Consider the following 72,089-nt stretch of genomic DNA (forward strand, 5'->3'; position numbering starts at 1 on the left):
TGTCAGTGATAATGCTATGTGGAAAGCCAAAACGAAAGATCACCTTCTTCGTGAACTGAACCGCCATGGCCACATCACACTTACTGATCGGCTCTGCCTCAACCCATTTTGTGAACTTGTCCACTGCCACCGAAAGGTGCGTCTTCTTATCTTTAGACCTTTTGAAAGATCCAACCATGTCAAGCCCCCAGAATGCAAACGGCCAAGTGATTGGAATCATCCGCAATTCTTGAGCCGGCACATGCGCTCGTCGTGCAAATTTTTGACACCCATCGCACCTACTGACCAGATCCTCTGCATCAGCGTGAGCCGTTAGCCAGTAAAAACCATGACGAAAATCTTTGGCCACAAGAGACTTTGAACCGGCATGATGGCCACAATCTCCTTCATGGATCTCACGAAGAATTTCTTGACCTTATTCAAGAGAGACACAACGTTGAAACGCTCCAGTGACAATGCGATGATACAACTCACCATTGGAAATTGTCATTGACTTAGACCGCCGGGTTATCTGTTGAGCCAAGGTCTCATCCTCCGGCAACTCACCCCGGGTCATGTAAGCCAAATATGGCACTGTCCAATCTGGAATGACATGAAGAGCCGCCACCAATTGTGCTTCTGGGTCTGGAATAGCCAAGTCCTATTCTGTAGGCAACTTGACAGAAGGGTTATGTAGAACATCTAAAAAGGTGTTAGGCGGCACCGGCTTACGCTGAGATCCCAACCGGCTTAAAGCATCGGCCGCTTCATTCTTTCTACGGTCAATGTGCTCCACTTGATAACCCTTGAAGTGTCCAGCAACAGCGTCAACCTCACGGTGATAAGCCGCCATGAGAGGGTCCTTGGAGTCCCACTTGCCTGATACCTGCTGAGCCACCAAATCCGAGTCGCCAAGGCACCGTACCCGGCTTAAACTCATCTCTTTAGCCATTTGAAGACCATGGAGTAAGGCCTCATACTCTGCTGCGTTGTTAGTACAAGGAAACATCAATCGCAACACATAACAAAACTTGTCACCTCGAGGAGAAGTTAAAACAACTCCAGCCCCCAAGCCTTCCAACTGTCTGGACCCATCAAAATGAATCGTCCAATATGTGTTGTCTGGCTTCTCTTCGGGTATCTGCAACTCCGTCCAATCGTTAATGAAGTACACCAGTGCTTGAGACTTAATGGCGGTACGTGGCACATACTTTACATTATGAGACCCAAGCTCAATGGCCCACTTGGTGACTCGTCATATGGCTTCTCTATTTTGAATAATATCTCCCAAAGGAGCAGAGCTAACCACAGTGATAGGATGACCCTGAAAGTAATGCTTAAGCTTCCGGCTTGCCATGAACACCCCATAAACAAGCTTCTGCCAATGTGGATATCTTTGCTTGGATTCAATGAGCACTTCACTGACGTAGTAAACCGGCCGTTGAACCGGATGTTCCTTGCCAGCCTCCTTGACGGCACGTGAGTTAGCAGCCACATATAACAACAACGGCTCCTTCTCAACGGGGGCAGCAAGAACCGGTGGCTCAACAAGCTGTCTTTTCAGATCTTCAAAGGCGGAGTTAGCAGCATCGCTCCAGGCAAAGTCATCTGTCTTTTTCATCATTTGATACAATGGCATAGCCTTCTCACCCAACCGGCTTATGAACTGGCTCAAAGCTGCAACTCGACCCGCCAGCCGCTGAACGTCATTGATGCATGCCAGTTTAGCCAAAGATGTAATCGCCTTAACTTTTTCCGGGTTAGCCTCAATGCCTCTGTTAGACACCAAAAAGCCCAAAAGCTTGCCAACTGGGACTCCAAAAACGCATTTGGCCGGGTTAAGCATCATCTTATAGACCCGGAGGTCATCAAAGGTTTCTTTCAGATCATCTACCAGAGTTTCCTTCTCTCTGGATTTAACCACTATATCGTCCACATAAGCATGAACATTACGCCCAATCTGGTTATGAAGACAGTTTTGTACACATCGCTGATAAGTCACCCGGGCACTTTTAAGCCCAAAAGGCATAGACACATAGGAGAAGGCTCCAAACGAAGTGATGAAAGTTGTCTTCTCCTGGTCCTTAACTGCCATTTTGATCTGATGATAGCCAGAATAAGCATCCAAAAAAATCAAACGCTCACAACCCGCCGTGGCATCAATGATTTGATTAATACGGAGGGAGAGCAAAAGGATTAGCCGGACAAGACTTGTTTAAATCTGTGTAATCCACACACATACGCCAGGTGTCGTTCTTTTTGAGCACAAGCACTGGGTTAGCCAACCACTTTGGGTGAAATACTTCAACAATAAACCCGGCCACCAAGAGCCGGGCCACCTCTTCTCCAATAGCCTTGCGCCTTTCCTCATTAAACCGCCGAAGAAACTGCCTGGCCAGCTTAAACTTTGGATCAATATTGAGAGTGTGATCAGCGAGTTCTCTCGGTACACCCGGCATGTCAGAAGGCTTCCATGCAAAGATGTCCCGGTTCTCATGGATGAACTCGATGAGCGCGCCTTCCTATTTTGGATCCAAGTTAGCACTGATAATGAACTGTTTGGATGAGTTGCCAGGCACAAAATCAATCATCTTGTTATCATCTGTTGACTTAAATTTCAGCGACGGCTCATGCTCCGTAGTTGGCTTCTTCAAAGACGTCATGTCTGTCGGGTCAACATTATCCTTATAAAACTTCAATTCCTCTGTTGCACAAACAGACTCGGCGTAAGCAGCATCACCTTCTTTTCCAGGGCTATCTTCCGGCTTCCATGCACTGTGATGGTGCCCTTATAACCTAGCATTTTGAGTTGTAGATAAACATAACACGGTCGTGCCATGAACTTAGCATAAGCCGGCCGTCCAAACAGAGCGTGATACGGGCTTTTGATCTTAACCACTTCAAAAGTTAACTTCTCAGCCCTAGAATCATACTCATCCCCAAAGGCTACTTCCATCTCAATCTTACCAATTGGGTATGCCGACTTACCAGGCACAACTCCATGAAAAACAGTATTGGACGTCTTAAGACTTTTGTCAGTCAACCCCATGCGAAGGAACGTCTCATAATAAAGGATGTTGATGCTACTACCTCCATCCATGAGCACTTTGGTGAATTTATATCCACCAACCTGAGGCGCCACCACTAAAGCCAGATGACCTGGATTATCAACCCGGGGAGGGTGGTCTTCCCTACTCCATACAATAGGCTGCTCAGACCATCTCAAATAACATGGAACCGCTGGTTCAACAGCATTCACAACCCTCTTATGAAGTTTCTGGTCCCTTTTGCACAAACTAGTGGTGAATACATGATACTGCCCACTGTTCAACTGCTTTGGGTTATTCTGCTACCCGGACTGCTGTTGCTGCTGATTACCTTGGCCGGATTGCTGACTATAGCCGCCCTGACTGCCTTGAGGGCCCTGGCCGTGAAAACCGCCACCGCCTAAGCCGGCGCCCGGGCCATGAAAGCCGCCACCGCCTGAGCCGCCGCCAGGTCCGTGGTTACCATCAAACATGTTGGAATTCTTAAAAGCCTTCATGATCGTACAGTCTTTCCATAGATGGGTAGCTGGCTTCTCCCGGGTGTCGTGCCTTGGACAAGGTTCATTTAGCAGCTGCTCGAGGGTGGGACCTGACCCGCCTGACCAAGGAGGTGGCCTCCCCTTGCGTCGTTGATTGTTACCCTGTGTATTGGCGTTAGCCACAAACTCTAGACTACTGTCAGCCTTATGTTTATTACCTCCTTGATTCGCCGGGTTGTGCTGGTGACCTTTGCTGTTGCCGTTCTTCTTTCCCTTCCCTATCTTCTGTTCGTCAGATGCGAGATCTTTGGTATTGTCAGAATCGGCATACTTGACCAGAGCCGCCATCAGCTGGCCCATGTCATTAAAATCACGCTTGAGCCGCCCCAGCTTCTGTTTCAGAGGTTCAAAATGGCAATTTTTCTCCAACATTAAGACTGCGGAGCCGGCATCCATCTTATCAGATGAATGTATTATTTCCTTGACCCGACGTACCCAATGGGTCGTGGATTCACCTTCCTCTTGCTTACAGTTAGTCAAGTCCACGATCGACATGGGTTGCTTACATGTATCTTTGAAGTTCTGAATGAACTGGGCTTTTAACTCCACCCATGAGCCGATGGAGTTGGGTGGCAACCCCTTCAACTAAGTGCGAGATGTTCCATCTAACATCATAGTGAAGTATTTGGCCATTGCTGCGTCACTGACCTCCAATAACTCCATGGCCATCTCGTAACTTTCAATCCATGCCCCGGGCTACAGGTCGGCTGTGTAATTAGGTACCTTACGAGGCCCCTTAAAGTCCTTTGGCAAACACTCATTACGCAGAGCCGGCACCAGACAAGGGACACCTCCTATCCTCGTGGCCACACCTGCTTCAACAGAGGTCACTGGATAAACCGGAAAAGCCTGGTGAGCCTCCAGCTCAGCTGCCTGTTGAACCACCCGCTCAGCCTCTTGACGGATCCTCTCCTGGTCCACCAAGTTAAGAGCTCCATCCTGCGCCGGGTCATGCATGCGTGGTTGGTTACGGCGTTGGGCGTTGCTTGACATGGCCGCTGAGTCCATATGCCTGCTATAGCTCGGGCTCCGGCTTGGGCGAGGGGTTGAATGGATTATGTCTCTACTATAGGAGTATGCATCCTGTTATGCCAGAGCCGTCTGAAGAAGTTCTCTGACCCTTCGTGTTTCGATCGATGTTGGAGAGTCGCCTTCCATCAGGAGAGCCGCCAAACGAGCCGACGCAGGGATCAGATTCTCCAGAGGGTTAGAAAAGTGACCCTGTGGTATTGGTGCGTAATGAGGTGGAGCAGTATTCACACAAGGGGGTTCCATGGCCCGCGGTTGAACCGGCGCCCCAGTCCCAGGTGTTGTGATCCGGTTTGCCTCTGGCGGGTTACTGGGACCAGCCATAGGTGTGTGGAAGAGGTTCCTAGGATCATAAGTCAGAGGCAGACGTGATTGAGCCTTTTGGTGCCTTCTCCTCATGACCTCATTTGATGCGTTTAGATCCACCGAGAGCCGGAAAGTCTCTACTTGAAGCTGCTGAGCACGAGCATCCAGAGTCGCCCGCTCTGCAACCATCCTTACGTCCTCCGCTACTAAATTCTCCTTGGCTTGTGCTACCTCCCCAATAACCCTGCCACCTCCGCATCGTGCTGAGCTTTGTCTGCCGGTTCAACCACGGCGGTCAACAAGGTCGTCATCCTATCCATGAGATCCATCAGGACCTGAACCGGCGGGCGCACGGGGTCTCCTGACCCGGCTGCTGCAGATCCGGTGGTTACCGCTGCCGCGGCCATAGAATTCTGACCGGGTTGAGTGCCAGCCATGAAGACCCCGGCTCGATTCGACGGCTCAAAGGGGTCCGGAACACTGCCGCCATCGGAACAGCCCCCAAGTCCGCCATCCTGTAGTTGATACAATGAATCCGTCTCAGCTGTGGACGACTCGCTGTCAGAGTGGACAGCCGTCTCGCCGCCATCCACAGATCCTTCAAAAAACTCCCCTCCATGGATGCAACCCACGAAGGCACGCCTTACGGACGGCTGAGTCCGGGCGGGTCTCGCACGCTGAGCCATCTTGATGAGGTCGGTGCAGATGTCTGACTCAGGGCCCGGCTCACCGATCCGGCCGATGAAGACATGGATTCCGCCAAAGGGGACCCGGTACCCGTACTCAATTGAGCCGGCCTCGGGGCCCCAGCCTACGTCGTCGATGTAGAGCTTGCCGCGACGACTCTTGGTCATCCGGCCCATAGCGTATCCCTTGAGCCCTTCGAAGATTCCCTTCAAGAACTCAAATCCACCATGCGCTGGCCCCATGGTGGGCGCCAACTGTCATGGAATTGTCATGGCAGATGTCCTAGTGAAAGGACTTAGTCGTGGAGCCATCGCAACTAGGAAGCTTAAAGGGGTTAATCGGGACAAAGGACACGAGAGGTTCATACTGGTTCGGCCCCTTGCGGTGAAGGTAAAGCCTAGTCCAATTGTTGTGGTATTGCTAGGTTTCAATGACAAAGGAGCGAAATACGCTAGCTTGGCTCTCGATCTGTTGTTTCTTTCCCTAAGCCGCTGCCGGGTCATCCCCTTATATACACGGGTTGACGCCTGGCGGCCTACAGAGTCCCGGCCGGCTCATACAACATGTCCGGCTCGGTAACTTTCTTTTACATGCCTTACTTCACAAGTCTTACTCATACATGGCGGTTTACAATTATGGGCCTTAAGCCGCCTCTGGGCTTGGGCCTGCTACAAGTCTTATAATGAACCGTCGCCTTGTATACTCGTCGGGCTTCTTTTAGTAACCCACCATTAAGATTGACCCGGCCCCTCCTGGGCGGGTCATACCTGGTAGTTATACCCCCAACAATAGTGGAGTTTTCAGCTTCCGGTATTTTTCTCTTATTTGTGATGTTGTCTTTCATATACTTTGCATAAGGAGGCATTTTCAAGATATCAGTCAAGCGAGTACGCAAAAAGACTGGCCTCAGCAAAGCGTTCAAATTCTTCATCATCATTCCTTTTAGTTGGCTTAGGTGGAAAAGCCATAGGTTTTTGAACCCACGGTTTCTCTTTCCTTACCGTGTTTTCTAGCCACAAAGTCTCTTTTATCATACCTTTTATTCTTAGTTTGTGGGTTATCAAGATCAGCAGGTGGTTCTATATCAACATCATTATCTGGTTCTTTTCCATTGTTTGGTTGAGAATCTTCATGAACATCTTTTTCATTATCAGTATGTGAGTGTTCATTACCGGGTTGAGTTTCAGCATCAGAGATAGAAGTTTCATTATCCTTATAAGGAGGTTTCTCTATTTCAGGTTCACTAGAAGTATGCAAAGTCCTATCATTTTTCTTTTTCTTTTTCTTTTTCTTTTTCTTTTTAGAAGGACTAGGTGCACTAGTGTTATTTCTTTGTGAGTCTTGTTCAATTCTTTTTGGGTGTCCCTCGGGATAAAGTGGTTCCTGAGTCATTTTACCTCCTCTAGTTGCAACTCTAACAGCAAAGTCATGCATATTATTATTCATTTCATCAAGCAATTCTCTTTGAGATTTAGCAACTTGTTCTATCTGAGTTTGGACCATAGAAGCATGCTTTCCAACACCTCTAACATCATTTGATATTCTAAATAACAAGTCACTCAAGCAAGCAATCATATCATAATTGTATTTCAATTGTTTTATAACATTTGCATTGAAGTGATCTTGTTTTCTAATATACTTTTCAAACTCATAAAGGCATTGGCTAGGATGCATATTGTAAGGATTGTCATTATCATTGAACTTCATAAGAGAATTTACCTCTACCACCTTAGGAAGTGGTGGTGTATTAAGCCCATGTATTTCTTCAATAGGTGGTAAATTTTTAACATCCTCAGCTTTAATACCTTTTTCCTTCATAGATTTCTTTGCCTCTTGCATATCTTTAGGACTGAGATATAATATACCCCTCTTCTTCGGAGTGGGTTTAGGTGGTGGTTCAGGAAGAGTCCAATCATAATAATTTTTCAAGATGTTATTCAATAATTCTTCAGCTTGCCCAACAGTTTGTTCCCTGAAAACACAACCAGCACAACTATCTAGGAAGTCCCTAGAAGCATCGGTTAGTCCATTGTAGAAGATATCAAGTATTTCATTTTTCTTAAGAGGATGATCAGGCAAAGCGTTAAGTAATTGGCAAAGCCTCCCCCAAGCTTGTGGGAGACTCTCTTCTTTGATTTGCACAAAGTTAAATATTTCCTGTAAGGCAACTTGTTTCTTATGAGCAAGGAAATATTTTTCAGAGAAGTAATAAATCATATCCTGGGGACTACACACACAACCAGGGGCAAGAGTATTGTACCAAGCTTTAGCATCACCCTTTAATGAGAAAGTAAATAATTTGAGAATAAAGTAGTAGCGAGCTTTCTCATCATGAGTAAAAAGGGTGGCTATATCATTCAACTTAGTAAGATGTGCCACAACAGTTTCAATTTCATAACCATGGAAAGGATCAGATTCAACTAAAGTAATTAACTTTGGGTCGATAGAGAATTCATAATCCTTATCATCAATAAAGATAGGTGAAGTAGCAAACTTAGGATCACATTTCATTCTAGCATTCAGAGATTTTTCTTTGTACTTGTGTAGTAATTTCTCTAGATCATCTCTATCATTACAAGCAAGAATATCTCTAGTTGTTTCTTCACTAATAACATAACCTTCCGGTACCTTAGGCAATTCATATCTAGGAGGGCTTGTTCTAGAAGGTGTTTCAGGAGATTCAATTTCAAGCTCATCATCAGATTCAACAACATCATGTTGTATTACTCTAGCAATTTTTTCATCAAGAAATTCACCAAGTGGCACATCATCATTAAGCAAGGTACTAGCATCATCATAAGCATCATTCATAGTAGAAGTAGCATCATCAATAACTTGCGACATATTAGAATTGATAGCATGTGGTGGTGTTGCAAGCTTACTCGTAACAAAAGGTGAATCTAAAGCAGAACTGGATGGCAGTTCCTTACCTCCCCTCATCTTTGAGGGAAATATCTTAGTCTTAGGATCCTTCAGATTCTTCATAGTAATAATATGAAAATAATCCCAAGTGACTCAACAAATATAGCTATGCTCCCCGGCAACGGCGCTAGAAAAAGGTCTTGATAACCCACAAGTATAGGGGATCACAACAATTTTCGAGGGTAGAGTATTCAACCCAAATTTATATATTTGACACAAGGGGAGCCAAAGAATATTTGAAGGTATAGCAGCTGAGTTGTCAATGCAACCACACCTGGAGATTAATTATCTGCAGCAAAGCAATCAGTAGCTAAGTATTTTGATAGTTTTGATAGTAGTGACAGCAGCAATAGTAACAGTAAGAGCGATAGCAGTAATTTTGTAGCAAGTGTAACAGTGATGATAGCAATAATTTTGTAGCAAGTGTAAGAGTGATGATAGCAGTAATTTTGTAGCAAGTGTAACAGTGATGATAGCGGTAGTACTTAGCAGAAACAATATGGAAAAGTTCGTAGGCATTGGATCGGTGACTTGTTGGATGATATTCATCATGTGGCAGTTATAACCTAGGGCGATACGGCACTAGCTCTAGTTCATCGATATTTCTACATATGTTCAGCGCGATGATGTCCCTCAAGCTCTTGATACAGTTGAGGACGAGGGAGAGTTTTGTCAGCACGACAGCATGGAGACGGTGATGATGAAGTTACCGGCACAGGGCTTCGCCTAAGCACTACAACGATATGACCGAGGTGGTAAACTATGGAGGGGGCACCGCATACGGGTAAGAGATGTTTGTTGTGCTTTGGGGTGCCCTCTGCCCCCGTATATAAAGGAGCGAGGGAGAGAGGAGGCGTACCAGGAGGGGAGTCCTACTTGGACTCCTAGTCCAAGTAGGATCCCCCCCTTTTCCTTTCTTCCACCGAAGGGAAAGGAAAGAGGGGAGAAGGAGAGGGAAGGAGGGGGTCGCGCTCCCACCCCTAGTCCAATTCGTTTTGGGCAGGGGGGGGGGGGTGCGCGCCACCTCGTGTCCCTTCTTCGCTCTCTCCACTAAAGCCCACTAAGGCCCATTAACTTCCCCGGGGGGTTCCGGTAACCTCCTGGTACTCCGGAAAAATGCCCGAACATCTCGGAACCATTCCGATGTCCAAATGCAACCTTCCAATATATGAATCTTTACCTCTCGACCATTTCGAGACTCCTCGTCATGTCCATGATCTCATCCGGGACTCCGAACAAACTTTGGTCATCAAATCACATAACTCATAATACAAATCGTCATCGAACGTTAAGCGTGCGGACCCTACGGGTTTGAGAACTATGTAGACATGACCGAGACACATCTCCGGTAATAACCAATAGTGGAACCTGCATGCTCATATTGGCTCCTACATATTCTTCGAAGATCTTTATCGGTCAAACCATATAACAACATACGACATTCCCTTTGTCATTGGTATGTTACTTGCCCGAGATTCGATCGTCGGTATCATCATATTGCTTGCAAGGCTTATAGTGATGTGCATTACCGAGAGGGCCTAGAGATACCTCTCCGATACTCGGAGTGACAAATCCTAATCTCGATCTATGCCAACTCAACAAACACCATCGGATACACCTGTAGAGCATCTTTATAATCACCCAGTTATATGTTGTGACGTTTGATAGCACACAAGGTGTTCCTCCAGTATTCGGGAGTTGCATAATCTCATAGTCAGAGGAATATGTATAAGTCATGAAGAAAGCAATAGCAATAAAACTAAATGATCATAATGGTAAGCTAACAGATGGGTCTTGTCCATCACATCATTCTCTAATGATGTGATCCCGTTCATCAAATGACAACACATGTCTATGGTCAGGAAACTTAACCATCTTTGATTAACGAGCTAGTCTAGTAGAGACATACTAGGGACACTCTGTTTGTCTATGTATTCACACATGTACTAAGTTTCCGGTTAATACAATTCTAGCATGAATAATAAACATTTATAATGATATAAGGAAATATAAATAATAACTTTATTATTGCCTCTAGGGCATATTTCCTTCACCGGTAACCTCCCCGTACTCCGAAAAATACCCGAATCACTTCGGAACCATTCCGGTGCCCGAATATAACCTTCCAATATATCGATCTTTACCTCTCGACCATTTCGAGACTCCTCATCATGTCCGTGATCTCATCCGGGACTCCGAACAAACTTCGGTCATCAAATCACATAACTCATAATACAAATCGTCATCGAACGTTAAGCGTGTGGACCCTACGGGTTCGAGAACTATGTAGACATGACCGAGACACATCTCCGGTCAATAACCAATAGCGGAACCTGGATGCTCATATTGGCTCCTACATATTCTACGAAGATCTTTATTGGTCAAACCGCATAACAACATACGTTATTCCCTTTGTCATCGGTATGTTACTTTCCTCGAGATTCGATCGTCAGTATCATCATAACTAGTTCAATCTCGTTACCGGCAAGTCACTTTACTCGTTTCGTAATGCATCATCCCATGACTAATTCATTAGTCACATTGCTTGCAAGGCTTATAGTGATGTGCATTACCAAGAGGGCCTAGAGATACCTCTCCGATACTCGGAGTGACAAATCCTAATCTCGATCTATGCCAACTCAACAAACACCATCGGAGACACATGTAGAACATCTTTATAATCACCCAGTTATGTTGTGATGTTTGATAGCACACAAGGTGTTCCTCCAGTATTCGGGAGTTGCATAATCTCATAGTCAGAGGAATATGTATAAGTCATGAAGAAAGCAATAGCAATAAAAGTAAATGATCATAATGCTAAGCTAACACATGGGTCTTGTCCATCACATCATTCTCTAATGATGTGATCCTGTTCATCAAATGACAACACATGTCTATGGTCAGGAAACTTAACCTTCTTTGATTAACGAGCTAGTCAAGTAGAGGCATACTAGGGACACTCTTGTTTGCCTATGTATTCACACATGTACTAAGTTTCCGGTTAATACAATTCTAGCATGAATAATAAACATTTATCATGATATAAGGAAATATAAATAACAACTTTATTATTGCCTCTAGGGCATATTTCCTTCAAAAAGATGATCAGGAGAAAACCACTTTTACTTACCCTTTCGGTACCTTTGCTTATAGACGTATGCCTTTTGGTTTATGCAATGCACCTGCTACCTTTCAAAGATGTATGACTGCTATATTCTCTGATTTTTGTGAAAAGATTGTTGAGGTTTTCATGGATGATTTCTCTGTTTACGGAACTTATTTTGATGATTACTTAAGCAACCTTGACCGAGTTTTGCAGAGATGTGAAGAAACTAATATTGTCTTGAATTGGGAGAAGTGCCACTTTATGGTTAATGAAAGTACTCTCTTGGGGCATAAAATTTCTGAAAGAGGTATTGAAGTTGATAAAGCTAAAGTAGATGCTATTGAAAAGATGTCGTGTCCTAAAGATATCAAAGGTATAAGAAGTTTCCTTGGCCATGCTGGTTTCTATAGGAGGTTTATTAAAGACTTCTCTAAAATTTCTAGGCCTCTCACTAATCTCATACAAAAAGATGTTCCTTTTGTTTTTGATGATGATTGTGTAGAAGCATTTGAAATACTTAAGAAAGCCTTGATTTCTGCTCCTATTGTTCAGCCACCTGATTGGAATTTACCCTTTGAAATTATGTGTGATGCTAGTGATTATGATGTTGGTGTTGTTCTAGGGCAAAGAGTTGATAAGAAATTGAATGTTATTCATTAGCTAGTAAAACTGTAGACAGTGCCCAGAGAAATTATGTTACTACTGAAAAAGAATTCTTAGCAGTTGTTTTCGCTTGTGATAAGTTCAGATCTTATATTGTTGATTCCAAAGTAACTGTTGGCACTGATCATGCTACTATTAAATATCTTATGGAAAAGAAAGATGCTAAACATAGACTTGTTAGATGGGTTCTCTTGTTACAAGAATTTGATTTACATATTATTGATATAAAGGGAGCTGAGAACCCCGTTGCAGACAACTTGTCTAGGTTAGAGAATATTCTTGATAACCCACTGCCTATTGATGATAATTTTCCTCATGAACAATTAGCTGCCATAAATGCTTCTCGCAATACTCCATGTTATGCTGATTATGCTAATTACAATGTTGCTAAATCTATACCACCTAGTTTCACATACCAGCAAAAGAAAAAGTTTTTCTATGATTTAAGACATTACTTTTGGGATGACCCACGCCTTTATAAAGAAGGATTAGATGGTGTTATTAGACGTTGTGTACCTGAGCATGAACAGGGATAGATCCTACGCAAGTGCCACTCCGAGTCTTACGGAGGACACCACGCTGGAGATAGAACTGCACATAAGGTATTGCAATCTGGTTTTTATTGGCCTACTCTCCTCAAGGATGCTTGTAAGTTTGTTTTGTCTTGTGATGAATGCCAAAGAATTGGTAATATTAGTAGACGTCAGGAAATGCCTATGAATTATTCACTTGTTATTGAACCATTTGATGTTTGGGGTTTTGATTATATGGGACCTTCTCCTTCCTCTAATGGGTACGCATATTTTAGTTGTTGTTGATTACGTTACTAACTGGGTAGAAGCTATTCGAACTAGTAGTGCTGATCATAACACTTCTATTAAGATGTTTGATGTCTACTACACAACCTTCTTATTGTAGACAATGTTGGGCCTCCAAATGCAGAGGTTTGTAGGACAGTAGCAAATTTCCCTCAAGTGGATGACCTAAGGTTTATCAATCCGTGGGAGGTGTAGGATGAAGATGGTCTCTCTCAAACAACCCTGCAACCAAATACAAAGAGTCTCTTGTGTCCCCAACACACCCAATACAATGGTAAATTGTATAGGTGCACTAGTTCGGCGAAGAGATAGTGATACAAGTGCAATATGGATGGTAGATATAGGTTTTTGTAATCCGAAAATATAAAAACAGCAAGGTAGCAAGTGGTAAAAGTGAGCGAAAACGGTATTGCAATGCTTCGAAACAAGGCCTAGGGTTCATACTTTCACTAGTGCAAGTTCTCTCAACAATAATAACATAATTGGATCATATAACTATCCCTCAACATGCAACAAAGAGTCACTCCAAAGTCACTAATAGCGGAGGACAAATGAAGAGATTATTGTATTGTATGAAACCACCTCAAAGTTATCCTTTCTGATCGATCTATTCAAGAGTCCGTAGTAAAATAACACGAAGCTATTCTTTCCGTTCAATCTATCATAGAGTTCGAACTAGAATAACACCTTAAGACACAAATCAACGAAAACCCTAATGTCACCTAGATACTCCAATGTCACCTCAAGTATCCGTGGGTATGATTATACGATATGCATCACACAATCTCAGATTCATCTATTCAACCAACACAAAGAACTTCAAAGAGTGCCCCAAAGTTTCTATGGGAGAGTCAAGACGAAAACATGTGCCAACCCCTATGCATAAGTTCACGAGGTCACGGAACTCGCAAGTTGATCACCAAAACATACATCAAGTGGATCAAATGATATCCCATTGTCACCACAGATAAGCACATGCAAGACATACATCAAGTGTTCTCAAATCCTTAAAGACTCAATCTGATAAGATAACTTCAAAGGGAAAACTCAATTCATCACAAGAGAGTAGAGGGGGAGAAACATCATAAGATCCAAATATAATAGCAAAGCTCGCGATACATCAAGATCGTGCTGACTCAAGAACACGAGAGAGAGAGAGATCAAACACATAGCTACTGGTACATACCCTTAGCCTCGAGGGAGAACTACTCCCTCCTCGTCATGGAGAGTGCCGGGATGATGAAGATGGCCACCGGAGAGGGATTCCCCCCTCCGGCAGGGTGCCGGAACGTGTCTAGATTGGTTTTCGGTGGCTACGGAGCTTTCTGGCGGCGGAACTCCCGATCTAGGTTTCTTTATGGAAGTTTTGGGTTATATAAGAGGTGTTGGAGTCGCGAACAAGGCAGAGGGTCTCTAGGCTGTCCACGAGGTAGGGAGGCGTGCCCAGGGGGTGGGCGTGCCCCCACCCTCGTGGGCAGCCCGGGACTCTTCTGGCCCAACTCTTTAACTCCCCGGCCTTCTTCTGGTCCAAAAATAAGTTCCGTGAAGTTTCAGGTCAATTGGACTCTATTTGATTTTCCTTTTCTACGATACATAAAAACAAGGAAAAACAGAAACTGGCACTGGGCTCTAGGTTAATAGGTTAGTCCCAAAAGTCATATAAAATAGCATATAAATGCATATAAAACATCCAAGGTTGATAATATAATAGCATGGAACAATCAAAAATTATAGATACGTTGGAGACGTATCAAGCATCCCCAAGCTTAATTCATGCTCGTCCTCGAGTAGGTAAATGATAAAAACAGAATTTTTGATGTGGAATGCTACCTAACTTATTTACCCATGTAATTCTCTTTATTGTGGCAAGAATATTCAGATCCGAAAGATTCAAGATAAAAGTTTAATATTGACATAAAAATAATAATACTTCAAGCATACTAACAAAGTAATCATGTCTTCTCAAAATAACATGGCCAAAGAAAGCTATCCCTACAAAATCATATAGTCTGGCTATGCTCTATCTTCATCACACAAAATATTTAAATCATGCACAACCCCGGTGACAAGCCAAGCAATTGTTTCATACTTTTTATGTTCTCAAAATTTTTCAATCTTCATGCAATACATGAGCGTGATCCATGGACATAGCACTATAGGTGGAATAGAATGGTGGTTGTGGAGAAGACAAAAAGGAGAAGATAGTCTCACATCAACTAGGCGTATCAACGGGCTATGGAGATGCCCATCAATAGATATCAATGTGAGTGAGTAGGGATTGCCATGCAACGGATGCACTAGAGCTATAAGTGTATGAAAGCTCAAAAAGAAACCAAGTGGGTGTGCATCCAACTCGCTTGCTCACGAAGACCTAGGACATTTTGAGGAAGCCCATCATTGGAATATACAAGCCAAGTTCTATAATGAAAGATTCCCACTAGTATATGAAAGTGATAACATATGAGACTCTCTATCATGAAGATCATAGTGCTACTTTGAAGCACAAGTGTGGTAAAAGGATAGTAGCATTGCCCCTTCTCTCTTTTTCTCATTTTTTTGTTTTTTTGGGCCTTCTCTATTTTATGGCCTCTTTTTCTCTTTTTTTTATTTTTCGTCCGGGGTCTCATCCCGACTTGTGGGGGAATCATAGTCTCCATCATCCTTTCATCACTGGGGCAATGCTCTAATAATGATGATCATCACACTTTTATTTACTTACAACTCAAGAATTACAACTCGATACTTAGAACAAAATATGACTCTATATGAATGCCTCCGGTGGTGTACAGGGATGTGCAATGAATCAAGAGTGACATGTGTGAAAGAATTATGAAAGGTGGCTTTGCCACAAATACGATGTCAACTACATGATCATGCAAAGCAATATGAGAATGATGAAGCGTGTCATAATAAACGGAACGGTGGAAAGATGCATGGCAATATATCTCGGAATGGCTATGGAAATGCCATAATAGGTAGGTATGGTGGTTGTTTTGAGGAAGATATATGGTGGGTTTATGGTACCGGCGAAAGTTGCGCGGCACTAGAGAGGCTAGCAATGGTGGAAGGGTGAGAGTGCGTATAATCCATGGACTCAACATTAGTCATAAAGAACTCACATACTTATTGCAAAAATCTATTAGTTATCAAAACAAAGTATTATGCGCATGCTCCTAGGGGGAGAGATTTGTAGGAAAAGACCATCGCTCGTCCTCGACCACCACTCATAAGGAAGACAATCAATAAATAAATCATGCTCCGACTTCATCACATAACGGTTCACCATACGTGCATGCTACAGGAATCACAAACTTTAACGCAAGTATCTCTCAAATTCACAACTACTCAACTAGCATGACTCTAACCTCGTTTGGATGCTGGGTATCCCCCCGGGATCCCTGCCTGTTCCCCGGGCCAGGAAACCACGAGCCAACTCAGCCCGGGGTGATCCACCGGCGCATTTGGAGGCCCATGACCGAGGGTTAGCCCCGCCCATTCCGCGACTTTTCCCCGGGAGGGCCTTCCACGTCTGCGTTGGTCGGGGAGGAACCCTCGCTCGCACGATCTCCCGAACGAGAGGCGGCGGCGGCAAGATCCATGAACAACGCACCACCACGCTCCGCCCTCCTCCGTCCAACGCTCCACCGGGCAACACGCACCACCGCCCTACACCTCCACGCCCCGCTCCTCCAGCGGGGGCGACGGCGATGGTGACCGGGGGCATCATTCTCCCCCTTCTCGGATCTCGTCTCTGCCTCAAAGCTTCACTCACCTCCGGCGAAGACGACGGCCAGAGGTCATCCTCCTCTTTCTCACCAAGGTTATCCCCTCCTCCTCCTCTTCCACTCACCATTTTTCTTCGCCATGGTGATTTCTTTTTCTGCTACACAAACTGACGACCGCCTGTACAGATTGAAGGACCTCCTCTCCTGTCTGAGATTTGTACCCAAGTTAGCAACTGTACTGAAGAACATCGAACGTTTTGCAGTGCATCTTACTGTCTTGAACTCACAAGTGAGCACAACCACCTTTTCCTCCCTGACATGCTAATCTATATGCACAATGTTCTAGTATATTGTGAAGAAGGCAAATTTGTTTATGGGTGGGTTCAGTCAAGGAGGTGCTTGACCTGGGAGTATTATCTTATCATCATGTACTAGAAATTCAGTATAGGATATGATGAATTATTTAGTGCCCCCATTCTTATAAGCAATTCTTAGTTTTGCTTGACCCCTTTGTTTACCCTATGTATGTTGCCAGCTAATCAATCCGAACCCTTTAACATGTAACATATGTATGTTGACTACAAACTGAAACAACATGCGCCAATTTGTGGTTCACCGCGTGAATTGCTAAACTGCGGCCGATCATGTTTTGCTCAATGGTCGTCAATCTTCCTTTGCTCTCTGGAAGTGCATGTAGAAGAGTTACATATATTGTTTGCCAAATTGTTACGTGAAACCTGGGAATAATAATAGCTTACCATGTAGAGTAACAAAGTCATTTCATTGTGTTCTGTTTTATAGTTGAAAATGGAGTGGTATACAGGAAGAATGGCCTATGTCCTATACTCACACGCTGCATCTGATTGATCCTAGCTTATCTGGTTGTGAAACCAACAAATATTTTGTTTGGTTTGTCTGACTGATGAGTGACCATTGATTTCTAGTAGGTGCTGATTTGTGGGTCTGCTTTGACATTAGAAGTTGGCTTTATCCGAAGACTTTGTGTTCAATTGCTTGGTGCCTTTTGATTCATCTGTCATTGAGAAGTTTGCACTCAGAGTAAGAAAGGTATGTGACGTAGTCATCCCTGGTCATTGAGGAAGCTTAAATTATGCAAAACTACTGCTCTTGTGGTGTTATTTTCTCTGCCTAGTATTGAAAGTGGTCTTATTTTAGTATATGGGAAAACTAATGCTCTAAATTATGTACGTAGATGTTACAATAGAAATGGTATTATCTTTGTATTCACTCCTGAGCTTTCTAGGCTCCTAGCTATTGGTTCTTTGCAGCCATAATAGAGATGCTATTATTATTGCTTTATTTATAATTATTATCGTTGTATTAATCTTGTTTTCATTGGGTATAATAGTGATGGATTCTAGGAGAAATAAAATTATTAAGATTATCTCGCAAGAACAAGAAGAAGACGATGAACTATTTTTCCTTTTGGTTCCCGCTTTATATGCTTCCCTTTATGAGGAAAAGCATCCAGTTCACACGTCATCTTTATCCGGGGCTGCAAAGGTTAAGGAAATATTAGAAGGCCACGAGAGTTGGTCTAGGGTTGAGTTTCGGATGGAACCTGAGATTTTTAAGTCTATCGTGGATTACCTTAGAAGAGAGAATCTATTGAAGGGCACGTCGCGTGTTTCTGTCGAGGAGCAGTTGGCAATGTTCATGTACATGATTTCGCACAATGCTAATAATCAAGATCTACAAAAATACTTCCAACACAGCACAGAAACAATTCATAGGAAGATAAACAGGATTTTTGACTTAATTCCAACTCTAGCCCAAAGATTTATAAAGATTCCAAGTTCACTCCAGCCCCATCCGAAGATTGTTTCGAACAATCGCTATTGGCCTTATTTCCAGGTGAACCACTACACACACATCTCCATATCAATGGAATTTTTGAAAACTTCTCCACATAGATTTCTAAACCTACCAACTTTTTTGTTTCTTTTTCAATGTGCAAAACTGCATTGGTGTTATAGATGGAACACATATCCCCATCACTATTGCTGAAGATAAGCCCCCCCCCATTTAGGAATAGGAAAGGAACCCTCTCACAGAATGTCATGGTTGCATGTGATTTTGATCTGAATTTCACATTTATTTCATGTGGGTGGGAAGGGTCCGCATCAGATGCAGGAGTTCTTCGTTCTGCTATTAGCAAGGGGTTTCATGTGCCAGATGGAAAATTTTATCTCGTAGATGGTGGATATGCAAACACGCCTTCTTTTCTTGCACCATATCAAGGAGTTCGGTATCACCTGAGTGAATTTAGGAGGCGGCGCTCATCTAATACGGGCTATGCCGACCATAGGGAGCTGTTCAACCATACCCATGCAATTCTCCGGAACCACATCGAAAGGAGCATTGGTGTTCTAAAAAACGTTTCCCTATCTTGAAAGTGGGCGACCACTACCCAATAGAGTCACAAACCAAGATTCTGGCGGCATGTGCTGTATTCCATAACATCATTAGAGCTCAAAGTGGTGATGAGGCATGGTTGGATCACCAACCACCGTTAATTCCACCAGAAACATATGTTGATGTTCCAGAGGGAGATGATGTCAACCAACATCATCACAATGAGGCAAACAATGGAAACACTCTTAGAGATTAGATCGCAATGCAAATGTGGGTTGATTATAACAACTAGTCGGACATGAGTTTATTTTGTAAAAAAATCTCACATTTTCTTAGGTAAAGTAGTGGTAGAGAGAAATTTAACTAGTACCCCATTGTTGGTTCAATAATGTAGCAATGGCAGCGCCTAGGGCATCTTGGGACCATGCATATGAGAAAGGTCTTGTTGATTTAATGCTTGACCACAACAATCCCATCTATCGAGGTCAAAATGGGTGGACTGCTGAAGGGTGGACTAGAATTACAAATACATTCAATCAGAAATTTCCACTAGCTAATTTCACCAAGCAACAAATCCAAGAGAAGGTTAAGGATTTAAAAGGAAATTATAAGGCAGTGAGAAACTCTCGGAAACAGAGCGGCACGGGATGGGATGATACACTTTGCATGATCATCGCTGAACCTGTAATATGGGATAAACTTATCAAGGTTAGCTCTTTTCTTGATATATTGTTTGTTCACTGCCATTTATGCTCTTCAAGGCATTGTTTTATTGATCCCAACCATACAATGTTGTTGCATTCAATAGGATAATGCAAGGATAAAGAAGTTCCATTCAAAACCATTCATGATCTTCAAGTCATTGGCTTTACTACATGAAGGTGTGTTTCCTGTATCACGTGTTTCCGTCGACCCTACATATTAAATCCTTTTCATTCTTGCTTTAATTATATAGTATTTGGGAGATTGTTGAGATACCTGTATTTTTTCATGTGTTTCCATCGGACCCTGCTTGAGTGCTCTTTTTCTTTCTAAAAAGTTGTACGATGAAGGACCAAGTTATGTGTATATATACTTTCTTTCTGGAATGGGTGGCAGTAATATATGTATTTGCAATTATAGATGAATCTGATGTTTCTATGAGAACATGTTGATATGTTTCTTTTTTTGGAGCAGGAAGTGTTGCTTCAGGAGACTTGAACTTTGTATCAATTCCGCAAGTGGATCTCACAAGCGATGCCATTTCTCCTATGGATTCCTCTACCAATGATTTGAACCGTATCTCCTCTACCAATGTTGATGATGGTATGTCCTCGTCTGATCTACAAGGGCAAGGGGCATCAAGAAGAGATGAACCTAAAGCTACAACATCTACCAACTCTGAACAAAAGGGAGCACTGCTTGTGAAAAAGAGGAAGCAAAGCCAGATCGTTGTTGTACTTGAGGATTACATGGATTTTCGAAAGAAACAATCTACAAAACTGGTTGACGAGTTGAAGGAATCAAAGCCAGATGACATGTTCTCGATTGGAAACTGTGTGTCTGCGCTAGAACCAATGGAAGATCTATCAGTTGCAGAAAAAGCAAAGGCACTGCGGCTTTTTAAATACCCAATGAATCGAGAAATATTCATCAATACCAAGGACTCAAATCTTCGGCTTTATTGGTTGAAGGAGGAGATTTCTGAGATGTAGATAGCATAAGGTGTGTAACCAGTTCACCTTCTTGTTTTGCGCTACATCCATTTGTATTTATTTACTTTGTGGCATTATTTACTGGAGCTTTGTATAAGCTTATTTCTCTCTGTTAATCGATGATAGATAAGCAAAGACAAAACACACTTCATTCTTTTAAAACTGACTAGAAGAGCCACACATTTGGAGAAATGTTACTGCCTTTTGTTTGGTAGTTTCTGTGTACCTTTACAAGCTTGTTAGTGATACTTAATTTGGTGGCCTCCTCCCATTGGTTTCACCTCCTATTGCCTCATAACTCACCTCACAGCAATATATTGCCCTGTTCATCTGGAGACTTTTTCAAGTAAACAAATTGGGTTACTAGACAGCCTTGTGATTGCGTTCCTAAACTATATTTGGAGTCTTGATTTTTTATGCACAGTGCACAAATCATATGTTGGTTGATACTATTTCATTAGTTTGCTTATAGTACAAAAGAGTGTTGTGAGATTCTGAACTGATGCTAGCTAACTTATTTCTTTTTGTCATCCATCCAGCATCAAGTTGTGGTACAGGATGTCAAGGAAGGAGTGGAGAAAAGACCGGAGTAGGATGTGATTGTTGCTTTGTGGCCCATCTTGTTCAAAAGTATCCCTGCGTTGGACATGGCAACTTATAATCCAGAACTTTTTATAGTGCACAAACTTGACGATGTATCAATAACTCTTGTAATGATTGCTTTTATTTCCGCACATGAAAACGGCTTAGGCCAATGCTCGATCATCGTGAAATGCAGACTGATATCTTAAGCTTGATGGAGTGATGGATAAGTTGTAGTAATATTTTTAAAATTCTAGTTGACATGAATTATGAACCTTTGTTATGTGCCTGTGATTTTTGTCGTTTCTCAGAATTATTTCTGGAATGTGATTTTTGTTGTTTCTCAGAATTATTCGTGGAATTTTTTATCTATGATTTGGTTGTTTTCCAAAATTATCTGTAGAATTTTTATGTAATATCTGCTATATTATATGTGTCTGTAGTATGCAAGGGATTTCCTTCCCTCCCATGTTACTATTTGGGCACCTGGACAATGGGAACATCTCCCACATGGTGGGAGGGGTTGCATGTGCATAGGGGAATCTCCCCTAGGGGTTTATGGCCCAGGGTTTTTCCTACCCAGCATCCAAACGAGGCCTAATATCACCATTTTCATATCTCAAAACAATCATCAAGTATCAAACTTCAAATAGTATTCAATGCACTCTATATGAAAGTTTTTATTATACCCATCTTGGATGCCCATCATATTAGGACTAGTTTCATAACCAAAGAAAACTACCATCATGTTTAGGACTCTCAAAATAATATAAATGAAGCATGAGAGTTCATCTATTTCTTCAAAATAAAACCACCGCCGTGCTCTAAAAAGATATAAGTGAATCACTAGAGCAAATGACAAACTACTCTGAAAGATATAAGTGAAGATCAATGAGTAGTCGAATAATTATGCAACTATGTGAAGACTCTCTAACATTTAATAATTTCAGATCTTGGTATTTTATTCAAACAGCAAGCAAAACAAAATAAAATAAAATGATGCTCCAAGCAAAACACATATCATGTGGTGAATAAAATTATAGCTCCAAGTAAAGTTACCGATGAACGAAGACGAAAGAGGGGATGCCTTCCGGGGCATCCCCAAGCTTAGGCTCTTGGCTGTCCCTGAATATTACCTTGGGGTGCCTTGGGCATCCCCAGTCTTAGGCTCTTGCCACTCTTTATTTCATAGTCCATCGAATCTTTACCCAAAACTTGAAAACTTCACAACACAAAACTTAACAGAAAACTCGTAAGCTCTGTTAGTATGAGAAAATAAATCGCCACTTAGGTACTGTAGTGAACTCATTATAAATTCATATTGGTGTAATATATACCGTATTCCAACTCGTCTATGGTTCATACCCTCCGATACTACTCATAGATTCATCAAAATAAGCAAACAACACATAGAAAACAAAATCTATCAAAAAAAGAACAGTCTGTAGTAATCTGGCTCAAACGTATACTTCTGGAACCCCAAAAATTCTAAACTAAATTGCTGGACGTGAGGAATTTATCTATTAATCATCTGCAAAAAGAATCAACTAAGTAGCACTCTCCAGTAAAACATAGCAGCAAATCTCGCGAGCGCTAAAGTTTCTGTTTTTTACAGCAAGATTGCAAAGACTTTCCCCAAGTCTTTCCAAAGGTTCTACTTGGCACAAACACTAATTAAAACATAAAAACTCAATAGTAACAGAGGCTAGATAAATTATTTATTACTAAACAGGAAAAAAAGCAAGGAAAAAAATAAAATCGGGTTGCCTCCCAACAAGCGCTATCGTTTAACGCCCCTAGCTAGGCATGATGGTTTCAATGATGCTCACATAAAAGATAAGAACTGAAACATAAAGAGAGCATCATGAAGAATATAACTAGCAAATTTAAGTCTAACCCACTTTCTGTGCATAGGGATTTTGTGAGAAAACAACTTGTGGGAACAAGAATCAACTTGCATAGGAAAGCAAAACAAGCATAACTTCAAGATTTTAAGCACATAGAGAGGAAACTTGATATTATTACAACTCCTACAAGCATATATTCTTCCCTCATAATAATTTTCAGTAGCATCATGAATGAATTCAACAATATAACTATCACATAAAGCATTCCTTTCATGATCTACAAGCATGCAAAGTTGACACTCTTCCAAAATAGTGGGATTAACATTAACTAAAGTCATGACCTCTCCAAACCCACTTTCATAATTATCACAATAAGATTCAACACCCTCCAAAATAGTGGGATCATTACTTCCTAAAGTTGACACTCTTCCAAACCCACTTTCATCAATATAATCATCATAAATAGGAGGCATGCTATCATCATAATAAATTTGCTCATCAAAACTTGGGGGACAAAAAATATCATCTTCGTCAAACATAGCATCCCCAAGCTTGTGGCTTTGCATATCATTAGCATCATAGATATCCAAGGAATTCATACTAACAACATTGCAATCATGCTCATCATACAAAGATTTAGTGCCAAACATTCTAATGCATTCTTCTTATAACACTTTGGCACAATTGTCGGAATCCTTATTTTCATGAAAGACATTAAAAAGATGACGCATATGAGCAATCCTTATTTTTTACAATTTTCTTTTATAAACTAAACTAGTGATCAAACAATAAACTAAAAGATTCAATTGAAAGATCTAAAGATATACCTTCAAGCGCTAACCTCCCCGGCAACGGCGCCAGACAAGAGCTTGATGTCTACTACACAACCTTCTTCTTGTAGACGTTGTTGGGCCTCCAAGTGCAGAGGTTTGTAGGACAGTAGCAAATTTCCCTCAAGTGGATGACCTAAGGTTTATCAATCCGTGGGAGGCATAGGATGAAGATGGTCTCTCTCAAACAACCCTGCAACCAAAAAACAAAGAGTCTCTTGTGTCCCCAACACACCCAATACAATGGTAAATTGTATAGGTGCACTAGTTCGGCGAAGAGATGGTGATACAAGGGCAATATGGATGGTAGATATAGGTTTTTGTAATCCGAAAATATAAAAACATCAAGGTGGCAAGTGGTAAAAGTGAGCGAAAATAGTATTGCAATGCTTCGAAACAAGGCCTAGGGTTCATACTTTCACTAGTGCAAGTTCTCTCAACAATAATAACATAATTGGATCATATAACTATCCCTCAACATGCAACAAAGAGTCACTCCAAAGTCACTAATAGCGGAGGACAAACAAAGAGATTATTGTAGGGTATGAAACCACCTCAAAGTTATCCTTTCTGATCGATCTATTCAAGAGTCCATAGTAAAATAACACGAAGCTATTCTTTCCGTTCAATCTATCATAGAGTTCGTACTAGAATAACACCTTAAGACACAAATCAACCAAAACCCTAATTTCACCTAGATACTCCAATGTCACCTCAAGTATCCGTGGGTATGATTATACGATATGCATCACACAATCTCAGATTCATCTATTCAACCAACACAAAGAACTTCAAAGAGTGCCCCAAAGTTTCTATCGGAGAGTCAAGACGAAAATGTGTGCCAACCCCTATGCATAAGTTCACGAGGTCACGGAACTCGCAAGTTGATCACCAAAACATACATCAAGTGGATCACGTGATATCCCATTGTCACCACAGATAAGCACGTGCAAGACATACATCAAGTGTTCTCAAATCCTTAAAGACTCAATCCGATAAGACAACTTGAAAGGGAAAACTCAATTCATCACAAGAGAGTAGAGGGGGAGAAACATCATAAGATCCAAATATAATAGCAAAGCTCGCGATACATCAAGATCGTGTCGACTCAAGAACACGACAGAAAGAGAGAGAGAGAGATCAAACACATAGCTACTGATACATACCCTCAGCCCCTAGGGAGAACTGCCCCCTCCTCGTCATGGAGAGCGCCGGGATGATGAAGATGGCCACCGGAGAGGGATTCCCCCCTCCGCCAGGGTGCCGGAATGGGTCTAGATTGGTTTTCGGTGGCTACGGAGGCTTCTGGCAGCGGAACTCCCGATCTAGGTTTCTTTCTGGAAGTTTTGGGTTATATAAGAGGTGTTGGAGTCGGGAACAAGGCAGGGGTGGTCTCCGGGCTGTCCACGAGGTAGGGAGGCGCGCCCAGGGGGTGGGCGCGCCCCCACCCTCGTGGACAGCCCGGGACTCTTCTGGCCCAACTCTTTTACTCCCTGGCCTTCTTCTGGTCCAAAAATAAGTTCCGTGAAGTTTCAAGTCAATTGGACTCCGTTTGATTTTCCTTTTCTGCGATACTTAAAAACAAGGAAAAAACAGAAACTGGCACTGGGCTCTAGGTTAATAGGTTAGTCCTAAAAATCATATAAAATAGCATATAAATGCATATAAAACATCCAAGGTTGATAATATAATAGCATGGAACAATCAAAAATTATAGATACATTGGAGACGTATCAATGTTTAAAGAAGTTATTTTTTTGAGGTTTGGAATCCCTAGATATTTAATGACTGATGGTGGTTCACATTTTATTCATGGTGATTTCCATAAAATGCTTGCGAAATATGATGTCAACCATAGAATTGCATCTCCTTATCATCCTCGGTCTAGTGGTCAAGTAGAATTGAGCAACAGAGAGATTAAATTGATTTTGCAAAAGACTGTTAATAGATCTAGAAAGAATTGGTCTAAGAAACTTGATGATGCATTATGGGTTTATAGAACTGCTTATAAGAATCTTATGGGTATGTCTCCGTATAAAATGGTTTATGGAAAAGCATGTCGCTTACCTCTTGAACTAGAACATAAGGCATATTGGGCTATTAAAGAGCTCAACTATGATTTCAAACTTGCCAGTGAGAAGAGATTATTTGACATTAGCTTACTTGATGAATGGAAAACCCAAGCCCATGAGAATGCCATGTTGTTTAAAGAAAAAGTTAAAAGATGGCATGACAAAAGGATACAAAAGCGTGAGTTTAATGTAGGTGATCATGTTTTGTTATACAACTCTCGTTTAAGATTTTTTTGCAGGAAACTTCTCTCTAAATGGGCAGGCCCTTACATTATCGAGGAGGTCTATTGTTCCGATGCCATAAAAATCAACAACGCCGAAGGCACAAATCTGAAGGTGGTAAACAGTCAAAGAATCAAGCATTATATTTTAGGTACCCCCATAAATGTTGAGACCAATATAATTGATACCGTAACCCCGGAGGAGTACATAAGGGACACTTTCCAGAATGTTTCAGACTCCGAAAAGGCATAGGTACGTGGTACGGTAAGTAAACCGACTCCAAAACTGTTCTAATAGCAATTTTTCTCTGTTTTGGAATATTTAAAAAATTAGGAAAATTAAAAGTAGTCCGAAAGAGACACGAGTCCACCACAAGGGTGGAGGGCGTGCCTCCTGTCCTTGTGGCCACTTCGTGTGCCCTTCGAACTCCGTTTTCTTGCACGATACTTCTTTTGGTCGATAAAAAATTCATTATATAATCACCCAAAGGTTTTGACCACCGTACCACAACAGAATCCTCTGTTTTTGTTTTAAGTTGTTTTTGCAACATATTTAGAGCAAGATGTCTTCGCAAGAGTCGGTTGGGGAGAGTCGGGTATCTCACCCGACACCGAGCCCAAGAGCATAAAGCGAAGCTGGCTACTTCGAGCAATCAACGGAGGAAGAGATGGATGCTGACTTGAAAAGGGTGGATGCCATGGAGGAGGATCAAGAAGCTACCTCTCATCTTCAAACTAGATTCATGCTGGAGGAACTTCAGAGTTCAACAATACCAAATTCGGTCATTCCTCCTAATGCTAGATATCTCTCTTATGAAAATATGAAAAAGAGTGTTGCTTTTTCTCCCACAGCTATGAAACATCCATGGGTGAATGGAGCTCTAGCCGTCACGGGTAAACTTCGCAAGGAAGTAATGGATCTTAAGCAGAAAACTAATAAGCTCGAGGAAGAGAATCGCATCCTAAGGGGCATCATCGCCAAGAATATCACATTACCACCTCCGAAGAAAGAGACATAAATACATGGGTATGGGCACTCCCCTTGGCAACTGCCAAGCTTGGGGGAGGTGCCTCGGTATCGGATCACCATCACATCTTTACCTTTATCGTTTTTCTTAGTTTGATCCTTTTGGTTATATCTTGATCTATTAGAATAAAGTTTTTAGTATGATCAAGCTTTGAGTTTTGTTTCGATCTCTATCTATGTAATTGAGTCCGTGAGTTATATATAAAAAGAGTAGTTTTGAGTTGAGGGATTTGCTTTCTTGCTATGATCTTGAGGGAATAAAATTAAAGAAAAGAATAAAAGGATATAAAAAGATCATATATTGATCTTATGGAGAGTAATGACTTCACATATAAAGAGTATGATGAATAAAATTTGTTGAGAGTTGACAAACATAGTTTTGGTCATTGTTGCAATTAATAGGAAGTAATAAAGAAAGAGAGGCTTCACATATAAATATACTATCTTGGACATCTTTTGTAATTGTGAGCACTCATTAAAATATGACATGCTAAAAAGTTGATGTTGGACAAGGAAGACAACATAATGAGTTATGTTTGCTTATATCTGAATAGAAGTTATATTGTCATGGATCATCCAACATGTTGAGCTTGCCTTTCTCTATCATGCTAGCCAAATTCTTTGCACCAAGTAGATATACTACTTGTGCTTCCAAACATCCCTTAAACCCATTTTGCCATGAGAGTCTGTCATACCTACCTATGGATTGAGCAAGATCCTTCAAGTAAGTTGTCATTGATGCAAGCAATAAGAATTGCTCTCTAAATATGTATGATCTATTAGTGTGAAGAAAATAAGCTTTATACGAACTTGTGATATGGAAGAAATAAAAGCGACAGACTGCATAATAAAGGTCTTTATCACAAGTGGCAATATAAATTGACATTCCTTTGCATTAAGATTTTGTGCATCCAACCATAAAAGCACACGACAACCTCTGCTTCCCTCTGCGAAGGGCCTATCTTTTACTTTTATCTTCTACCCTTATACAAGAGTCATGGTGATCTTCACCTTTCCTTTTTACATTTTTCCCTCTGCAAGAGTCATGGTGATATCCACTTGGATGTAGGTTATCATAAAGTATTATTGTTGACATTACCCTTGAGGTAAAAGGTTGGGACGCGAAACTATAAGCCCCTATATTTCTCTGTGTCCGATTGAAGCTTTGAACCCATAAGTATTGCGTGAGTGTTAGCAATTGTGAAAGATTAAATGATAGTTGAGTATGTGGACTTGCTGAAAAGCTCTTAAATTGACTCTTTCCAATGTTATGATAAATTGCAATTGCTTCAATGACTGAGATAATAGTTTGTTAGATTTCAATAAAGTTTTTGATTCATATTTTACCTTGTGAACGAATTGTTACTTTAGCATAAGAAATTATATGACAATATATGTTGCTGTCCTAAAGATAATCATGATGCCCTCATGTTCGTAGTTTATTTTATCGACACCTCTATCTCTAAACATGCGGACATATTTTTCGATGTCGGCTTTCGCTTGAGGACAAGTGAGGTCTAAGATTGGGGGAGTTGATACATCCATTTTGCATCATGCTTTTATATTGATATTTATTGCATTTTGGGCTATTATTACAGATTATATCACAATGCTTATGCCTTTTCTCTCTCTTATTTTATAAGGTTTACATGAAGAGGGAGAATGTCGGCGGTTGGAATTCTGGACTGGAAAAGGAGCAAATATTAGAGAGCTATGCTACACAACTCCAAAAGTCCTGAAACATAACGGAGAATATTTTTGGAATATATAAAAAATATTGGGCGAATAAAGTACCAGAGGGGGGCCACCAGCCAGCCACAAGGGTGAAGGGCGCGCCCTACCCCCTGCGCGCGCCCCTCGTCCTTGTGGGCCCCCTAGCAGGCCCCCGGCGCCCATCTTCTGCTATATGGTGTGTTTTGCCCTGGAAAAAATAAGGAGAAGCTTTCAAGATGAAGCGACGCCGTCTCAAGGCGGAACTTGGGCAGAACCAATCTAGGGCTCCGATGGAGCTGTTCTGCCGGGGAAACTTCCCTCCAGGAGGGGGAAATTGAAGCCATCGTCATCACCAATGATCCTCTCATCGAGAGGGGGTCAATCTCCATCAACATCTTCACCAACACCATCTCCTCTCAAACCCTAGTTCATCTCTTGTATCCGATCTATATCTCAAAACCTCATATTGGTACCTGTGGGTTGCTAGTAGTGTTGATTACTCCTTATAGTTGATGCTAGTTGGTTTATTTGGTGGAAGATCATATGTTCAGATCCTTAATGATAATTAATACTCCTCTAATTATGAACATAAATATGTTTTGTGAGTAGTTATGTTTTTTCCTGAGGACATGGGAGAAGTCTTGTTATAAGTACTCATGTGAATTTGGTATTCGTTCGATATTTTGATGAGATGTATGTTGTCTTTCCTCTAGTGGTGTTATGTGAATGTAGACTACATGACACTTCACCATTGTTTGGGCCTAGGGGAAGGCATTGGGAAGTAATAAGTAGATGATGGGTTGCTAGAGTGACATGAGCTTAAACCCTAGTTTATGCGTTGCTTCGTAAGGGGTTGATTTGGATCCATATATTTCATGCTATGGTTAGATTTATCTTAATTCTTCTTTCGTAGTTGCGGATGCTTGCGAGAGGGGTTAATCATAAGTGGGAGGCTTGTCCAAGGAAGGGAAGCACCCCAAGCACCAGTCCACCCACATATCAAATTATCAAAGTAACAAACGCGAATCATATGAGCATGACGAAAACTAACTTGACAACAATTCCTATGTGTCCTCAGGAGCACTTTGCTTTATATAAGAGTTCTTCCAGGCTTGTCCTTTGCTACAAAAAGGATCGGGCCACCTTACTGCACCTTATTTACTTTTATTACTTGCTACCCGTTACGAATTATCTTATCACACAACTATCTGTTACGTATAATTTCAGTGCTTGCAGAGAATACCTTGCTGAAAACCGCTTGTCATTTCCTTCTGCTCCTCGTTGGGTTCGAAACTCTTACTTATCGAAAGGACTACGATAGATCCCTATACTTGTGGGTCATCACCAAGGGAAGTGTGTCAGAGTCGATTCCGGTAGATCTCTAATTAGGGATCCTAAGCTAGGCGTCGTGGAACAATGGTAATAAGACACCTGGATTTTACCCAGGCTTGGGCTCTCTCGAAGAGATAATAATACCCTATGTCTTGTTTGTGTTTATTATATTGCGGTATAGTACAGAGTACATGTATCTACCACGAGATTGTTCTGTAAGACTCTAATGATCTATCGACTAGCCAAGCCTCGGTTTATGTATGCATCGAAGGCCTAGGATAACAGGAGCCCTTGTCTTGTGCCCAAGTCTTGTGGAATCTCTCTTGTATGTATCATGGGCTACACGAAATGGCCCAGGACGGAACCGGCAAAGGGGGTCCTCGACTCGGCCCATCTGACCCGGAGTTAACATGGTAAGTAAACCCTAGTGCAGGACACCAACAAAGTGTGACCAGTTACCGTATATGGGCCCGCGACAAGAAGGTCTTAGGGTACCACTTTTAGTTTTTTTCGGCATTTTACCTATCATTGCAGAATTTTTGCAATCTATTCCCCGCGTAGGGCAAGGAATGTCGACTAAATGCGCACCCCACATGTGTAGAGCATCTAGGTGGGCAGGCCCACTAATGTGCTGGTGCCTTTTGATATGAGGAAGGTTTCGGAACAATCCAATTAGATTTTTCCAAAAACTATGTTTTCTTCTCGTCTTCTTTTAGGAGTTCCTTCTTCTTTTTCTTTTTCTTCTTCTTTTTCTTTTTCTTCTTCTTTTTCTTTTTCCCTTTTTTCCTCTTTTCGTTTCTGTTTTATTTTCTTCTAGTTTTCAATTTTTTTTCTTCCTCTTTTTAATTTTAAAATTAGTGAAATATTTTTGAATGTGTGAAGTTTTGTCAATTCTAAACATTTCCAAACTCACAAACATTCTTTTCAAATTCATGAATGTATTTTCAGTTTGTGATTTCATTATTTTAATTAACGAACATTGTTTGAATTCGAAATATTTTTCAAATTTAAGCATTTTTAAAGTGTGAACTTTGCTTAATTTATTTTGTTTCTAAAAAATTCTTAATTTCTTTTGGAATTAGCAAATTGAATTCATGGACATTAGGTTTAACTCACAAGCATTTCTCAGATTCATGGATAACACAAATCAAAACCACAGATATCTTTTGAATTAGCAAACCATTTTCAAACTCATAGAAATATTCAGATTCGTGCACATTTTGTAATATATAAAAAAATGAATTTAGGATTTTTCTTGCAAAATCATGAATATTTTTTGAATACGCAAACATTTTTTCAATTCCGTTAACATTTTCAAAGTCCTTGACTTTTTTCTTTCAAATATTTATTAAATAGAAACTTTTTAAATTTACTAAAATTTTAGAAATTATTTAAAAGTTAAATAAAAAGAAATGAATAAATCGAAAATAAATGAAGAAAAGAAAAGAAAAATGAAAATAGGCTAGCCCATATCTTGCGGTGGGTACACGTTTGGTTTCCTGGCTCTGCCCTACACGCACGGGGAAGGTCGTGAAGACTAGGGCGCACCTATCTCGCGTTCAGCTAGTCTGGCTTTGGACTCGCTGAAGGGGCGAGCGAGCTGGGCCGGTCTACGAGCACGGGAGGCCATAGCCCCTTTCTTCTTCTTCTTTATGTTTTTTTGTTTTATTTTGTACTTTTCTTTATACTTTAAAATATTCTAAATATATATTATAGAAAACACTCTTCATAAAACATTTGAAAAATATTGAACAAGTATTTAAAAAACTGTTGAATAAGTATTTGAAACAATGTTGAGCAACTATACACAATGTTGAATAAGTATTTGAAAAATGTTAAAGAAGTATTTGAAAAAAATGTTGATCGTGTATTTGAAAAATGTTTAATAAGTATTTGAAAAATGTTGAACAAGTATTTGAAAAAATGTTGATCATGTATATAAGAATGGTAGAATGAAAAACACAAAGAAACAAAGAAAATCCAAAAACTGAAAATAAAAAAGGAAGAAAATAAACCAAAGGAAAAGGAAAGTGAACAAAATGAAGAAACAAATGAAAAAACCCGAAGATGAAAAAAATGTTGAATAGGTGTTTGAAAAAAATGTTGAATAGGTGTTTGAAAAAGAATAGGTGTTTGAAAAAAGATAAGAAAAAATGAAGAAAGGGTGTATGTGACCCATATTTCATATTAATCGGGTGGCCCATCGGGTAACCCATGGGCGTAGATCTATGCCCATACCCTACCCACAACTAATTGGGTTACCCATGGGTCGCACCCATGGGCATACATGACGACCCATACCGTACCCATTTGGGTCGGGTGCCCATGGGCGTGACCCATGGGTCGAATTGCCGGGTTGAGGGAGGACGAACGTCGCGCTAACCACTCCACCCAAGTTCGTAACCCATCAAAATAAACCATGTTTGTTTCCTCATAAGAAGTAGGGCCGCGTACTACATGAGGCTACTCCAGCCGTTTTCTTCGCGATTTTTCCTTTTTTGTTTTATTTTGTTTCTTTTTTCTTTCATTCATTTTTACATTTTGTTTTTATTTGGTTATTATGTTCTTTTTTGCACTACTCTATCTTTTGTTCGGTTTCCTTTTTTCTTCTCTATTTTTTGTTTTTGTTTTTTCTTATGTTTGTTTTCGTTTTCACTCTAAATTTTTGTATATGTCGAAAAAAATTAATACGTAATCAACATTTTTTTATACACGTTCAACATTTTTGCAACGCTTATTCAACATATTTCAAATATTTGTTCAACATTTTTCAATTACTTGTTTAACATTTTTCAAATAGTCGTTCAATATTTTTTAATACTTATTCAACCTTTCTCAATAGTTGTTCAACATTTTTAATACTTATTCAACATTTAAAATACTTGTTCAAAATTTTTCAAATACTCATTCAAAAATTTATAATAATTATTTGATATTTTTCAAATACTTGTTAGACATTTTTTAATACTTATTCAAAATTTTAAGATAAAAGTTCAATATTTTTCAAATACTTGTTCAACATTTTTTTAATGTGTTTTTGAAGAGTGTTTTTTGTATATATATGGAATATTTTAAAGTACAAAGAAATGTACAAAAATAGAGCAAAAAACGAGAACGAAAACTGAAAAGAAAAAACAGGCCGTGGCCTCCTGTGGGGCTGGGCCGGCACATCTGGCCTAGCCCCGACATAAGGGTCCCCCGGTGCTCGCTTAAAGCGAGACATAGGGGCGCCCTCTGAAAAGCTTCCGTGCACCACCTATGTGACGCGCTCTGCGGCAAATTGCCGCTGCGACGCACACACGGAGGCCCGACTGGGCCGGCCCATTTAGGCGTTGTGGCGATGTAAAAATATAGCGAAAAATCTGACAGAGGAGGGAATCAAACTCCTTACCTCCAGCTCGGGAGGCATTCTCGCTAGCCACTCGGGCTGGCAAGTCACACTGACATTGAGAGCCTGTTTGGGACTACTCTTCTCCTTAAAATTCAGCTCTGCTCCAGAAAACACAAACCAAACGGGATAGCTCCATGATATGCTGCTTCGCGAGAAAACTAGAATCTGGGGTACAGCTCCCAGTTTTTTATGCCGCTCCGCGAGAATAAGCGCGAACTACTAAAGAATGTAAAGACGGAGATCCGATCTTTTTTCAGAGTTTTCGATCATTCTCTTGGAAAATATGAAGAAAGATATAAAAAATTCTGCAATGTTTGGAAGCGTGAATAGAATTTTGAAATATTAAAGAAATTTTGAAACATGTGAACATATTTCGAAATTCAAACACAAATTTACAAACATGAACATTTTTTAAAAACTGTGAAGAAAAAATTGGAAAATGTTAACATTTTGGAATTCACAACAGATTTTGAAGTTTTGAACAAAAATTGAAAACAGGGAAAAAATTTGAACTCTTGAAGATTTTTTTAAAACGCGAACACTTTATAAATTCCAGAAGATTTTTTGAAAACAGGAACAGTTTTTTAATTTGCGAACAAATTCTGAAAATTCAGTGTTTTATTAAAAGCCAACATTTATTTTCAAAGAAAAAAAGAAAAACACGAAATCTTTATGAAACACAAAACTTTTTTTAAACATGAACATTTTTTTAATGGGAACAAAATTAGAAAACCTGAACAAATTCTGAAACTTATGAACAAAATTTGAAATTCTAAATATTTTTCTGAAAATGTGAGCAATTTTTTAAAAACATATGATTTTTGAAAATTCTAAACATTCTCTGAATTTTGAATAATTAGAATTTTTTTGAACAAAATCCGAAATTCAGAACATTTTTCGCAAAACACGAATAAATTTTGAGAATGTGAACAGAATTTGAAATTTTGAACATTTCTTGATTAGGTTGCAGCTGAAATTTGTATTTAAAAAAACAATAAAGAATGAAAAAAGAAACTAGAAAAGAGAAGAAAGAAACAGAAAAACTAAACAAGAAAAAAGGAAAATAAAAACCATAATCGAAAAACTAGAAGAAGAAAGTGTGTATGAGCCTTCTGGAAGATTCCTAAACCGAAACAGTTCTGTTTTTTTTTTTGAGGCAAAATCGGAACAGATCAGGTCCAAACGGTGGGTCGAACGCTTGGATGGGCCGGCCCATACAATCGATCGGGGTGTGCGATGCCTCGACTGTTATCCGCAGGGTGCGGCAAATAGGAAATCCGTCCATGTAGAGTAGTGGTTGGATTTGGACTCATCCATGCGGTTTTCTTCCGTTTGTTTTTTGTTTCTTTAACTTTTCAATTGTTTGTTTGTCTTTCTTGTTTTCATTTTTACTATGTTTTAATTTTCTTACTTTTCTGTTCCATTCCACTTTTGGTTTACTAATTACATGTCGACTTGTTAAAAATACATGGCGAATTTTTTCATACAGGTTCAACATTTTTAGATACACATTGAATACTTTTCTAATACACGATGTACATTACCAAATAAATGTTAATATTTTTAAATGCACACTGAACATTTTTAAGACACAGCTATCATTTTCAAACGCACATTGAGCATTTTTCAAAAATGTCATGAACAGTTTGTAAAACATGCTAACGTTTCTTAACTGTTTATGAATATATTTTTGACGTGATAATTTTTCTAAATTCCTTGAAAATTGTTTTACATTCTGGGAACTTTGTTTCTAACTGTGACGAATTTTTAAAAATGTATTAACATTTTATTATAAATTAATCACACATTTTATTACATTTGCATGATTTTTATGTATAATGTCGTAAATATAATTTCGAAATTTGAATATTTTGCACCAAACATTTTTTTGATCGTTGTGAACAGTTTTAAAAATTGCGCAAACAATTTTTTACACTTCATGATCATTTTTTTAAAGCTGGAGCGTTCTTGAGGCATGGTCGAGTATTACTCATAATGAACGAGGAGGTGTAGCCTTGCCCATTGGAGGTCTCTGAAATTTTATTAAATAAAAATATGTTGAAAATTTGATGTCTCTCCAGGTTTTTATTGATTGATAATCAACGGAATACAAACTGCATCATGAGGTAGACCAAGTCAAGTGTGTCTACCCTGGTCTAAAGAAGATGCAAACCTAGTTAGATTGTGGGTTTGAGCCTCTATATTCATGGGAAAAAATTTACAGAGTAAAAGAAGATTTCAGTGCTAAAATTTCCTTGATGACGACTTTATATTTCCCTCCTTGTCCAATAACAATGTCGTTCACCACATTCTGCTAGTCCGATGCCACATGCAATCTCTGAAGACAGAGATCCGTAGCCAAAGTGAGTCGCTCGCGACATGCCAACGCCTCAAGGCTAACATTTTTTGATGCCACATTTGATGTCTAACTTTTTTTTGAAGATTATTTGATGTCCAACTTTTTTTTTAGGATTATTTGATGTCCAACCGTGTTCTCCATTCCTGCCGAGCATATAAATATGAGAAAAACCCAGCAATTCAAAAGTCTAAGAAGCTTCCGCCAACTTCATTATGTTGGTCGCGAAAGCAACTAATTAAGGAGCACTCGTTCAGAAGCTTCCCTAAAGGTCACCTGGGATGGTTGAGAGCGCATCACTTGACGCGCTCTTAGCCACCGTCACGTGTTGCGCTCTGTGCGCTCTTTCTATTTTTTTTCACGCACGTATTTTTGGCTTTTAGATATTTAATTCGCTTTTTTTGCTTTTCGATTTTCTACAGATCTTTCTTAACTCTTGGACAAAAAAAATTCAGAAAAAAAATTGTTACGCAAAAAATCACATTTTTTGCTTCCGCAAGAGGCGTGGATTTGCTTCCTAGAGAGGCATGGCTTTGCTTCCACAAGAGGCATGGCCATGCTTCTCGAAAATGAAAAAACGCATTTTTTTTTCTGAGAGAGGCATGGCCGTGCTTCTCGAAAAACAGAAAAAAGTGTTTTTTTTGTGAGAGGCTCGGATTTGCTTCCGCGAGATGCACGGATTTGCTCAGACGAGAGGCATGGCTGTGCCTCTCGGAAACGGGTTTTTTCCGTTCCGCGAGAAATACGGGTTTGCTTCTGCGAGAGACACATGTTTGTATCTACGAGAGGCACAGTTGTGACTCTTTCGGAAAGGAAAAAAGCGTGCTCTCGGTTCGGCATTTTACGTCTGTTTTTTTGTGAATTTTTTTTCGTTAGTTCTGAAGATGATGTCGACGCGATGAATCCAACGATGAAAATGATTCGAGCTTTGGACGCGTGAAGATAAAACGTTTTAAATAAACGGATCTATGGAAAAAGGAAAAACTTTCAGGCTACGACTGCGGCACTTGTCGTAACAAGAGGAGGTGAAAGTGATATTTGGAAGAAGTACTCCTGGCTTAATGATTTCGGTTGGTCGGAAAAGAGAAGGAGCTCCATTCTGCTTAGTTGGCGAGCCCACTTCTCCTTCGTCAGGAAAAACTCGGCGCTCTTCGGTCTCAGTCAGAAAGAAAGGAAAAAACGAGAGAGACAGAAAGCTCCGCCGTTCGGACGAAACACGACGACCGGCGTTGCCGCGTTGGCTAACCGCTCTCGGCCGCACCGCATGCCGGCTCCCGCCACGCTCGCCGCCTTCAACACCCTCGTCGCCTCGCTCGCGCGCTCCGGCCGCCCCTCGCAGGCGCTCCTCGCCTTCCGTGACATGCTCGCGCGGGGCTTCCCGCCCGACCACTTCACCCTGCCCCCGGTCCTCCGCAGCTGCGCGCTCACCGGATCCGCCGCCCTGGCCGCCTCCTCGCACGCCCTCTCCGTCAAGCTCGGCGCCCACGGAAACCTCTTCGTGGCGTCCGCGCTCGTGCAGTGCTACGCGGGCATGTCCAACCTCCCCGACGCGCGGAGGCTGTTCGACGGAATGCGCGAGAGGGACGCCGTTCTGTGGACGTCCATGCTGTCCGCGTACGCGCAGGGTGGGCAGCCGGAGGAGGCTCTGCGGCTGTTCCAGGGGATGGTGGTGGCCGAGGTGCAGCTGGATGCCGTGGTCATGGTCAGCCTTCTTCTCGCGTGTGGACAGCTCGGGTGGCGGCGCCATGGGAGAAGCGTGCATGCGTGCTGCGTCCGGATGTTCCTGGGGATGCCGCTGTCTCTGGGGAACGCGCTTGTCGACATGTACGTCAAGTGCGGCGAGCTTGAATTCGCCGAACGCGTATTTTCTGCGATGCCCAGGCGGGATGTTATCTCGTGGAGCGCTCTGATTGTTGGCCATGGTTTGAATGGGCGTCCTGATGTCGCTTTGAGGCTCTTCGATGAAATGGTGGCCAAAGGAGTGGAACAGAACTCGGTCACCTTTCTCGGCGCCCTGTCGGCCTGTGCGCATTCAGGCATGGTGGACAAAGCGTATGCTATATTCGAGCAGATGAAACAGCGGGGCATCAACCGTGAGCTGAAGCATTACTCTTGCATGGCTGATGCGTTAGGGAGGGCAGGCCGTGTTGTTGAAGCAGTAAATCTCATAGAGGAGATGCCTTGCCAGCCTGACGAGGCTATCCTTGGTAGTGTATTGGCAGCTTGCCGGGTGCATGGTGAAATGGATGCTGCTGAACGGATTTCAAAGAGATTGATGAGCATGTCTCCTGCAAAGAGCGGCTACTACATGAGCTTGGCAAACATATATTCAGATGCTGGAAGGTATGGTGATGCAGAGAGAATAAGAGGCTTCATGAAGGAAGTTAAAGTCGACAAGCTTCCTGGATATAGTTCAGTTGAACTCGATGTTTCCGTCTCTGAATCAAAAAATGTATAATTAGTTCCATATAGTGCGCAATGGATTTTGAAGCATTTAAGCTGTTTGGCAAGTCTGGTGGCATACACTCAGTGCAGTGTATGCTTTGAAGAAAGATATAAGCACCTGGTGGATGGGAAGTGCAAATGAGATATGACTTGGCAACTCAACAAGACAGTTTTGGGGAGGATTATAACATTACAGAGAGATGCTGAGTTAGTGCACTCATAGTGGAAGTGTTTGATTATGACATTAGCGACATGGTAGTTGCTGAGTTAGTGTTGTCAAATTGTGAAGTGTCAAGAGGTGTGGGGAAGTCATTTCTTCAAGCAGACAAGGACAAAATTCAAGAGGCTGATGAAACAGCACATGATGATCACATACAGGAAGCACACAGTCCTCCTACATGTACTTCAGTCATGAGAGAATATATGGCTCGTGCTTGATGAGTTGCTAATGAGGTTCAAATAGCTTCTGAAACTGACACAGGATTATCATCAAATATGTGAGCATCTGACTAGCAAGGTGTAAATTAAGATCGATGTTGTATTCACAGGAAAGTCTTTAAGAAAATGCGCTGGTACTGCTGGCAACTGGCAAGGCTTATTCGCTGGTAGAATTTCTCTGTTCAAAATATGATCTTACGATGGAACTGGACTACCAAAAGGAACGCGATAATGTTTGTCTGTGGTTTCTATTGGCCATGTCAATGATTGTTTCAGTAATGGAGATTTTGTTCAAACTCCGTGGTATCAAGTGATTCTTAACTAGGAAAAGGTCCATATTACCCACCCGACTTTCAGGTTCATGTGTTTCAACCACCTAAAATTCCTCAAGGTAGGACGCACTGGGAAAACTGAAGTAAAATATCTGCACGTTCGATGGACTTGAGTCTAATCTCTACCTATCCGAACAGACTTATGTGATGTACCGGGGAATTAGCGCTGTTGAGGAAAGGAGACGAAGTTACTGGCAGCGAGGAAGCAGCTGGCCAAGTTCTTAGGGGTTGTTTGGTTTGTGACTAACTTTGCCAAAGATTGCCACATCTAAGGTTAGACAAGTTTGACCAACTTAGGTGAGTATTTGGTTCAAGCCACATCTTAGGCAAGCCACACTTGGACCCCACATGGCATACACACAAAAAATGTGGCAAGATTCTCTTAGGCTTGCCAACTTGTGGCTCTCAATTTGATGAACTAACCTTAGTCAAGTTTGGCAAAAATATATGGCAAAGTGTGGCAATGCTAGTCCTAAAACCAAACAGCCCCTTAATCTGGCCACAGCGGGGACAGACAAAATTGTTAGCCGCTATTCAATTTGACTGTATAAGGCTTTGTTTGGCATTGGAGTTGATTGTGTTAACCCGATCGGGTTTAGCTGGTTTTTGATTATTTCGTACTCTCTTCATCCCAAAATAAGTGCGTAAGTACTAACGTTAAGACACTTGTTTTGGGACGGAGGGAGTATTCCACTGCTGCCTACTACATCCTGATTTTTGTACGGTAATGTTAACAATCAGATGTCAGATTTTTAGCCATGGTAAATTGAACGTTTTTTAGTTTAGTTGTCATGAGGATGACGATTTCCTTTAGCAAGCATGATAAATCCTTGCCATAAAAATGTTTGATTGCCAATGCTAAAAGAATCTGACGTTTGATTTGTAGCAAAATCCTTTTTATATGGTGCTACTGTCATTGTGTTTGGTTGCCATGGTATAGCAACCGACTTATATATGAGCTCGCTTGACGCAGTGTGTTATGAGCTCAAACCACTGAAAACCCATGTTGACGTTACATGTCGTCAGAGACTCTGATGGAAGGAGCGGTTCAGCATTCGAGGGTCATCTTGGAACTAATGAGAAAGTGAGGCACCATGGGGTGATTTAGCAAGGCCTATGCAAGGTGTTTTGGGGAGGAGCTTACACAAATAAACCAGTTTTTTTCTTAAGCACTTATGCTTATAGCGTAGACGCTTAATTGGGCGTCTCGCCGACTTCATCTGATCGGAACTCGAGCATTCTATAGGTCCTCTATTGTTGTTTTCTTCTCCGAGTGACCTAGAGGCGACAACGTGCTTTGCTCACGGCGCACCATCGGTGGACGCAGGAGGAAGACGACTTAGGCATCCCCAAGAATTTGGATATATTTCCCAGTTTCTCTATGGTGTTTTTGTGAGTGTGCTCCTTAATATATGACATTTGGCCTTTTCGCAAAAAAATGAAAATTATTGGGAAACACTCTTCCTCACCCGATCAATCTTTCAGGCCGCTCGTTCTCCTCCCAAGCACAACGTGGGTCCCATGTTTTCCCCGTAGGTGTTCTCCCTTATCTTTGTTACCTCATGTATTCCTTTTAATGTAACATCTATATGATGTTTTTTTCACTATTCATGACTATATTCGAAATACATGTTATGAACTAGGATGTAGGAAGTACCACTATGAAATTGAAAAATTATTAACAAAATAAGAAATGAAAGCCGTTGTGTGCAGGCAGGATCGGCGCTCCATGACCCGGAGCGAGGGGGCAGGTTATCATCTCTGGCGACCACTTGGCGTGTGCGTTGTTTTATTCTCCGGTGGTTTTTAATCGAGGCGTGGTTTCGCTTCTAGTCAGTAGTCTCGGGTGCTTCTTGGTAGGGTGTGGGCATTCATGTATTCTTGTTTATCTTTGATCTGCTTTGTACAAAGAGGATTCCCTCACCACCATGTATCAGTTCAGACATGTTGCTCAAAGTGCAACTAATCCCCGGGTGTTTTGGTAATTAATAACAACATATAAGTCATTGATCTAATGCTCACTGATGATAGTTTTCAGAGAAGATCATTGATTGGCATTGCAAAGACTAGTGAGTGTGGACCCCTCAAAATCATAAGGACAAGGATTGGCAAAGCTACAAGACTCAACATTTTTTGGTTAAGTGATCCAAGATCACATTGAGTCCATAGGAAAAGACAATACTATTAAAAGGGGATGCGGTTTTGATCATGACTGAATTGCTCAAATGCTTAGTGGTATTGCTCCAAAACCCTCAAACACTTCTCCACTTCACTTCTATCCAAAACCCTAAATGTCCATCTCGGTCGCATCGATATCTTCCCATCCGGACCCACCGAGATGAACCCATACACACTGCCACATGCCAGACCCTAACTTCTCGGTACAGCCGGTATGGCCTGACCAAGTTTTCGTGAGGAAGTTGCTTCATTTCAGAATTACCTGATGAAACGATCGGAACTACCGAAACGAGGACTTGCCCTAGCCACTGCACTTCGGTAACACCGAGATGTTCTGTTTGGTCTCACCGAAACCTCCAATGTTCGATTCTTTTGCACTAGTTGGTCTCATCGAGAATTCTGTCAGGTGTCACTGAGTTTGGTCAAAGACTTGTAACGGTTAGATCTTTGGGTGTAGGCTATATATACCTGAAGGAGTCCTGGATTCGGGGGTCTCTGGATAGCCGGACTATCTCCATTGGCCGGACTGTTAGACTATGAAGATACAAGATTGAAGACTTCGTCTCGTGTCCGGGTGGGACTCTACTTGGCGTGGAAGGCAAGTTAGGCAATACGGATATGGATATCTCCTCCTTTGTAACCGACCTTGTGTAACCCTAACCCTCTCCGGTGTCTATATAAACCGAAGGGTTTTAGTCCGTAGGACAACAATCACAACATACAATCATACCATAGGCTAGCTTCTAGGGTTTAGCCTCTCTGATCTCGTGGTAGATCTACTCTTGTACTACCCATATCATCAATATTAATCAAGCAGGACGTAGGGTTTTACCTCCATCAAGAGGGCCCGAACCTGGGTAAAAACATCGTGTCCCCTGCCTCCTGTTACCATCCGGCCTAGACGCACAGTTCGGGACCCCCTACCCGAGATCCGCCGGTTTTGACACCCGACATTGGTGCTTTCATTGAGAGTTCCTCTGTGTCATCGCCGTTAGGCTTGATGGCTCCTACTATCATCGATAGCGATGCGGTCCAGGGTGAGACTTTTCTCCCCGAACAGATCTTCGTATTCAGCGGTTTTGCACTGCGGGCTAATTCGCTTGGCCATCTGGAGCAGATTGAAAGCTACGCCCCTGGCCATCAGGTCAGATTTGGAAGTTTGAACTACACGGCCGACATCCGCGGAGACTTGATCTTCGACGGATTCGAGCCACAGCCGGGCGCGCCGCACTGTCGCGATGGGTATGACCTAGCTCTACCGCCAAACAGTACCCCAGAGGCCGCACCTGCATCAGCTCCGACCCTTAGTTCGGAGCCAACTGCGCCAATCGAGGATGGGTGGTTAGACACCGCCTCAGGGGCTGCAATCTCAACGGCGATCGAGCCGAACACCAGCATAATCCTCTGCGCAGCCCTTGACTCCAAGGTGCCGGACTCTTTTTCCGGACTCTAAACCATCTGCGCCCCTGCCAATCGAATCCGATTGGACGCCGATCATGGAATTCACCGCCGCAGATATCTTTCAGCACTCGCCCTTCGGCGACATTTTGAATTCACTAAGGTCTCTCTCTTTGTCATGAGAGCCCTGGCCGAATTATGGCCAACAGGATTGGGATGCGGACGACGAAGAAATTCGACGCCCACCCACCACCCACTTAATAGCCACTGTCGACGACTCAACCGACATGCTCGACTTCGACTCCGAAGACATCGACGGTATGAACGACGATGCGGGAGGCGAAGGGGAACCACCGCCCACAGAGCGCTGGCTGACCACCTCATCATTAGACGTATACATGGTGGACACACCAAAAGACGACGACGAGGAACATAAGGACGCACCGAAGGCTCGTTCCCTCGAGAAGCAGTCAAAGCGGCGGCGCAAGCGCCGCCCCAAATCCCGCCTCGGCAAAAATAACGATCATACAGACCCAGTGTTGGAGCAGGGCGAAACACTGCCGTACCACGGCAATACGGAGAATCAAACCGAACAAACCAATTCTATCAAAGATAATAGTCCGGACGACATAACGCCGGACAGGCACCCGGAGCAACAGAATGCCCGTCAAAGGCTTGTTGCCACCGCGAGGAGTTTGAAAAAGCAGAAGCAAAGGCTCAAGGCTACGCAGGACACACTCCAAATCAGATGGAGCAAAGTACTCAACACAGCAGCGAAGTACGGCGGCAATCGCCCCACCAAGAGCTACCCAAAGCGGAAGTTGCTACCTGAATTCGATGAGGATGCCTCAGACCCCCCACAACCAAAAATAAAAACGGCCACCTGGCCGGATAGACGACCTCACGGCCAACATAGATCGGCAAACAACGCCACCCACAAGCCAATACGCGATCCACGCGAGGGCTCGTACCAAAAGGACGGCGCAACCAGATCCATCTATGGACCACGCAAGCGCGCCCCAGCATATGATGTAACACAACAAACACCCGAACAACGCGGTACACCCAGATACAGGGGTGCCGCACACCCCCTATGTTTCACCGACGAGGTGCTGGACCATGAATTCCCAGAGGGATTCAAACCCGTAAGCATAGAGGCATACGACGGAACAACAGACCCTGGGGTCTGGATTGAGGACTATATCTCCATATCCATATGGCTCGAGGAGATGATCTCCACGCCATCAAGTACTTACCCCTCAGGCTCAAAGGGCCAGCTCGTCACTGGCTTAAAAGCCTCCCCGAAAACTCCATTGGAAGCTGGGAAGAGCTCGAAGACGCTTTTCGGGCAAATTTTCAAGGGACTTATGTCCGACCTCCGGACGCGGACGATTTGAGTCATATAACTCAACAGCCCGGAGAGTCAGCCCGAAAACTTTGGAACAGGTTTCTTACTAAAAAGAACCAAATTGTCGACTGTCCGAACGCCGAAGCCTTGGCAGCTTTTAAGCATAGCGTCCGTGACGAATGGCTTGCCAGACACCTCGGCCAAGAAAAGCCGAGAACAATGACAGCATTAACAAGCCTCATGACCCGCTTTTGCGCGGGTGAGGACAGCTGGCTAGCCAGATGCAGCACCAGCGACCCCAGTACATCTGAAGTTAGAGATGGAAACGGGAAATCACGGCGCAATAGCAATAACAAACGTAGAAATAAAGAAGACAGCACGAAGAGCACGACAGTAAACGCCGGATTCAAAAGCTCTCGACCAGGTCAGCAAAAGCCGCCCTCTAAAGGCGCCAGAGACGAACTGTCCAGCCTAAACAAAATTCTGGACCAAATATGTTAGATCCATAGCACCCCTGGTAAACCCGCTAATCATACCCACAGAGAATGTTGGGTCTTCAAGCAGTCCGGCAAGCTCAACGCCGTACACAAGGGGGAGGATACACCAAGCGAAGACGAGGGTGAGCCTCTCAAGCAAGACACTGGGGAACAAAAGAAATTTCCACCAGAAGTCAAAACAGTAAATGTGTTACATGTGATCAAGGGAAGAAACAAAACGGCACTCCCAGAAAAATATGCCCAAGGGCCTATCACCGCAGAGTCCTGCCACTGGTCGTCTCAACCGATCACTTTCGACCATCGTGATTACTCAGCAAGTATCCGGCGTGCAGGATGGGCTGCCCTGGTATTAGACCCAATAATTGACGGATACCACTTCACACGAGTCCTGATGGACGGTGGCAGCAGTCTAAACCTGATATACCAGGATACAATCCGCGAAATGGGGATAGACCCAACAAAAATTTGCCAAAGCAATAGTACCTTTAAAGGAGTAACGCCAGGCCCAGGGGCTCATTGCACGGGCTCCCCGCTACTAAAGATTATTTTCGGCTTCCCCGATAACTTCCATAGCGAACATTTAACCTTCCACATCGCTCCGTTCCAAAGTGGCTATCAAGCACTACTCGGACGCGAAGCTTTCGTTTGCTTTAATGCAATACCGCACTATGCTTCCCTCACACTCAAGATGCCCGGCCCACGTGGCATCATTACAGTGAACGGAAGTATTAAGCGATCTTCGCGCGCCGAAGAGAGTGCGGCTGCCTTGGCAGCCGCACACTAAAAACGGCCTGACCAACTAAAGCATTTATCAGGTTGTCAAGACCTCGGACACGGTTAGACGAGTCCGGCGCAGCTATATGTAATTCATACCGGATCAATGGTCACACCCCTATTACAAATACAAGGGGCTCAACGCGCGCAGACAAGTGGCAATTTTTACTCATCTTGAATTATACATGGTTTCTTTAAAAACTATCCTTTTGCACGACAACTTTTTCACCTAAGTTCCTCTCTTTTACAGATGATCATCGTGCTACACCCGTCCAGGATACGGCACAACGGAGACACAGGCGCAGACGTGCAGCAGGGACCCGCTCCAAGGATTCTTTTTAGATTAAGACCCTGGGTAAACCTTTTTTACTGTCTCTTGTTGATACACATCCACCGAATTCTCAGCACAGTTGAGAAGGATGCTGACGTCTTGGCATGTGGCCACGTCAGAATAATGCACGTACCTGGACACAAGGGGCTTCTTACAAAGGGCACTATTTAGGCCCGGTTTATACCATAAAGACCGAATACCTTAGGGAGTGTTCGGCGTCGCGAGTTTGGCCTTATATGCATCAGCTACGAATCATTGTCTTTGGTCAAATGTTGGGTTTGCCCGGCTCCTGTGTTTTGGTGCCTTACGTTCTGCTTTATCGGCTAAGGTAGCACCAGGAGAACTACTGCGATTGTGCCCTGGTTCATCCGGACGAGCACCTCAGTAGAGAAAGCCGAAAACTGACTGTCATGATATAGCATGAGACTGGTCAACCACTCGATGACCTATCAGAATGTTAGAATTCCTCCGCCTTAACGAAGGGCCATTTTCCGACCAGGCACGTACGCACCTCGTGATCGGGAGAGTGCGGAGCCACCAGGGGCTATCTAGTAGCCCCACTGTCAAACTCCTATGGCTAAGTGAAAGTGTTAAAGCATTATAGTCCGGTTGCCTCGTTCGCTACGCTATCACCTCCTTAATAGGACCAAGACATTGGGTTAAGTGTGAACACGCGTTTTTCGCGCGCACCTCCGCATTATATCCGTGGGGGTTGAAGCCGACGGCTGCAATCTTTCAGGTTATACACATGTATACATAAACGGCCGCACAGGAGGCATCGTACTACTTTCAGGCAAAAGTATAAACATGGCCTTATAAAATTTCATAAAAGCATTGTGTTTACAATGAGAATACACATCACTCAAACATAATATTCTTTGAGCACTGGGCCTCTATCAAACGAGCACCCTCGAGAACCTCCTCGAAATAGTGCTCGGCAGCCACTCGGCCTATGGCCAAACCCTGCGCCGCAACAGTGGTAGTGTCCATCTCCGCCCAGTATGCTTTAACACGGGCAAGGGCCATCCGCGAGCCTTCTATGCACGCCGACCTCTTCATCGCATTAATGCGCGGCACCGCACCAAGTGTTGGAAATATGCCCTAGAGGCAATAATAAAATGGTTATTATTATATTTCTTTGTTCATGATAATTGTCTATTGTTCATGCTATAATTGTGTTATCCAGAAATCGTAATACATGTGTGAATACATAGACCACAACACGTCCCTAATGAGCCTCTAGTTGACTAGCTCGTTGATCAAAAGATGATCATGGTTTCCTGACTATGGACATTGGATGTCATTGATAACGGGATCACATCATTAGGAGAATGATGTGATGGACAAGACCCAATCCTAAGCTTAGCTCAAAGATCGTGTAGTTCGTTTGTTGTAGCTTTTCTGAATGTCAAGTATCATTTCCTTAGACCATGAGACTGTGCAACTCCCGGATACCATAGGAGTGCCTTGGGTGTGCCAAACGTCACAACGTAACTGGGTGACTATAAAGGTACATTACAGGTATCTCCGAAAGTGTCTGTTGGGTTGGCATGAATTGAGACTGGGATTTGTCACTCCGAATGACGGAGAGGTATCTCTGGGCCCACTCGGTAATGCATCATCATAATGAGCTCAATGTGATCAAGTGGTTGATCACAGGATCATGCATTACGGTACGAGTAAAGTGACTTGCTGGTAACGAGACTGAACAAGGGATTGGGATACCGACGATCGAGTCTCGGACAAGTAACGTACCGATTGACAAAGGGAATTGTATACAGATTGATTGAATCCTCGACATCGTGGTTCATCTGATGAGATCATCGTGGAGCATGTGGGAGCCAACATGGGTATCCAGATCCCGCTGTTGGTTATTGACCGCAGAGTCGTCTCGGTCATGTCTGCATGTCTCCCGAACCCGTAGGGTCTACACACTTAAGTTTCGGTGACGCTAGGGTTGTTAGGAAGACTTGTATGTGATTACCGAATGTTGTTCGGAGTCCCGGATGAGATCCCGGACGTCACGAGGAGTTCCGGAATGGTCCGGAGGTGAAGATTTATATGTAGGAAGTTGTCATACGGTCACCGGAAAGGTTCGGGGGCATATCGGTATTGTACCAGGGCCACCGGAGGGGTTCTGGGGGTCCACCGGGAGGGGCCACCTCTCTCGGAGGGCCTAATGGGCTGTAGAGGAAAGGGGAACCAGCCCTACATGGGCTGGCCGCATCCCCCCCTTGGGCCCATGCGCCTAGGGTTGGGGGGAAAACCCTAAAGGGGGCGCCCCCCTTGCTTGGGGGGCAAGCCCCCTCCCCTTGGCCGCCGCCCCCCTCTAGATCTCATCTAGAGGGGGCCGACCCCCTTCCTCCTTCCCCTATAAATAGAGGGGCAAGGGGAGGGCTGCACACAACATCCAAGGCGCAGCCCCTCCCCTCCCCAACACATCTCCTCCTCCATAAGAGCTTGGCGAAGCCCAGCCGGAGTACTGCAGCTTCACCACCACCACGCCGTCGTGCTACTGTTGGAGCCCTCTTCCTCAACCTCTCCCTCCTCCTTGCTGGATCAAGGCGCGGGAGACGTCCTCGCTCCGTACGTGTGTTGAACGCGGAGGTGCCGTCGGTTCGGCGCTAGGATCTTCGATGATTTGGATCACGATGAGTACGACTCCATCAACCCCGTTCTCTTGAACGCTTCCGCTCGTGATCTACAAGGGTATGTAGATGCACTCCTCTCTCCCTCGTTGCTAGATGACTCCGTAGATTGATCTTGGTGATGAGTAGAAAATTTTAAAATTCTGCTACTTTCCCCAACAGTGGCATCATGAGCTAGGTCTATGCGTAGTAACTATGCATGAGTAGAACACAAAGTAGTTGTGGGCGTCGAAATTGTCAATTTGCTTGCCGTTACTAGTCTTGTCTTGATTCGACGGCATCGTGGGATGAAGAAGCCCGGACCGACCTTACACGTACGCTTACGTGAGACTGGTTCCACCGATTGACATGCACTAGTTGCATAAGGTGGCTGGCGGGTGTCTCTCTCTCCCACTTTAGTCGGATCGGACTCGATGAACAGGGTCCTTATGAAGGGTAAATAGAAATTGGCAATTCACGTTGTGGTTTTGGCGTAGGTAAGAAACGTTCTTGCTAGAAACCTATAGCAGCCACGAAAAAACTTGCAACAACAATTAGAGGACGTCTAACTTGTTTTTGCAGCAAGTGTTTTGTGATGTGATATGGCCAAAGGATGTGATGAATGATATATGTGATGATGATCATGTTCTTGTAATAGGAATCACGACTTGCATGTCGATGAGTATGACAACCGGCAGGAGCCATAGGAGTTGCCTTTATTTATTTATGACATGCGTGTCAACATAAACGTCATGTAATTACTTTACTTTATTGCTAAAGCGTTAGCCATAGTAGTAGGAGTAATAGATGACGAGACAACTTCAAGAAGACACGATGATGGAGATCATGATGATGGAGATCATGGTGTCATGCCGGTGACAACGATGATCATGGAGCCCCGAAGATGGAGATCAAAAGGAGCAAATGATATTGGCCATATCATGTCACTATTTGATTGCATGTGATGTTTATCATGTTTTACATCTTATTTGCTTAGAACGACGGTAGCTTAAATAAGATGATCCCTCGAAATAATTTCAAGAAAGTGTTCCCCCTAACTGTGCACCGTTGCGAAGGTTCGTTGTTTCGAAGCACCACATGATGATCGGGTGTGATAGATTCTAATGTTCGAATACAACGGGTGTAAGCCAGATTTACACACGCAATACACTTAGGTTGACTTGACGAGCCTAGCATGTACAGACATGGCCTCGGAACACAGAAGACCGAAAGGTCGAGCATGAGTCGTATAGAAGATACGATCAACATGAAGATGTTCACCGATGTTGACTAGTCCGTCTCACGTGATGATCGGACACGGCCTAGTTAACTCAGATCATGTTATACTTAGATGACTGGAGGGATGTCTATCTGAGTGGGAGTTCATTGAATAATTTGATTAGATGAACTTAATTATCATGAACTTAGTCTAAAATCTTTACAATATGTCTTGTAGATCAAATGGCCCATGTTGTCCTCAACTTCAACACATTCCTAGAGAAAACCAAGCTGGAAGACGATGGCAGCAACTATATGGACTGGGTCTGGAACCTGAGGATCATCCTCATAGCTGCCAAGAAAGATTATGTCCTAGAAGCACCGCTAGGTGACGCACCCATCCCACAGAACCAAGACGTTATGAACGCTTGGCAGTCACGTGCTGATGATTACTCCCTCGTTCAGTGCGGCATGCTTTACAGCTTAGAACCGGGGCTCCAAAAGCGTTTTGAGAGACACGGAGCATATGAGATGTTCGAAGAGCTGAAAATGGTTTTTCAAGCTCATGCCCGGGTCGAGAGATATGAAGTCTCCGACAAGTTCTTTAGCTGTAAGATGGAGGAAAATAGTTCTGTCAGTGAGCACATACTCAAAATGTCTGGGTTGCATAACCGCTTGACTCAGCTGGGAGTTAATCTCCCGGATGACGCGGTCATTGACAGAATCCTTCAGTCGCTTCCACCGAGCTACAAGGGCTTTGTGATGAACTTCAATATGCAGGGGATGGAAAAGACCATTCCTGAGGTATATTCAATGCTGAAATCAGCAGAGGTAGAAGTCAAAAAGGAACATCAAGTGTTGATGGTGAATAAAACCACTAAGTTCAAGAAAGGCAAGGGTAAGAAGAACTTCAAGAAGGACGGCAAGGGAGTTGCCGCGCCCGGTAAGCAAGCTGCCGGGAAGAAGCCAAAGAATGGACCCAAGCCTGAGACTGAGTGTTTTTATTGCAAGGGAAGTGGTCACTGGAAGTGGAACTGCCCCAAATACTTAGCGGACAAGAAGGCCGGCAACACGAAAGGTATATGTGATATACATGTAATTGATGTGTACCTTACCAGTACTCGTAGTAGCTCCTGGGTATTTGATACCGTTGCGGTTGCTCACATTTGTAACTCAAAGCAGGAGCTGCGGAATAAGCGGAGACTGGCGAAGGACGAGGTGACGATGCGCGTCGGGAATGGTTCCAAGGTCGATGTGATCGCCGTCGGCACGCTACCTCTACATTTACCTACGGGATTAGTTTTAAATCTCAATAATTGTTATTTAGTGCCAGCTTTGAGCATGAACATTGTATCAGGATCTCGTTTAATTCGAGATGGCTACTCATTTAAATCCGAGAATAATGGTTGTTCTATTTATATGAGAGATATGTTTTATGGTCATGCTCCGATGGTGAATGGTTTATTCTTAATGAATCTCGAGCGTAATGCTACACATATTCATAGTGTGAATACCAAAAGATGTAAGGTTAATAATGATAGTCCCACATACTTGTGGCACTGCCGCCTTGGTCACATAGGTGTCAAACACATGAAGAAGCTCCATGCAGATGGACTTTTAGAGTCTCTTGATTACGAATCATTTGACACGTGTGAACCATGCCTCATGGGTAAAATGACCAAGACTCCGTTCTCAGGAACAATGGAGCGAGCAACCAACTTATTGGAAATCATACATACTGATGTGTGCGGTCCAATGAGTGTTGAGGCTCGCGGTGGCTATCGTTATGTTCTCACCCTCACTGATGACTTGAGTAGATATGGGTATGTCTACTTAATGAAACACAAGTCTAAAACCTTTGAAAAGTTCAAGGAATTTCAGAGTGAGGTTGAGAATCAACGTGACAGGAAAATCAAGTTCTTGCGATCAGATCGTGGGGGAGAATACTTGAGTCACGAATTTGGCACACACTTAAGAAAATGTGGAATAGTTTCAAAACTCACGCCGCCTGGAACACCTCAGCGTAATGGTGTGTCCGAACGTCGTAATCGCACTCTATTAGATATGGTGCGATCTATGATGTCTCTTACCGATTTACTGCTGTCATTTTGGGGCTATGCTTTAGAGACTGCCGCATTCACTTTAAATAGGGCTCCGTCAAAATCCGTTGAGACGACACCGTATGAATTATGGTTTGGGAAGAAACCTAAGCTGTCGTTTCTAAAAGTTTGGGGATGCGATGCTTATGTCAAGAAACTTCAACCTGAAAAGCTCGAACCCAAGTTGGAAAAATGCATCTTCATAGGATACCCTAAAGAAACTGTTGGGTATACCTTCTACCTCAGATCCGAAGGCAAGATCTTTGTTGCCAAGAATGGGTCCTTTCTAGAGAAAGAGTTTCTCACGAAAGAAATAAGTGGGAGGAAGGTAGAACTTGATGAAGTATTACCTCTTGAACCGGTAAGTGACGCAGCTCAAGAAAATGTTCCTAAGGTGCCTGCACCGACTAGAGAGGAAGTTGATGGTGATGATCATGAAACTTTAGATCAAGTTGCTACTGAACTTCGTAGGTCCACAAGGACACGTTCCGCACCAGAGTGGTACGGCAACCCTATCTTGGAAATCATGTTGTTAGACAACGGTGAACCTTCGAACTATGAAGAAGCGATGGCGGGCCCGGATTCCGACAAATGGCTGGAAGCCATGAAATCCGAGATAGGATCCATGTATGAAAACGAAGTATGGACTTTGACTGACTTGCCCGTTGATCGGCGAGCCATAGAAAATAAATGGATCTTTAAGAAGAAGACAGACGCAGATGGTAATGTGACCATCTATAAAGCTCGGCTAGTCGCTAAGGGTTATCGACAAGTTCAAGGGGTTGACTACGATGAGACTTTCTCACCCGTAGCGAAGCTGAAGTCCGTCCGAATCATGTTAGCAATTGCCGCATTATATGATTATGAGATATGGCAAATGGACGTCAAAACGGCATTCCTTAATGGTTTCCTAAAGGAAGAATTGTATATGATGCAGCCAGAAGGTTTTGTCGATCCTAAGAATGCTGACAAGGTGTGCAAGCTCCAACGCTCGATTTATGGGCTGGTGCAAGCATCTCGGAGTTGGAACATTCGCTTTGATGAGATGATAAAAGCGTTTGGGTTTATGCAGACTTATGGAGAAGCCTGCATTTACAAGAAAGTGAGTGGGAGCTCTGTAGCATTTCTCATATTGTATGTGGATGACATACTGTTGATGGGAAATGATAGAGAGTTCTTGGAAAGCATAAAGGCCTACTTGAACAAGTGTTTTTCAATGAAGGACCTTGGAGAAGCTGCTTATATATTAGGCATCAAGATCTATAGAGATAGATCGAGATGCCTCATTGGTCTTTCACAGAGTACGTACCTTGACAAGATATTGAAGAAGTTCAAAATAGATCAGTCAAAGAAGGGGTTCTTGCCTGTATTGCAAGGTACGAGATTGAGCATGGCTCAATGCCCGACCACGGCAGAAGATAGAGAAAAGATGAGTGTCGTCCCCTATGCCTCGGCCATAGGGTCTATCATGTATGCTATGCTATGTACCAGACCTGATGTAAACCTTGCCGTAAGTTTGGTAGGAAGGTACCAAAGTAATCCCGGCATGGAACACTGGACAGCGGTCAAGAATATCCTGAAGTACCTGAAAAGGACTAAGGAAATGTTTCTCGTTTATGGAGGTGACGAAGAGCTCGTCGTAAAGGGTTACGTCGATGCTAGCTTCGACACAGATCTGGATGACTCTAAGTCACAAACCGGATACGTGTATATTTTGAATGGTGGGCCAGTAAGCTGGTGCAGTTGCAAGCAAAGCGTTGTGGTGGGATCTACATGTGAAGCGGAGTACATGGCAGCCTCAGAGGCAGCACAAGAATCAGTCTGGGTGAAGGAGTTCATTACCGACCTAGGAGTCATACCCAATGCGTCGGGCCCGATGACTCTCTTCTGTGACAACACTGGAGCTATTGCCCTTGCCAAGGAGCCCAGGTTTCACAGGAAGACCAGGCATATCAAGCGTCGCTTCAACTCCATTCGTGAAAGTGTTCAAAATGGAGACATAGAGATTTGTAAAGTACATACGGACCTGAATGTAGCAGATCCGTTGACTAAACCTCTCCCTAGAGCAAAACATGATCAACACCAGAACTGCATGGGTGTTCGATTCATCACAATGTAACTAGAATATTGACTCTAGTGCAAGTGGGAGACTGTTGGAAATATGCCCTAGAGGTAATAATAAAATGGTTATTATTATATTTCTTTGTTCATGATAATTGTCTATTGTTCATGCTATAATTGTGTTATCCGGAAATCGTAATACATGTGTGAATACATAGACCACAACACGTCCCTAGTGAGCCTCTAGTTGACTAGCTCGTTGATCAAAAGATGGTCATGGTTTCCTGACTATGGACAATTGGATGTCATTGATAACGGGATCACATCATGAGGAGAATGATGTGATGGACAAGACCCAATCCTAAGCTTAGCTCAAAGATCGTGTAGTTCGTTTGCTGTAGCTTTTCTGAATGTCAAGTATCATTTCCTTCGACCATGAGATTGTGCAACTCCCGGATACCGTAGGAGTGCCTTGGGTGTGCCAAACATCACAACGTAACTGGGTGACTATAAAGGTACATTACAGGTATCTCTGAAAGTGTCTGTTGGGTTGGCATGAATCGAGACTGGGATTTGTCACTCCGTATGACAGAGAGGTATCTCTGGGCCCACTCGGTAATGCATCATCATAATGAGCTCAATGTGATCAAGTGGTTGATCACAGGATCATGCATTACGGTACGAGTAAAGTGACTTGCTGGTAACGAGACTGAACAAGGTATTGGGATACCGACGATCGAGTCTCGGGCAAGTAACGTACCGATTGACAAAGGGAATTGTATACGGATTGATTGAATCCTCGACATCGTGGTTCATCCGATGAGATCATCATGGAGCATGTGGGAGCCAACATGGGTATCCAGATCCCGCTGTTGGTTATTGACCGGAGAGTCGTCTCGGTCATGTCTGCATGTCTCCCGAACCCGTAGGGTCTACACACTTAAGGTTCGGTGACGCTAGGGTTGTTAGGAAGACTTGTATGTGATTACCGAATGTTGTTCAGAGTCTCGGATGAGATCCCGGACGTCACGAGGAGTTCCGGAATGGTCCGGAGGTGAAGATTTATACGTAGGAAGTTCTCATACGGTCACCGGAAAGGTTCGGGGGCATATCGGTATTGTACCGGGGCCACCGGAGGGGTTCCGGGGGTCCACCGGGAGGGGCCACCTCTCTTGGAGGGCCTAATGGGCTGTAGAGGAAAGGGGAACCAGCCCTGCATGGGCTGGCCGCATCCCCCCCCCTTGGGCCCATGCGCCTAGGGTTGGGGGGAAAACCCTAAAGGGGGCGCCCCCCTTGCTTGGGGGGCAAGCCCCCTCCCCTTGCCCCCCCTCTAGATCTCATCTAGAGGGGGCCGGCCCCCTTCCTCCTTCCCCAATAAATAGAGGGGCAAGGGGAGGGCTGTACACGACATCCAAGGCGCAGCCCCTCCCCTCCCCAACACCTCTCCTCCTCCATAAGAGCTTCGCGAATCCCTGCCGAAGTACTGCAGCTTCACCACCACCACACCATCGTGTTGCTGTTGGAGCCCTCTTCCTCAACCTCTCCCTCCTCCTTGCTGGATCAAGGCGCGGGAGACGTCCTCGCTCCGTACGTGTGTTGAACGCGGAGGTGCCGTCCGTTCGGCGCTAGGATCTTCGGTGATTTGGATCACGACGAGTACGACTCCATCAACCCCGTTCTCTTGAACGCTTCCGCTCGTGATCTACAAGGGTATGTAGATGCACTCCTCTCTCCCTCGTTGCTAGATGACTCCGTAGATTGATCTTGGTGATGCGTAGAAAATTTTAAAATTCTGCTACGTTCCCCAACACCAAGGAACTGCTGCACTAAGCTGAAATAGTTGTTCGGCTTTGGCTTTTCCGGCCATAGCTGATCCACAACAGACCTCATGGCGAGTCCGGACAACCTATTTAGTTCGGCCCATTCGGCTAGCTGGTCAGTCAATGAAAGCGGACGGTTTGGAACGTTGAATTGCGACCAGAACAGCTTGTCCACTTCACGATCTGTCTGACCTTGGAAGTACTTGGCCGCATCGGCAGTGCTCGCCGCCAAATCCATATACGCATCTGCCGAATTCCACAGCCGATCCAGAGGGGCATACCGTGGATCTCCGAACTTCCTCCGTAACATGAAGGGCTTTCCAGCTGCAATATCGCCGGCTTCCCGCAGCTCCTCCTTCTTCGCTCTCATAGCGGAGCGGGTGTCTTTGTCCGCCATCGTGGCTTCTCAAGGTCCGTTGCCTTCGCTCGGTTTTCTTTTTCAAGGACCCGGCAACGGTCGGCAGTGTCTTTTAATTCTACGACCATCTTGGCCATCTTCTCTTGGCTTTCGCAATGTGCGGCCTTCTCGGCCTTCAACTCTTCGGCCGCCTTCAAAGCAGCCGCATTACTAATCCTCGTTTGTTCCTTGGCTCGGGCAAGTTCTGCCCACAAGGTTTCCATGGTGGCAGCTCCATCTGCAGTCACAACATATTAAAGATACTGGCATCATGTTGCTCTTACTATGTGGCGTTCACCAGATAATAACACTTACCCTGTGCCTCGTCAAGCCTCTTGTTAACAAGCTCGATGTCGGCGTCTGCCGCATCCAGTTGCCGTTTTAATTTGGCAAACTCACTAGTCCGGCTAGCCATCGAAGCTTCCACCACCTGCACATAGGGGCAGTCTGGTTATTGCCTGGGAATATGATCCTCTGTTCGCCGCCGTTCTCGACGACAACCAGAGTCTCAGGGGCTACTATCTACACAGGGCACACCTAACATGTGCAGTACTATCACATATTATCTCACGTACCTCAAAGCCTGTCAGTAGACTCATAAAGGCTTCATGTAATCCGCTTTCGGCGGACGAAATTCTCTCCACCACCGTACCCATTAGCGTACGATGTTCTTCTGAGATGGCCGCTCGCCCCACCAGCTCTCTCAGAACGTCCGACCGCATACCAGACGGTGCCGGACTCCTTTGTCTGCCCTCTTCGGGAGCCGGACGTTGGGGACTTCGGGGGTCTATGGGATTATCTTCAGGCCTCACCGGATCCAGAGAGGCCCTCCGTGACAACACTTCGGGGTCGCCCGCTTCTTGAGCGGAGGAGTCCGGGGGAGGCGTTTCGCTCTCCATCATCTCTGGAAGAAGATCCCCCGAAGACGAGCTCAGCTGAGAGGGGCTAAGGCCCGAACTGCAAGATATATGCGGTGGTTATTTTCTCAGAAGAAAGGTAGCATACCTCTACTATTAAAGTATTTTGGATCACTTACGACTCGTTGGAGGGCTGATCCCCCCGCGGACTTTGTGCGGCAGAAGCACCCCCCGAGGCAGGATCCTCTGTGGGAGACTTCTTCTCCCGTTTGGAGGCTTCGGCTTCCAGATCCTCGGAAGCAGTCCTTTTCCTCCCCCAGTTATCCTCCTTCATGGAGACGCTCATTCCCTTGGTTGGAACTGGCAGCGACGGGGGCCCGCGTCCGCCTGTATTATCCCCCCCCCCCCGTATCTTCCTTCGAGGGCTCCGGGCAAGGTGCGACCTCGAGCATCTTTTTCAATACCGGATTTTCCAAACCCTCAGGGAGGGGGGCCAAACACCGAATCATCTTCGCCTTTGTTAGCCAGTCCTGGTCAAAAAGTGAACTCTCAGAAATAACTTTGTGACGAATAAAAGACAGTGTGTTCGGCCAGAGGATTTCTTACTTGTTCGGCGGCACGGTTACTGCTCAGGCCCACGTCCTCGGTAATATCCGGACACTCTACTTGAGATCCGAAGAATGAATTGTACATCTCCTCGTGCGTCAGGCCGAGGAAACTTTGAATGGCACGCGGTCCCTCTGGGTTGAACTCCCACAAGCGAAGGGGACGACGTTTGCAAGGCTGGACTCAACAAACCAGCATAACTTGTATTACCACAACCAAATTATAATCTCCCTCGAAGAGATCTCGGATGCGGCTTTGCAGTATAGGCACATCCTTTGCTGGACCCCAGCTCAGACCTCTGCTAATCCATGACATCAGTTGTGGTGGGGGCCCGAGCGGAAAGCGGGGGCAGCCGCCCACTTGGCACTTCTGGGAGCCATGACATAAAACCACTCCCGTTGCCACAATTCGGACACCTCTGGAAAGGAACCTTTCGGCCATGGGGCTCCTGCCATCTTGCCTATTGACGCACCTCCGCACGCTGCATGTTGCCCCTCGATCATCTTCGGATTTACTTCAAAGGTCTTGAGCCACATGCCGAAGTGAGGGGTAACGCGGAGGAAGGCCTCACACACGACAATAAATGTTGAGATGTGGAGAAAGGAGTCCGGAGCTAGATCGTGGAAATCTAGCCCGTAATAGAACATCAAACCCCTGACGAAGGGATCCAGAGTGAGGCCTAGACCTCGAAGGAAGTGGGAGACGAACACGACGTTCTCATTGGGTTCGGGAGTAGGGACGATCTGCCCTCGAGCAGGCAGCCGATGCGAAACCTCGGCGGTCAGGTATCTGGCCTCCCTCAACTTCTTAATGTCCTCTTTCGTAACGGAGGAGGGCATCCATTGGCCTTGAAGGCTGGATCCGGACATGATTGAAGATCCGGAGCACCTAACCTGGGCTTTGGGTGTTAGAACTCGAGGCGGGGGAAGGGTTCGATTGAGCACGAGAGGAAAAAAGCGAAAACCTTGTCCCTTTATAAAGAGGGTGAATATCAAGCGTCCTCTCCGTAGTCGTTTAGGACTTGCCTATAATCTAGGAGTCCTAGACACGGTTGGGTTACCCACGACCGCATTAATGAGAATCCCGTGATTGGGGGAACACGATCTCCGCTTCAACAAGACGTGTCAAGAAACCGCCTCGCGTTATGTGTGGAGCTGGTTGAAGAAAAACAGTTCGAATAATCGTCGGGCCATGACACAACGTCATGCTGCCAAAACGAGTCAGCAAATTAGATCTGCAAAAATATTATTCTCTCTACGGTGGAATGTGGAACTTATTTTGCAGGGTCGGACACTATCCTCGTATTCAAATTATTCTGTGATGTATTCGGAGAAGGAACCCACCTTGCAATGCCGAAGACAATACTGCGCGTCAGACTCATCGTCATTGAAGCCTGGTTCAGGGGCTACTGAGGGAGTCCTGAATTAGGGGGTCTCCGGACAGTCGGACTATCTCCATTGGCCGGTCTGTTAGACTATGAAGATACAAGATTGAAGACTTCATCTCGTGTCGGGGTGGGACTCTACTTGGCGTGGAAGGCAAGCTAGGCAATACGAATATGGATATCTCCTCCTTTGTAACCGACCTTGTGTAACCCTAACCCTCTCCGGTGTCTATATAAACCAAAGGGTTTTAGTCCATAGGACAACAATCACAACATACAATCATACCATAGGCTAGCTTCTAGGGTTTAGCCTTTCTGATCTCATGGTAGATCTACTCTTGTACTACTCATATCATCAATATTAATCAAGCAGGACGTAGGGTTTTACCTCCATCAAGAGGGCCCGAACCTGGGTAAAATATCATGTCCCCTGCCTCCTGTTACCATCCGGCCTAGACGCACAGTTCGGGACCCCCTACCCGAGATCCGCCGGTTTTGACACCAACAATACCTCTACTCGAATCTTTTGCACTAGTTGGTTTCATCGAGAATTCTGTCAGGTTTCACTGAGTTCGGTCAAAGACTTGTAACGGTTAGATCTTTGGGTGTAGGCTATATATACCTCTACACCCTCACGTACTCTCTAAGAGAGCCATCATAACGAATCACCACTCCTACTACTCATATGTGTGTGTGTGAGAGAGAGAGAGAGAGAGCCGCCTACTCATTTGTTGAGATCAAGAGATTACAATTCTACCATTTGAACCTTGATTTATAGCCTTCCCTAAGTTGCTTCCTATTCAATCCTCTCTTCCATCAAAGCCAAATATGTGAGAGAGTGATTGAGTGTTGGGAACACTATCATTTAAAGCACAAGCAAGGAGTTCATCATCATCAACAACATCTATTATTTTTTGGAGAGTGGTGTCTCCTAGATTTGCTAGGTCTCAGCTCAAAGCCTCCAAAATTGTGGAGTTGAACTAAGAAGTTTGTAAGGGCAAGGAGATCGCCTATTTCATGAAGATCTACCCGAGTGAGCCTAGTACGTCCTTCGTGGACGTAAGCCATGATGGCACATATTTCACAAAAAAAGCCATGATGGCACATGCAAGGTTGCTTCTTTGTGGACCCTTCGTGGGTGGAGCCTCTGTGGACTCGTGCAATCGTTAACCTCTGTGGGTTGAAGTCACCATCAACGTTGACGTACGATAGCACCATCTATCGGAACCACGCCAAAAATCACCGTGCTTTCATTGCGTTTGATTTCTTCGATCCCTCCTTTACATTTATATGCAGAGTCGTCACTTTTCGCTGTTCTACTCTTAGACTTGCATGCGTATGGTGTATTTGACTTGGTAGAATCGCTAAAACTTGCCTGCAACTAAAATTAGAAAAATGATAAGTTTTATTTGGTCAAATAGTCTAATCACCCTCCTCTAGACATATTTTCGATCCTACAGTTGCTTTATATATAAGGCAGGGTGTAAACCGAAAATCCAATTTGGGTCTCGAGTGCATGTGCACCTGCACGCGAAAATGATTTTTTGAAATGAAAAATAAATAAATTATATGTATTCATAGTCATATCTAAACGGTACCTACAAATTTTTAAGCAAAAAAGGTTAAGCACGTTGCCCTGTGCAAAAAAAATTAAACACCAAATGTTAACACCCCCCCCCCAAAAAAAAGGCATCCCAAATTTACTGCTGCTCCGTTTCGCATGAAATTGTGAGTGATGTTTGCGACACTAACACAAACATCAAAAAATCAGAAATTTTGAAAAACATTTGCTATTTTTTTCCGGCTATTGTTCAAGCGGGAGCTTCTCCATGTTAGTACTACTAGAACATATGCCCGTGCGTTGCAACGGGTGAAACATAATGTTTAGAAAACAGAAAAGTAATTTATTATCACTCAAATGTTACAACAGGTGTTCAGTTGGCGATGGAATTGGGTATTGAAAAACTTTGTCTCAAGACAAACAATCAAGGTGGGGCTCCTGCTTTCGAATCAAGAGATCAAGACCGTTCGAGGTTTAGCCCTCTTATAGAAGAGATCAAGGAGTTGCTTGCTGGTGTGAATGAGCACCGGGTGATCTGGTCGAGGCGACCGGCGAACAAAGCGACTGGTATTCTTGTGAGCGAAGACTGTGTTAATAAGTTATGAAAAACTTGGTTTAATGTATCCCCATTTTTTATCCATGACGTATTTTGAACGAAATAGTCGTGAACTAAAGAATAAATAAAGTAGCAATTACCGTAAAAATAGTAAAACGAAATTAAAGTACGAACAAGAATTCATGCATCAAATGTTATGAATTAAGAAGGTTTGAATTACTTGAATTGAGGGTCTTCGTCAAAAGGAAGGATTCAAGCCAATACTTAACAACACTTTATATGAGCATTGGGATCAAAAGGCTAATCTGGGTTAATATTTGGTGCATACCTCATCTTGAGTACATCCACACTATATCATCGGTTCACTTTTGTGGTAACATAAAAATATATTAATAGTCTTATTAAATTACATTGGAACTGTGTTACAGTCACTCAGTAAATCCGTTTATTTGCATCTGTTGTAACAAACAAACCAACAAATTTACCGTCAGAAAAACATCATAGGCAAGCACTATGCAACACGATCTTCCTCTCTCTTTTTCATCTGCAAAGTACTCAATATAGTGCGTCTTTGATTCAGCTCCAATAGTAGTAGCACTAACACCGAAGATCGTCATAAAATTAAAAAAATCACCACAACTCTATCTTCTCACTCTGATCTCTTTCTCTCTCTCTCAACCCCATTGATCCATCTTATAAGCAGCATCAAACAACCTGCTACATCTCATCTCATCGAACAACTGCATAGTACAAAAGAATATCATCTCATCTCTCTCTGTGTCTCCATCTGACTACACCGGAGCTGCACGAACAGCTATTTGTCACAAAAATCTGTATCTCTCTCATCTCTCTCCCCGTCCCGAGCCTGTCTCCAGCATCGTGCCATGCCGCGCCGCTCCTGCCATGCTCCAGCGCCGTGCTGCAATAGGAAAGCAATTATATTTTACAGTAAAAATCTTTGATTTCTTTCCACCACACACGTGCCTATCCTATCCTCTGATTCCTATGCTCATGTAACCACCGATTCTCTCTCTCTCTCTCTCTCTTCTCATTAGTTTTGCTTAAGCATCCAAGAAAATTAGAGCACACGAGCAGCAGTAGCAGCTCCGTGTGATGGCTGATGCGGTGGCGCTGAACTCCACGGGCCACGGTGCAGCTGGAGCTAGGACCGACGGGTCAAGCTCAGTGAGTCATGGTGCAAATTGCAGCCCACGGCGGACCAGCGCACGCACGGCTGGGCGCGGGTAGGCACAAGCAGAGCATGCATGGCCACCGGCGCACAGCACACACGGCCACCGGCTTCCCCGCAACGAACAACCTTGTCCAAGAGGTCCACAACCTTGGGATCTCCTTCCCTGCGCAAGGACTCGGCCGAATTCACCCTGAAGCCCTCGCCATCATCCTCCAACTCCAAGTCCGAGTATCGTCGTTCGTCGTCGATTACCTTGCCGTTGCTGCTTCCCCGGCCTCACCGACCTCGCCGTCGGGTTCATCGTGAGTCCCCGTAGCTTTAACCTTTGTTTCCCCCTCTGATTAGGATCCATAGCTGACGCCATGGTTACTGCCACCTCGCCATGGCTGGGCCTCTCCGTCCGGACCGAGCTTTGACGCTGCATGTCTGGTCCCTAAAAACAGGAGCGCGAAGTTGCTCGGTCTGGTCCGATCTAGACCGCCGGCGGCCGGTCCGGAGGACGCGTCTTCATGCCGCAAAAAAATGGCGAGAAAAGGCAAAAGGGGCACCGGTAGATGTGGTTCGCAGTTGACGATGGACATGGCAAATGTGACATGCTCATGGCCGGAGGGAGATGCGTGCCCGTGTGCCAGAACGACGCGTCCCGTTGCTATCAAAGAAGATGCGGTGGCGCGCATGCGGGCCTGACGGTGGCGCGCAGGAGCAAGCGGCAACGGGCGCTCGAGTAGCCGGGGCGGCAGCGCAGTCGAGAGAGGTGCCGAGACGGTCGGGAAGAAGGAGGCCATCATGCACGGCGCGCTCGGCTCAGACCTCTGCTAGGAAGGAGGGGCACCGACATTTGATAAAATTTACACCGGGATCGATCTCAGCGTATGCATCCTCGTCCGCTTTTCCTCTACTCCCCTCTTCTGGGAACCGATATTTATTGAAGGGTAGCAAAGGCGGCGAGGAAGGTGAAGTTTGACTACAACTCATGTTCCATGGTATCGTCACATACCAAAGAGGCTGGGTGATGCCACGGGCGATGGCCAGCCGTGTGCGTGCGGCGCCCAGGGTCCAGACGAACGAAATTTAGTACCACCTCACGTATATGTTTTAAATTCGAATTGAAAGCGTAAATTCACGGAAAGACGGTGAACCCACAGAGTCAATCCATGTTTTATTATTAAAAATTAGGGAAAGATATAGTACATATTACACGAACCCAACTCCACCCAACTACGCATGTGGTTTTCACTGATCTCACAGTAGTACTACTATAGTAGATCAAAACTTGCGCCATTCAATCAGTTATCGCTCCGGGTCGCGTCTAATCGTGAAGATGAAGCAAGCAGAAATTATGCTGATGTGACATGTGACATGTATACTTGTAGCGATCTGCCGATCATGCTCATCGTGACGCATTTACTCGTGAACCACGCAGAAATATACACCTCCGATGTGATATGTGAGGCTCACGTCTACTTGCAGTCGTGCATCCCCGCGAAAATGCCCAGGACAGGACGATTCAATTCGTTCGCATCCGATGCGTCAAGCCCCACAGACCAGAGAAGCTTTGCCTTGTTTTATTTCACTTTTGCTGTTTTCTTTTGCGGCTGTCGGCAGTGAGAAAGAAGTAATTGCCCGACCTGACTGAGACTGACCCTGGTGCAGTAGTCGAGTCCACGGCGCGGTCTCGAACCCCTAGTTCAAAGACTTTTTAGACCGGGTCACGCGTGTTTACAAGATGAGAAGGACGTACACGTCCACATCCATCATCTCGGTCGCGCTTCACACCGTAGCAGCTCCAACTGCACTGCCGGTCTGCTGTCGTGACACTTCTGCTCAAATTCCCTGCCAACCGCTGCGTAATTTCCCTCCAAAAAATTCAACGGCAAAGCGCCTTAACCATCGCCCTGCTCCGCCACCGCCACCGCCTATAAAACCCCACCTCCCCTCCCCCGTTGCCACCACCAAACCAACACACTCTCACACCGTACTCTACACACGACGCCGCGCACTTGCCAGACCGCGCGACCCGCACCGTAGAGCGTGTAGCATACAGCACAGCGACGACCGATGGCCCCCGCCGCCGCCTCGCAGCACCAGGCGACCACCGTGGCGCCGCCGAGCGGCCGCAAGGTGGTGGACGAGGTGTCCGGCTGGCTGCGCGTCATGGACGACGGCAGCATCGACCGCACCTGGACGGGCCCGCCGGAGGCGCTGCCGCTCATGCAGCCGGTGCAGCCCTTCGCCGTGCCCCGCGACGGCCACACGCTCCACGACCTCCCCGGGGAGCCCAGCCTCCGGGTGTACCTCCCCGAGGTCGCCGCGGGCAGCGCGGGGAGCCTCCCCGTCATCGTGCAGCTCCACGGCGGCGGCTTCTGCATCTCCCACCCGTCCTGGGTCCTGTACCACCACTTCTACGCGCGCCTGGCCTGCGCCCTGCCCGCCGTGGTCGTCACCGCCGAGCTGCCCTTAGCCCCAGAGCACCGCATGCCCGCCCAGCTCGACGCCGGTATCGACGTGCTGCGCCGGCTGCGGTCCATCGCCATGTGCGACGAAGGCGCTCTCGACGAGCCCGCGGCCGAGCTCCTCCGCCAGGCCGCGGACGTGTCCCGGGTCTTCCTCGTTGGGGACAGCTCCGGCGGCAACCTCGTCCACCTCGTGGCAGCGCGCGTCGGCGAGGACGGCGCGGACGCCTGGGCGCCCCTCCGCGTCGCGGGCGGCGTCCCGATCCACCCGGGGTTCATGCGCGCCACGCGGAGCAAGTCGGAGCTGGAGGAGACGCCGGACTCGGTGTTCTTCACGCTGGACATGCTGGACAAGTTCATGGCCATGGCGCTGCCGGAGGGCGCCACCAAGGACCACCCGTACACGTGCCCGATGGGGCCGAACGCGCCGCCGCTGGAGTCCGTTCCCCTGCCGCCGATGCTGGTGGCCGTCGCGGAGAAGGACCTCATCCGCGACACCAACCTCGAGTACTGCGACGCGCTTCGCGCCGCCGGCAAGGAGGTGCAGGTGCTCATCAACCGCGGCATGAGCCATTCCTTCTACCTCAACAAGTTCGCCGTCGACATGGACCCCGCCACCGGGGAGCGAGCCCAGGAGCTCATCGACGCCATCAAGAGCTTCGTCGCCCGCCACTAAAGCACAAAAAGCATACAGTATCCCACACGTGCCGCACTACTTCTACTATGTGTTATGCGCTATATTGTGAGTATCAGGTGTGTCTGCCATTATGTCAATCGACATGTGAGTGAGCTCCTGAGCTTGACGTCCATATATACTTGGTGGTTTCTGGATTTGTATCATGTCGCCTTGCCTTAGTACATCGGGATTGCTAAATTTCAGTCGACTAAGACCTCTTTTGGTTCATAGGATAGGATTATTATAGAAATAGAAATCTTGTAGGAAGTGAGATAACATGTATCTCAAATCCTATGAGTAGGAATAGGAAACAAGATGTCATTTGGTTGGCACCAAAAGAATTTCTCCATTGAGTTTAGGCTCCTTTTTATTTTCCTATATAATGTGAAGAATAGGAATCAATCCTATGTAGGAATAGAAATCCATTCCTATGAACCAAAAGGCTCTAAAGAAAAAATTCCTATAAGAATCCTATCCTCTAGAATTCTTATGAAATTCCTCTAAACCAAAGGAGTCCTAAGACTTAACTAAGTCTCACTCGATGCTATATTCGTGAAATCTTACATGAAAATCTATGAAAAAATTAATTTACTTTTTTTTCTTACATGTTATCTCGGTTGACTTGGACTTGTTATGTCTTTTTTTTAGCATCAGTACAGACACAAGCGCTCATATACACGCGCATACACTCACCCCTATGAACACACACACGCACACCCTACCCCTATGAGCACCTCCGAAAGACTGAGCCGGCATATCATCTTGAGATTTACGAAGTCACCGTAGGCGCCTCGTTGTCGACGGGAACGTCTCCTCCCACTGAAAGCGCATTGCCGAAAATCCTGAAATAAATCCAGGAATAATGCGAGCACCAAGATTTGAACCCTCGTGGGTTGGGGATACCACTGTCGACCTAACCAACTCAACCACAGGTTGATTCGCTGGACTTGTTGCGTCTTTGGTTATCAGACCATGCGCACCAGCATTTCGGATCAGATTGTCGAAGTGTGGAACTGTTTCAAGTCACTGTAATAACCCATCTTAGTTCATGGGAATAATATGCATTATCGATTATTTAAAAATCACCATCTTAGTTCATGGGAATAATATGCATTATCGATTATTTAAAATTCAGCCATACGATGTGCAAGGTATTTATAGCTGCATCTATTGTACAAAATTCATGAATTAAGTCATTTTAAGAAAACACTTCCGCTTCTGTACAACCCTACTAAACACATCAACGGAGAAGATCTGTCGATACCCCTTCATAATAAAGGACATGATGATCTTTCTTAAAAATACATCCTCGCGCTATAAAATTACCCATTAGTGTATCATGTAGCGGGGAATCGAAAAAGCAACGCCGGCAGTACTAGGGATCGACCCATCTTAGTTCATGGGAATAATATGCATTATCGATTATTTAAAAATCACCATCTTAGTTCATGGGAATAATATGCATTATCGATTATTTAAAAATCACCATCTTAGTTCATGGGAATAATATGCATTATCGATTATTTAAAATTCAGCCATACGATGTGCAAGGTATTTATAGCTGCATCTATTGTACAAAATTCATGAATTAAGTCATTTTAAGAAAACACTTCCGCTTCTGTACAACCCTACTAAACACATCAACGGAGAAGATCTGTCGATACCCCTTCATAATAAAGGACATGTGTACACGTCGCTAGCCAGTAGGACAAACTAAATTTGTTGACACATATGCAGCGCCATATGTCATCAAATAGAATTGACATACTGTAACTAGGTTGTTATTTCTCGGACGAATTTTCGGAAACCGGTTAAAACCGGATTTTCTGTTACCCCCGAGAAAATACGCTACCGAACAATTTTGTTTTAAAATATTTGAATTTGATCTGTCCAAATGATCATATAAGATACCTATGCAAACTATTACTGTTTAGATGATTTGACGTACTCGCTGTCTGTGCCAGTAGGCCAGGAGGGGTAAGGATTTAGCTCCTACTATTGCGCTGTCTGTGAGCTCGCTTTTTTATTCCGGTCTACACATTAGATCGCTGACGTGTATGCGTGCGGTCTCTCTACTGCGGAAACCTTGATGGGCCGGCCCAGTTTGGGATACGTAGGGCATCATACATACAAAGTAGGAATACATATCTTGTGAAAAGTTTATACTGCCCCTTTATACGTTTTATGGAGGGGTTGTACAGAAGCGGGACTCAAACTGCAGTTGCATCGCTCATGCCTAGCACAGAATATGGGATTGCGAGAGTAACTACAATATTGTCATGCAAAGAGGGTGGGGCAACTCCGACTGGTTTCTGTTAAATCTCCAACTTTCGCAAAGAGGGTGAGGTTTTTGCTCGAGTCCTCATGCTTTCCGAGAGAACACATAAGTTGGCCGAATCAAATGACATTCTTGAAAGTACACAATTCGAATCACATGGCAGCTTGGGAAAGTAGGGAAGGTAGGCTGAAATGGGATCCATTTTCGCACCAAATGCAGTTGGTCAGAGGCCCAGTCCCACTACATGGGTTGAATCTGCAGTAGGCCCATAGGTTCTGTTGAGCAATATGCTATTCGACGCCTAATACGCTGAATAAATCCGAAATTACTAATTAGAGGTATCTTTCGCAAAGTTATTGTTAACTTCTCTTGTGACGACAAGTGACGCAATACATGTGCGAGACCAATTTCTTATCAAAACAATTTCTCGTGATGTCAACAACGGAACACGTGTGCAATGGTTACCACAATCACAGACAATTTCCTAGCAATCGTTTGCCAGTAATGCACACACGGCTTGTGCAGGGATCAAGGACCTGGAGGCCTATAGTCGTGCTCTGCGACTAAGATGGCCTTGGTATGATTGGGCCCCCTTTGACAGACCATGGAAAGGTTGTGCCCTTCCTTGCGACACTGCTGGCCGTCAGCTGTTTGCATCCTGCACCAAGATTATTGTGGGTAATGGGAACAAATCATCCTTCTGGATCGATGGCTTGATGGTGATGCTCCAAAAGACAGTTTTCCTACATCAGTTTGCCCTCTCTCGCTCGAAATCTAGCACAATCTATCATGCACTCACTGACGGCAGATGGATGAGAGGTTTAAATACGATGGATGATGTTGCTACACTCGAGGATTTCCTATGTTTATGGACGAAAGTGGAGTCGGTACAATCTGGTATCCTTCCTAGCATGGAGGACGATTCTCTAGTTTGGACTCTTACTTCAAACAACAACTACTCAGCCAAATCGGCCTATGATATTCAGTTCAAGACAAGGATCCCTATATTGGTGTTGGATAGTGTTTGGAAGATTAAGGCGGAAGCTAAAGTGAAATTCTTCACGTGGACGTTGTTGCAAAATAGATTATGGACTGCCGACAGACTACAACATCGGAACTGGGATCATCATGATCGCTGCTGCAACTGTAATCAAGTCCTTGAGACTGCCGCTCACCTCATCCTCTTGTGCCCTATGACAAGGAGGTCTGGCACTACTTCAGCTCCACCAACCAATTTGCTGCTCGACATGCCCTCGACACAAGCTCCATTGTGGGATGGTGGAAAAAAGTTTTCACTCACCTTCGGAAGGATGACACCGTGCAGATTTGCACCCCCTCCGCGTACATTGCTTGAAACTTATGGAACTAGTTGATACCCCGCGCGTTGCTGCGGGATTTTGTAGAGGATAATTGATGTGCTGATAAATAATTCAAATCATGAAAGGAAGTATATATTTGTATATTTATTGAACCATCAAGGTTAATAGATTTGAGAACTATTGAAGTAAAATACAGATAATCAGCTCTGTAAAGTACATATCACCCATAGACTTCACAATTCAGACTTAATAATTGCATAGGTAATATGCATAGGGTCATTTGGAAATAGTAATAACGTGAGTTTGTCAGGATTACAATTCAAGCAAGGATGTAACTAATTTTATGTAGAAAGGTAGTAGTGTAGCTCGTAGGTGCATCTCTTCTATGTCGTTCATGTTGCTAAAAACAATAGTATTCTTGTGCAGCATTATTCTTGTGATTGCATGCACCTTGACGATGTCATTTTTCCCTCGCATGTCCCGATTGCCCAATAATCTCTGTGTTGGTGGTTTCATCTTCTGAAAGTTCAATGCTCATCTTAGCCAAAGAGTACCTATGAAAAAAAACGTCATTTGAATTTCATGTTGAATCTGAACCGGTCGATTTATGCGGAGAGTTTTAAAACTATTACCCATTTTTTTGTTTCTCAATGACATTAGTTGCGGGTTGGCAAGAGGGAGGTGTAGTATTGTTTGCATCCTCTGGTGTAAGGGTCATCGCACTGCGAAAATAAAATTGTTGGGTCGGCGATGTTTAGATAGAGAATGTAAATGCTTTTTTGTGATTGATGGCAAACCTCTCGATATTCTTTGAAGATGGATGGGTCATCATTTCTTTGCATGGAGATGGCTGGAAGTATTTCATGTTTCAAGTTAGTACTTTGTATGTAGTAGGTAATATGGTTAAAATTAGGAAGAACATACTCTTTGAATGAAAAGAAATTAGCCAACCTTTGTAGAAGGTAACACTTGTGCATTGTCAACTGAGAAGCTTTTCTTTATGACGGGGAACCTGGACACTGAATCAATCTTCATTCTCTCTGGCAAGCACCAAACAATCTCATTTGGTGTCATATAGCGACATTTTGGATGATTTTCTATTTCATTGATTGTTTCACTTGATGAATCAGATGATCCATCATTAGACTCCATTTTTTTATCTGCCTATCAAATCCCTTCGTCATATACTTGGAAGAGATATTTGTACGTACCATCAGTGGACATTGTGAGGAACACATTCTCTAATAGTGGCTTGCTCATAGAAATCTTTAGGGTAATACTTTTGTATTATCCTAACTGACCTCTATTTCAAGGGTGTGACAACATGTTGTGATTGACGGCGAGGGTGCTCATTACTACGTGAGACTAAATGCCTACCAGGATGCCTTGAAGTAGATCGTAGCCAATATGTTTGAACAAATAAATAGAATGGAATAATCAAGAGGAAGAAATTTATATGGTATTTTACTATGTAATATGCACTGAAATAAATAGAAGGTGCATATGCTCATCAAGTGTAACTAATTAAATTCAGCAGTGAGTGTGTTCATACCAATGCGAGCTGCAAGATACCTATGAAGCAATGAATCCAGTCCGAGCAGGAAGAGATCTGTGAAGCATAACGTCGAGCTCCTTTTGATATGAGAGCAATCTGAGAAATTCATAAAGATAGGATCACTTTTTTTTGCGGGTAGATAAGATCACTTTTTTACTAAATGAAAAACTGATATATGGTACATTGCTTACAAATATAATTGAGACCATATATAACAATATAACTAAATACAATGGACCAACCAATAAGAAAATTGAGACCTTCCTGTTTTTCCGATAGAAAGAAGGTGGACCATTGATGTCTTTCTAACATAGAATGTGTTTCATGTAGTCTAGGTCGTCTAAGACAATTAATATCTTTCTAACATGGAATGTGTTTGAGAGAACAAAAGTTACCTCTCAGAATCTCACTCGCATCACCACTCTTTCAGGGTCAGTAGCTTCGTGAACCTTAAAAACAGAGGTAAACAATGCAAAATAAATTACTGGCTTAACACATACAAAAATATTTCAGCAACCATAAGCATGTAAGGTGTCTCTAATTGTGACTGACGATGGGGGCGCCCAGGACCGCATGGGACTGACCGGATACCATGATTTGTATAAGAATTTTCAGCGCTATCCATCTTTGCAAAGCATGCGTACAAAATTGCCTTAAATGGAAGCAGATTGTAGCCTATATGTTCGAATAAATCCAAGGTAGGAAATTCATATGGTATCTAAGGGCATCTCCAGCCGTTGGCCCCCCAGGGGGCGCCTAAAATCGCCGCCTGGGGGTGAGCCGGCGCAAAAATTGGGCCTGGGGGCGAGTTGGTCCCCAGCCGCCGGCCCCAGGGCCACCCCTAGGCACGTTTTAAAATAAAAGAAGTTTGGCGAAGTTCGGCTTAAACACGATAAAATTCGGCCAAACACGATAAATTTCGGCACATTTCGGCGAAATTCGCGGATTTTCATTACATAGCACATATACATAAACTAATCTAAAGGAAAAACTGGCTGAAGTCGCCGCCGTCGCCGCCATCATTGTCGTCGGCCTTCTCCTCCTTGACGCGGGCGCCCCTGCTGGACCCCTGCCCGGCGTCGCCATGGCGGACTGGTGGCGGCGCGTCGTCGTCGTCGTCATCGCTGTCCCAGATGACGACGACTCCGCCTTCGTCGCGGCCGCGTCGACGCTCCGCGAAGCGAAGCAGGGCGGCGCACTGGCGCTCCTTCACCTTCTCCAGGCGCTCCTTCTCCATCGCTATGGAGTCCCTGCGCGCCCATTCCAGGGCCGCGTCGTCGTCGTCGAGCTCCGTCGTCACCGGCGCGGCCGGCTCCTTCACCGGCGCGAGCCCCGGCTTCGTCTTCACTGGCGCGAGCCCCGGCTCCGTCTTTGGCTTGACGAAGCGCGAAGGAGGAGCCGACGAGTAGGCGCGCCGGCCGCCCTCA

At 44.2% G+C, this 72,089-nt stretch overlaps 4 protein-coding genes and 1 pseudogene across 11 annotated transcripts in view; 4 read left to right on the forward strand and 1 right to left on the reverse strand.

Moving 5' to 3' along the window:
- The first annotated feature begins 17,695 nt into the window (after positions 1–17,695).
- On the forward strand, positions 17,696–21,767 carry LOC125532901 (uncharacterized). The gene is made up of 5 exons (XM_048696765.2): positions 17,696–17,889; positions 19,592–19,905; positions 20,006–20,078; positions 20,374–20,901; positions 21,431–21,767. Exons 2-4 carry the CDS (start codon positions 19,594–19,596, stop codon positions 20,889–20,891), a joined length of 903 nt encoding a protein of 300 aa, XP_048552722.2. The 5' UTR covers positions 17,696–17,889; positions 19,592–19,593; the 3' UTR covers positions 20,892–20,901; positions 21,431–21,767.
- On the forward strand, positions 18,840–19,489 carry LOC147991665 (uncharacterized; annotated as a pseudogene).
- Positions 21,768–37,320: 15,553 nt separating the features above from the next.
- On the forward strand, positions 37,321–39,394 carry LOC125517999 (Pentatricopeptide repeat (PPR) superfamily protein). Its single transcript, XM_048682965.2, has one exon. It carries the CDS (start codon positions 37,527–37,529, stop codon positions 38,718–38,720), a length of 1,194 nt encoding a protein of 397 aa, XP_048538922.1. The 5' UTR covers positions 37,321–37,526; the 3' UTR covers positions 38,721–39,394.
- A 24,942-nt stretch (positions 39,395–64,336) lies between these two features.
- Positions 64,337–65,722, forward strand: LOC125517958 (strigolactones hydrolase CXE15). The gene has a single exon (XM_048682922.2). The coding sequence runs from the start codon at positions 64,440–64,442 to the stop codon at positions 65,508–65,510; it is 1,071 nt and encodes a 356-aa protein (XP_048538879.1). The 5' UTR covers positions 64,337–64,439; the 3' UTR covers positions 65,511–65,722.
- Positions 65,723–69,298: 3,576 nt separating this feature from the next.
- Positions 69,299–72,089, reverse strand: part of LOC125517949 (uncharacterized) — a 5,161-nt gene continuing 2,370 nt past the window's right edge. For 6 of the 8 annotated variants that reach the window (XM_087524984.1, XM_087524990.1, XM_087524970.1 and 3 more), the window contains exons 4-9: positions 71,058–71,111; positions 70,660–70,758; positions 70,059–70,271; positions 69,905–69,957; positions 69,740–69,829; positions 69,299–69,661 (exon numbers count right to left, since the gene is read on the reverse strand). In XM_087524984.1, the coding sequence (XP_087381110.1) occupies positions 69,568–69,661; positions 69,740–69,829; positions 69,905–69,957; positions 70,059–70,259 (438 nt within the window). In that variant the 5' untranslated portion in view covers positions 70,260–70,271; positions 70,660–70,758; positions 71,058–71,111 and the 3' untranslated portion in view covers positions 69,299–69,567. The remainder of the gene's footprint in view (positions 69,662–69,739; positions 69,830–69,904; positions 69,958–70,058; positions 70,272–70,659; positions 70,759–71,057; positions 71,112–72,089) is intronic. The other 2 variants (XM_048682911.2, XR_015603654.1) reach the window with 2 other exon arrangements.

Source organism: Triticum urartu, chromosome 1A (genome assembly GCF_056163025.1).
Source record: "Triticum urartu cultivar PI428250 chromosome 1A, HENAU_Tu73, whole genome shotgun sequence".
In the NCBI taxonomy this organism is placed as follows: Eukaryota; Viridiplantae; Streptophyta; class Magnoliopsida; order Poales; family Poaceae; genus Triticum; species Triticum urartu.

Bases quoted from the DNA above. Each gene is read 5' to 3' on its own strand.
- LOC125517958 (XM_048682922.2), top strand. From the start codon at position 64,440: ATGGCCCCCGCCGCCGCCTCGCAGCACCAGGCGACCACCGTGGCGCCG.
- LOC125517999 (XM_048682965.2), top strand. From the start codon at position 37,527: ATGCCGGCTCCCGCCACGCTCGCCGCCTTCAACACCCTCGTCGCCTCG.
- LOC125532901 (XM_048696765.2), top strand. From the start codon at position 19,594: ATGGCAGCGCCTAGGGCATCTTGGGACCATGCATATGAGAAAGGTCTT. The intron at 19,906-20,005 runs GTTAGCTCTTTT...TGCATTCAATAG, and splicing joins TATGGGATAAACTTATCAAG to GATAATGCAAGGATAAAGAA. The intron at 20,079-20,373 runs GTGTGTTTCCTG...TTTTTGGAGCAG, and splicing joins ATTGGCTTTACTACATGAAG to GAAGTGTTGCTTCAGGAGAC.